Genomic DNA, 72,089 nt, shown 5'->3' with positions numbered 1-72,089 from the left:
AAGGAAATACCTCAAACGGCTAATCAAAGAAGGACTTGCCACCGTAATTAAAGCTGTGGAAGATACGATCGACATCATTTGTGAAGGATATATAAAGGACAAAATAGCCCAATGGAAATTCTCGGAGAGGACCAGCAGGTAGATGGAGCCACTGAATCCAATCCATGCTGACGTATGTGGGCCAATGCGAACTTCACCTCCAAATGGCGACAGGTACCTACTTATTTTATTTTATTATTACTCTCGTTTCACAGTTGTGAGATTAATGAAAATCACGCAGGAATTGGCGGGGATTGTGATTAAAGATATTGCAGCAATGACAACACGGTTTGGCAGAAAACCGGAAGCTCTACGCACTAATGGCTGTAGAGAATTTGTATCACATTAACTGGAAAAATATTTACTAAAATAAGGAATTCAATATCAATTTCCGGTGTCGTACACGCCGCAACAAAACGGAGTGGCGGAGCGGACAAGCCGCACTTTGACGGAGGCAGCAATATGCATGTTGCTGGATGCTGCGTTAGACAATCGATTCTGGTGGAAGCAGTTTTAACTGCGGCATATTTGAAGAATCGTGTATCCAGTCGTATGATAGAGAAAACACCTTTAGAATTGTTTACTGGGCAGAGACCGGGTTTGAACCAGACCAGTGTGTTTGGATCGAAGGTATTCTGTTGGATACCAAAACAGAAATATCAGAAGTGGGATGACAAAGCAGAAGAAGGCGTTCTGGTCGGCTACCGTGGAAATAACAGAGGCTATAAGATCCTGAACCCGAAGATAGATCAGATTTGGATCAGCAGAACAGACCGAATGATAGAACAGGACATCAAGCTGGGAGAAACTCTGAAATTGTCGGAACGAGAACGGGTAGCGGGCAGAAATGAAAATGAATTGAAACAGAATGACATTTTGTGTATGAGAAATAGTAGATTACGAGATGACCGACACAGAATGTGATCAAGAAACTAGTGAAAATGAAGATCAACATCACGTAAACACAGCCGAGTATGAAGACAAATTGCCAGAGAGGAGGACTTCACAACGCAAAAACAAAGGTGTACCAGCCAAAAGATTGACATACAGGGTCGAAACAAGTTGAATTAGGGAACCAGCATCTTGGAAAGGGATGTTAAAATCGCCACTTCGTGAGTGAAAAATATGGATTGATTTGACAGAAGAAGAAATGTGATTTCTCGAAAAACACCAGGTATGGAAAAAATGTGACCTTCCGCAAGGAAAAATGACGATAACGTGCGAGAACCCCTTCAACTGAAATTGGACAATAAAGATCAGATTCATACGCAAAAGGCTAGGTTTGTCGCTCAAGGTTTTGGGGAAGACTACGACAGCAGATATACTCTTGTAGTAAAACATGAAACCTTCAGGGCATTACCTACTTGTTGTCGCAGTCAAGAATAAATTGCACGCACGACAGCCCATGTAAAAAGAGCTGATTTAAACTGCAAGCTGGACGAAGAAATATACATGGGGGAGCCTGAAGCTTTCGTGAAAAACCGAAATCAACAAAAGTCGTAAATCTACATAAGAGCCTCTGTGGTCTAAGACAATCAGCAAGTCTGGAACAAAAAGGCAACCGAGTTATTAGGTAGTTTGAACTTTAAAGGCGGGGACGCTAATCAGTGTCTGTATACCCGCAAAGAAGTGGACGGAAATATCACGTAAATACTGTTATATGTCGACAACATAGTAGTGGCAGGCGTAACCCCAGAGTTAACTGCCGAAATGAGCAGAAAAATTTTAAGTCATTTTGACATAAAAGACATGGGAGATGTGAAGCACTATCTCGGAATAGAAGTTTTACGTGAAGCGAATTTACAATTCACCGTCAACCAGAAATCTAAAATAGATAGAATTCTAAAAGAAAACGGAATGCTTGAACCAAAACCAGTAGTAACTCCTGTGGAGTCTGGATTTCTGTCCGAAGAAAGTTAGCCTGAAGCTTAAAAACAATTTCAATATAGGCGAGTTATGGGATCGCTAATGTACCTAGTGACAGTGTCTAGGCCAGACATTGCAACAGGAGTCGGAATTTTATGCAGGAATGTGGAATGCCCGACTGAAAGAGACTGGAAAGCAATTAAGCGTGTAGACATACTGCGTTACTTAGCAGGGACGATTGATGAAGAAAATACGTTTGCCGTCAAAGGGAGAAATATCACTTATCTGTTTTTCGGATGCAGATTGGGTTGGAGAACGGAAGGACAGAAAATCTACTAGTGGTTATGCATTTCTGGGAAATGGAATCATAGCATGGTTAATCCGCAAACAGACTTCCGTGGCGATGTCATCGGCAAAAGCTGAATATGTTGCAGCGTCGCATGCAAGCAAGAAACTGTTGTGGTTGGGACAGTTATTGATGGATATGAGTGTTGTTTCCGAGATTCCAACTACTATATTCGAGGACAATCAAGGTTGCAGTCGTCTTATAGAGTCAGATCGAATTGGCGCACGTACTTAACACATCGACGTCCGTTATAATTATCTACGTGATTTAAAGGAGAAAGCAATAATTGAAGTTTGTTACTGCCCAACAAACGAGATGCTTGTTGGTCTTTTGAGGAAGTCTTTAGCGAAGGATAGTTTCCTGAAACTCAGTATGCGGTTAGGGTTGCAGTGATATAAACCGGCTGAAGAGGGAAGGGGTGATGGAATATTAAATAGCGCACTCAGCTTGTTTGTACTTGGTGCAAAGCTTAATTAGCAACGGGGGTATCTGTTGCGCCATATGTAAGACCGATGCTAATCGTAGAATTTCTAGCTCATCTCAAGTTATGTTTTTGACTTTGTTTTAACTGTAACTGTTATGCACGAAGTACATTTATATGATGATGTAACGTAGGTTAATAAATTTAAGTTATGTGCTACATAACGTATTTTATATTATTTCTGTCATCGAACAACAACAGCAACAATAATAATAATAATAATAATAATAATAATAATAATAATAATAATAACGTGTGGTTTTGCCAACCTGGTTCAGCTTTTCGAAGCCTGAGGGTTGAGCGAGGGTTGGCGACCATGGGGCCCTTAGCTGAATCCTGGCATTGCTTCCACTTGCTTGTGCCAGTCTCCTAACTTCCATCTATTGTATCCGACCTTCCGTGTTCATCTCTTGTTCTTTTCCAACCCCGACGGTTTAGGTTTGCGAGCGCTAGAGGTTCTTTCATTGTCACGGCCTTCGTGGCCCTTTTCTTCCTTTGTCCGATATCTTCATATTCGAGGTGTCGCATCCCTTTCATTTTTCCCTCTGATTAATGTTATATAGAGGATGGTTACCTAGTTGTACTTAAAATAATAATCACCATCACCACCACCTCAGCCTTTCTACCCCCACCTAGGATCTAGACCGAGTCCAATCCTCAGACCGCAATATTAAAAAAAACATGCTGGCCAAAGTAGCCGGATTGCTGTGATTGGCCAACGCGAAAATATCACGTACAAGGGTGGTAATTTATCATGATAAATATAACATCATAGGGAAAATCACTTTTTCATGTATGAAAACACTTCGCCAACAAGTACGCATCACATATAATCAACTAGAATCACAAATATTCTACTAGAAAACAGAATAACAAGCTGATTATTTAGAAATTTCATCTAGTCAAACAACGTTTTCTCTTAGATTTCACTTGGCTGGATAGATGAAAATACATGATAAAACTCTGATAAAATTATATTGATAACATGATTTTGAATATTTCGAAATAAATTAAAGTGGGAAATTCCGTCATGAGAACTATGAAACATATTTCGTTGCCTTAATTTTGAAGTGGTGGACAATTTCTTATACTCAGCATCCAGTGAAATTTAAGTGCGTCCGAAATAATAATGTTATTGACTTAACGTCCCACTAACTACTTTCTTTACGGTTTTGGAAAAACCCGAAATGCCGGAATTCAGTCCTGTAGTAGTAATTTTACGTGCCTGTAAATCTTCTGGCACGAGGCTGACGTATCTGATCACCTTCAAATACCACAGGACTAAGCCAATTTCGAACCTGCCAATCTGGGGTCAGAAGGCCACTGCCTTAACTGTTTGAGCCACTCAGCCTAAGTACACCCGAATTGATTATGTTAACCCAACGAAATGCCCTGGTAATGCTATAATAATGTTGACATACGGCATAGGGGCATTTCACTTAATGGATAACCTTAGTAATGAAACGTTCAGAAACAAAATATATAATAGGTTTCAACCCATTAACGAAGATATGTGGAAAAGCTCTATTGACTATAAACATTGATATTTAACCACATGGACGAGCTTCAGTTCGGTGTAGTCTGCTCGTTATGTAGACCAAAGATATCGGCGAAATATCACTGTAATATTTGTCCCAAATAGAATATAATCATTCATGTTACTCAAATAAAGTGTAGAATCTGCGGTAAATTAAGAAATAGTACTGATTATTTTACTTGCAGGGAATAATACGGATACATACTTTACTATCTTACAACTATTTTTTTCTGCTACGTCCCAGCGCTTTTGTATGTGTTTTGTTTGTCTAACACTTTCGTTTGTGATGTCTTTGCTCACTGAATTTGGTTGAATTAGGTGTCGTTTTCTTCATGTTGCTCATTCCGCTACTCGTGCCGTCTTTGGTTTCCTTCTTGATGTCCAGAGCTTGCACCGACGAATGGGAGTGCTATGTCTGTGAATTGTCATTATCATTGTCCATATGACTAGCGCGGGCAGTACAAACACCAAAATATCATGATCCATGGACCAATAAATATATTACTTGTTTGTTGAAAGGAAAATAGCATGATCGCTGGACCAATGAACACACCATTTAATGAATGAGTTAGGGCATCATGCTATTCTCCTTTTAACAAACAAGGAATATACTTATTGGTCGAGGGATCATGCTATTTTGCTGTTTGAACTGCCCGCGCTAGTCATGTGGACAAAGATAATGATAATTCACAGACAAGCACTCCCATTCGTCGGTGCAAGCTCTGAACTTCAAGAAAGAAACAAAAGACGGCGCGAGAAGCGGAATTCAACATAAAGAAGTCCTGTCTCCAGCCCGTAAGTACGTATACATATTTCTCTAGATATTTCTCTAGTAACGATGGTATTTCTTAACTTGCCGCGGATTTTTCACTTTATTGGTGTAAAAGCAATTATTATGTTCCATTTGGGACGAATATTACAGTGACATTTCGCCGATACCTTTGGTCTACATAACTTATTCTGCTTGATAACAGACAACCACAGCATGGATTGGAAGGTGTTAGTAGTGTAAAACCCTGCGTTACAAACCCAGCAAATCTCTCCAAGTTACTATTTCTTCTAAGTAACAGCTACAGTAGTCCTAATCCATTTCTCTCCTAACTTAAGAATGGTTGTATGATAGGGATTGCCATAGTTAGACTTAAACCTAGTTCACAACACTATCAAAACAAACAATTCTCACATTACTGTGTATAATTACAGATCCAAAACGTCCACTGACTCATATAAATACACTCGCACACATATATTCTACAAATAAACTAAAATCTATCGTCAACTTTCATGAAATTACACCAACTACATACGATAACAACAAACCAAAGCAAACCCACATTTCCAATATGTACGGCTACTCGATTCGCCATCTTTGAACGATCGAGAGTAGCATTAAGGTCTGAAGCAGGGGTGCTATTCCGTACATGCCAACCGACATTGTTCGATATCGGTTACTCGACCTTCCGACTATGTTCGGCGAGCGCTATTCTGTACTCTTTCTTTACCGATAATAGTAGGTGAAAGCTGTTGCTTGGACCGAATATCCTCGATTGGTGACCGTCGGCTTGTTGACCCATCGTTTGTGTGTTAACGACGGCTGTGTGTACATAATTACGCCTAAAGTCACATCACACAAAGTCCCTGTGCTCTGCATTTCAGCAAGATCTTGTAAAAGATGTATTGAAAGAATGTGATCACTGTATTTTATATTTTTACACGTAATGGATTTTAAACAAATGACCTTAGCCTACTATGTGGTTTGTCTTGTCACTCAATTTGCCATATTAGCGTTAGTGAGTGGTAGATGAACGAAATTATTGTTTACAAAAATATTTCGTCGTTTAATAACGAGTTGTGTTTTATGCTAAGATTAAGGACTGTGTAGTGGTATTTTATATTTTGTTGTTGGGTTAAACGAATTAGGTTAGGTAATTGTACGAACGTTAGGACTTCTTGTAGGTTAGGAAATTATACTTTGGGTTAGAACTTGTAGATGTAGGTATATTCTGACGTTAGGTTAATTAATGAGGGCCTTGTAAATGAATATTGTGCTCTAACTCAAGCATATGGCCAATGCTTACGTTGCTTTGGATCTCATGCATCTCGAGCATCGAGTACAAAGATTTCAACGGCAAGTAGAAAGAAGAGAGTGGCGAAATAGCCGTGACCCATTTTCATTGCACGACGATGAATTCATTGATCTTTTTAGATTAAGTCCAGATGCTGCCAGAGATCTTGTAGATTCACTTACATTATCTCTGGAACGCCAACGACCATATGGATTGTCTGCTGAAACCCAGGTAGGTCTACTATATCTTTTCCTGTATTCTTATTTATTTAATTTTTTGTTACTTCTATGAATGAATGAAAATAATATTCTTTAGCTTACCAGTACTGTCCTTTCATTCAGAGACTTTTGGAGCTCAGTGATGAATGATTAATTATCTTTATAGGTCCTTACTGCCTTGAGATTTTATGCCACAGGCTCATATCAGGGTGCTGTTGGTGAAGAATGGGAGCTTGGAGTTAGTCAGCCCTCTGTGAGCCGATGTGTCCATGCTGTTACAAGAAGCATAAATGAATTGCTTCTGAGACAGTGGGTATATTTTCCAATGACTGCAGAAGAACGCTATTCTGCGGTTCAGAAGTTCCGAGATGCTCGGCAGCCATTTCCAGGCACTTTTGGTGCTATAGACTGCACATATTTGAAAATCATATCTCCTAAAGAGCATGAGGAAGCCTATGTAAATCATTGGGGTGACCATACACTGAATGTGCAAGCCGTAAGTACGATTGTAATTCCATTTCATACTATTATCATTATCAATCTGTTATTCATATATAGTAATGTAATTGTTGGTTTGCTTCTAGATATGCGATCCAGATTTGAAAATTTTGAATATTAATGCCAGATATCCTGGGGCTCGGCATGATGCTTACGTTTGGTCTAATTCGGCTGCAAGAAGAGCGATGGAAAGAAACTTCACCTATGGTGAACGCAACACGTGGCTTATAGGTAACTGTGCACTTCTATGTTCAATAGGTTCAGGAGAGCTTAAAGGACAACATGTAATGCAAATAATAATGTATGGGGCTGATAATCTTTCCATTTTGGCTCTTACAAATCACAAGTAATAAAATTTATTATTATATTGCAGGTGATGATGGTTATGCCCTGGAGCCATGGCTTATGACCCCTTTAAAAAATGAAATACTTGGAACGCCACGATTTCAGTACAACGAAGAATTGTGTGCTGCAAGATCTGTTGTTGAACGGCTCTTTGGGTTATTGAAGGGAGAGTCTCGGTGCCTTTCTCAGCAACGTCAGCTAATGTATGACCCTGTCATGTCTGGGATGATAGCTAATGCACGTGCTGTACTCCATAACATGAGAATTGCTCATCGTTTGGACAATGCTGAAATTGATGCTGTGGAAGAACAGGGTCGTCTTCATAGAGTAAACGAAGAGCCTCTGCTTGGTGCAGAAGAAAATGCAAATCAAAGGCGTGCTGTAGCTCAGAGGATCCAGCAAAGCCTTATTACTAGACACTATGGAAGACATTAAGTAAAGTACACAATTGCTTGCCTAACTATCAGTGAGAAGTTAAACTGCATTTTATTGTTGTTTTTAGTGTATTGAGACATCATCAGCAGCCCATATTTTTTGTAAGTTTGTACCCATGTTCATGTGTTTTTGTGTAACTGGAGCTAGGATTGGGAAGAGGCCAGGAGTAGTATGACAGATACCACCCTGGCATACTCTTGTAGTTGAGAGGTATAAATTATTGCAAGGTGTGATGAAATGAATTAAGTATTTAACAATTAAATCTATCTTTCTCCTAATCGTGACTTTTCATTTCAAAAATTCCATTTGCATTGGCCGCAAGTCGAACTGTGGCTGCTACTTTGGTATGAAACGAATGAATTTGCCACTCAGCTGTCTGACACATTTTAGTTTCTGAAGTACTAGTATATGTAAAGAGCCCTGCTGAATATGTAATATTTAATTGCTATGTATCCTTGAAATGATGTATGAAAATGATAAAATGACGAGGCTGTTGACAAACGGCATGTAGGCCTATGTTTTAACGTTCTGTCCATTTCCTAGTCCTAGTTGAATGAGTTGCTTTTGATCACAAGCTTTCTTCAGTGAAGTAAAATTTTACTTAAGTTGTCTTTTCATGCCCTGAAACGCTTGACACAATAGCCTGCCTATACTGGCTGTCAGAAATCAAAGTAATGACCTAGCCCATACTTTCTTCTTAGATTCATATTATGTGTTCCATATCCTGATAAACAAAAAGAGCGATATTCAAATTGTGGAAGAATGTATAAGAGTGAATGAATTTCTTCACCAAACTAGTTTTATATGACAAATTCAATACCCTATCAACTGTATAGCAGTGTCTCAAATCAGCCACTTTTAGTATTGTAGACTTCACCCAGAATGATGATGATTTGATTAGCATTTTCCTGTCACAATTAGGAAATAATCTTCAACTTCTCATCGAAGCCTTAATCAATGCAAAGTGAACAATTTATAACAATATATAATTCTTGCTCATACAACTAGTCATGAAAATTACAATTTGTTGTAATGATAAACTTGTGATATAAATATAGACATTTCTGTTTTTAAAGAATGTTGGAATATCAGTGACAATGTAATTGACCAATATTCCAATAGTGTACATAGTAGCTGCTATTTAATTTGTTTGTGAAATGCTTTTGTTATTGAAATGTATTTGATCGAGACATCTTTTTGCAATGATTAACATTTCATCTATTAAATAGGAAACAGGTATCTCTAGGAATAAAGTAGACTGAACAAAAATATAAACAGTATGTGAGATGTTGTAAAGTGTGGAGTGTTTTCTGAAGATGTCAACTGTGTTCATTATACAATGTTGGCTCATAAGGCATGGCAACTTTTTCCCCCTGCATTAAAGCATGATCTTCCACACAAATGGAATGTGTGATTAATGCCAAGTATGCAGTGGTTCTTTCACTTTGGTTATGAGGTCAGAATCACACAGAGACAGGCCCGGTGTGTGTTCCAGTATTTCCCACCCGCAGCGCTGAAGCTGTCTGCGTTCAGCATCTGCTGCATGTAGTCCGTCGTTGTCATGGAGAAAGATGACATTGTTGAGAAGATCCAGGCGTTTGTTCTTAATGGCACGACTTAACCATCTCTGAAGGAGGGTTCAGTAGTACGTTGCTGTCACCGATGTGGCAGGTGGAACAAGTGACACACAATCACGCCTCTGACATTGTGAGCCACAGTTAACCATCTGCTTCACAGGGGAAAGATTTTGCCAGAACATCTGTTTTCGTGGTGATCCTACATGTCGCCATTCTCCAGACTGGCATTTAAGCTCAGATTCGTCCACGATCACCATTCCCTCCAACATTTGCTCTCCTTCCTGCTGGTATCTTACCAAGTATTCACAGTATATGGCATACCATGTTCACTTTTGCATGTCGGTGAGTGCACGTGGCACCCACTCTGTTGCAGTTTTTTGCAGATGAATATCTCTCTTTAAATTCTTATGGATGGTTCATTTTTCAATGCCTGGTTAGGCTTGTAAGTGAAGTAGTATCCATTTTCTGTCCACATCCATGCACTGTGTAATTACTGCATGTAACACATCAATCCAGACACTAACAGGTCTTGTGGACAATTGTACGTTGCTACTTGTTTCATGTCCATGCTGAAATGTCGCTGCCCATCTTGCAATGGTTTGTTATGGAAGGACAAAATTCCCCACAGCTTACACAAGAGCTCTTGCATTCTTTGGCATCGTGGCCCTGATGAATAGCTAGTTTGGTGTTTGCACATTGTTCTTGCCTCGTTACATCCATTCTGCACAGAGCCTGACTCTATTGCAGCCCCATCACTCTGCGTGGTAATGTCCAATGCACTGCAATCTTGTGCTTTGTCCATGTACAGGGTCTCTCATATAAATCCACGCCAAATTCATGGCGTTTGTACTCTGTGCTACTGCAGCTGCAGTATTGGAGGAGCGTGCATAGTCCTTGACCTAGCAACCAGCCTGCACGTGTTCGACTTGGCAAGCGTAAGTTACCAGTTTGAATCTCAGCTGTTAACACGGTGAGGCAGTTATCATTGCAACACCGCATTTTCGTATGTAAAAGTTCTGGCTTCATCTTAATGATTGTGTAAACTCTCTAGCTATTGGTGTGCAGAAAATCCTAATGGTGTTTATGAAGTCCCTCATTGTGATAGGAAGATTGGTGTTTGGTGTGCTGTTAGTGCAAGATGAATAATTTTCCTTAGGTTCTTTTTTGAGACAATGGTAAATGCACAGAGGTACCAAGATGACTTTTAGAAGCCATTCTTCCATCAGTTAATGGAAGAAGAAAATTTGCATGGATGGTTTACACAAGATTCAGCCCCTGCTCGTACAATCTTGGAAGTGTTTGCAGACAGTGAAATCACTGCTGGTCTATTATCCCTTCGTTCTCCAGATCTAACGGTGTGTGCTGTTTATTTGCGGGGTAAACTGAAAGAAAAAGTGTATTAAACAAATCCTCATACATTGGAGGAAATGAAAGAAAACATTACAGTGCCAGAACTCACTTGTGTAAGCCAGAATTTGGTTATCAGTTACAGTGCCTGTATAACCCAGGAAGGACAACACTTCCAGCATCTTTTGTAAGGTAAGATTTCATATAAGATGGTATACACACTTAAAGCAGGGCGGCCACGCGTGAACAAGTTTGGCTGAAGCAGCTGCTGTAGCGCAGAGCACGACCACAATGTGTTTGGTCTGAGTTTATATGAGAGAGTGTCTTACTTTCCCAGACTTGATCTTTGTATTGTAGCCCTGTGGAAATGTGAGGAAACACATTTGCCATGATTTATGACCCAACCCTCATATTACCTGGTTTTCAAATGAAATAAAAAATACTATAACACAAATGATAATGAGGTATTTTATTTTAACTTCCTTGGCATTATCCTTCTCTTGACAACTATGCTATAACCTAATATATTTTCAATGAATGTGTTGTATTGTCCTATTCAACATATATGGGGATGGGTTCGATTAAATCAAAGCAGGAAGGATGAGTCATCTACGAAAACATAAGATATATGTATATTTTTTATAATTTGATTTACTTCGCACTGACACAGATAGGTCTTGTGGCAACAGTGGGATAGGAACGGGCCTAGGAGTGGGAAGGAAGTGGCCATGGCCTTAATTAAAGTGCAGCCCCAGCATTTGCCTGGTGTGAAAATGGGAAACCACGGAAAACCATCCTCAAGGCTGCCGACACTTTGATTCGAACCCACTATCTCCCGCATACAATCTCACAGTTGCGCGCCCCTAACCACACGGCCAACTCGCCCGGTACATTGAATCGTGCAAAGAAACCAAAGGGTTTTGATCTCCAAAGAAAGAATTGGTGCCGAGCGCGTGGCTGTGCAATTTGGGCCACATAGCTGTCAGTTTGCATTCCGGAGATAGCGAGTTTAAACCCTGTTGTAGACAGCCCTGAAGATTGTTTTCCATGGTTTCCCATTTTCACACCAGGCAAATACTGGGGCTTAAGGCCACGGTTGCTTCATTCCCACTCCTATCCCATCGTTGCCATAAGACATGTGTGTTTGCACGCGCAACATAAAACAAATTGTAATTTTAAAAACAAATCTTTGGTGCTCCCTCAACATGATTTGGGCTAGACACGGCTGCTGCAACTATTTCCAGCACAAGATCAGCTCAGCAGTGTGAGACTGGTGTAGAGAAGCAGAGTATCGGACAACTCGTTCAGTGCTGTCATCAGCGTTCTTACTTTGGAAGCACTAACAACCTGTTCAGTCTCACTTCTGATGCTATCAGATGTTGACCTAGTGTAGTTTTGTATTTTTATCCATTCTTTGTGATTACTATACAATCAAATAAAGCATAATTCAATAAATGAATCTTTATAACTTGTACTCAGTTTCTTAAACAGTAGGGTATTCATGAAAGGACACAGGCTAGGTTAGGATAAATACAAAGGATGAAACTGTCCTTGGAACTACTTTCAGTAGAGATATTGCAAAGGGATAGGTAATTACTCACTACCTTCAGTTTATATATTTCTTCTGCAATTAGGGTTAGAGATAAACTATAATAAACTTCTTTTGTCCAACTATAATATTAATAAGGTATATTATACACAATTTTATAATAATGCATTTTTGTTGTAGGCCTATGTCCCACCAACTACTTTCAGAGTTGCTGGAATTTTGTCCGATAGATGTTCTTTTATTTGCCAATACGTAACAATGTGACACTTGCATATTCGACAACCTTCAAATACCACTGGACTGATTCAGGATCAATCCTGCCAACTTGAGTTCGAAAGGCCAGTGCTCTACCACCTGACCTACTCAGACAGATGTAAATCATTTTAAAAAATTAATTGATACCCATCACCACAATTTTACATGCTTCGTCATTTGGTAACTTTTGATGACAGGAAGTTATGTAAGATCTCTTTCTGCTCGATTTCAAGCTGCGAAGATGAAACCTCAATCCTAATTATAAACAGAGGTGTCTACTTCATTTGCATGCTTTTACAAACTCAGTACTCAAAGGCAGAATAGTCTGAAATGCTATGCTTTTTACATTACATCGACACAGATGACAATGATGATGGGATAGACAGGACTAGGTCTGGGAAGGAAGCAACCGTGGCCTTAATTAAGATACAGCTACGGCTGCCTGGTGTGGCTTATGAGAAAACAATCTTTAGGGTTGCCGACAGTAGGTTTTGAACCTGTTATCTCCCGAATGCAAGTTCACAGAGAGTCTGAAATTAAGCAGTGCAAAAACTTAGGTAGTCTGACAGACATACCACATATCGCAATCCTTAGAAAGTTCTGATTAGAGACTAGGAGTTGCCACATCCTACTGAATGAAGGTACAAAAATAATGGAGAAAGAGTAATAATAACTTTAGTCAAGATATTTATTAATTTTTTCAACTACAGTCAGGAATCGCTCCATAACTATAGACTGATTTTCAATCACTCCAATCAGCCTCTCTGTTGTTTCGTTTTGCAGACGTCCATTTTCAGCCTGCTGTAGCGCAGCCTTGGCCATAAGCATTGCTGCCTCAGCCTGCTGCTTTGCTGCTTCACCAATCATCTGCAAAGAAAGAGAACAGTGCAAGATTAATACTTTAATGTTAAAAATCTTTCTTGCTATTGGTTTTATGTCGCACAGACTCAGTCAGTCAATACTGATCTGCATTTAGGGCAGTCGCCCAGGTGGCAGATTCTCTATCTGTTGTTTTCCTAGCCTTTTCTTAAATGATTGCAAAGAAATTGGAAATTTATTGAAAATCCCCCTTGGTAAGTTATTCCAATCCCTAACTTGCCCCGTTTTGTCCTCTTGAATTCCAACTTAATCTTCATATTGTAATCTTTCCTACTTTTAAAGACGCCACTCAAACTTATTTGTCTACTAATGTAATTCCACACCATCTCTCCGCTGACAGCTCGGAACATACCACTTACATGTAACTAAGCTCATGATTATACCTGTATTGAATTTGCTATAATATGCTTAAAATATTGTGATTTTTTATTCCACCTTTTCAATACAATTGGTGGAATAAAGATCACAATATTGTAAGCATAACATACCACTTAGTCGAGCAGCTTGTCTTCTTTCTGCCAGTTCTTCCCAGCTTAAACTTTGCAACATTTTTGTAATGCTACTCTTTTGTCGGAAATCACCCAGAACAAATCAAGTTGCTTTTCTTTGGATTTTTCCCAGTTCTTGAATCAAGTAATCCTGGTGAGGGTCCCATACACTGGAACTATACTCTAGTTGGGGTCTTACCAGAGACTTATATGCCCTCTCCTTTACATCCTTACTACAACCCCTAAACACCCTCATAACCATGTGCAGAGCTCTGCACCCAATCCCATTGTTACCGTGAGACCTGCCTGTGTCAGTATAAAGTGAAACAAATAACAAAAAATACCCACATGCCATTGCTTACTTGTCAGTAAACTTAAAAGGTGAAATATATTAAGCATTTGCCAAGGAAATCCAATTGGTAAAGAAAAGGATGAAGTGTGTCATACAATTCATGCATACTGCAGGTTTGTGGACAGCTGGAGTAATAGCCATTGGTCACAATATTTAAATAGGAGAAATCTGCTGTAGACATTAATGGTTATTTATAAATTCATCTCGTTTTGCAGATATAGCCAGTTATTTTTTTTTGAAGGGTAGCCTATATTAGACTTCGTATAGCCAATCGCATCAGATGTGCAGACAATAAGTATTTCAGTATGTATGCTTGGCAGGTATATTTGTAAACAAAGCAAAAAGAAACATTACTTGAATTCTTTAGTCAAACTTCTCGTTTATAAAAAAAATTATATTCATAATGAATTGTCGTGGTATCCTTGTGTTCACTTGCCAAGAGTGAATGGCATATGTAATAGAGCACGAGCCAACTCTTTATCATATTACATCCTTAATATGTACGTAGCATAAGCAATTACTTGAAATCAAAGTGTAAACGAGCAGCAAATTTGGTAAGGACATAGTGAAAGCATATTTTTCCCTCTTATTGATGGTCATTTTAGATGGACCACAACCCAACATGTCACCTATTCCCAAACAGGAAAGTTCTCTTTATTTTGACACTCTTGTAAATATAACTTAAAGGATGTTCCAGGCTATTGAACACTAAATGTAACACCTACAACACTATAACATACCTAAAAAAGTACACCCAATGGTTTTACATGTATATTAGGTGTTGTAATTTGTGTATAACAAAGTGAAAACTTTTAAGTTACATTAACTGAGTCAACATTGAAAAGCATGGTTTCATTCTTTAAAAAACTCTTGTAGATGGAACTTACCATCCGAGTTTTATTACTATCTTGCTGTAAGACTGTAAATTTCTCACGTGCCTCCAACAATTGAACTCCAATTCTCTCCCTACTAGAGTCTGGCGTTTCTTCACAGCTGAAACATAAGACTAATTAAATCCAAGTAAACAAAAGTTAATGTTTCTAACAAGTATTCTGAACAGTAGCATACCGCAGTCCAACCGATGACTGTGCTTGTAGGCCTACCTGTGTAATAACTTGTGCAATCGCTATCACCTCCGAAAGTGTAAAAGCAGACAGAAGTCACTGAATATAGCAGAGTGAATTTTCAATAAAACTTCATTGTCATTTGAGTACTCATTATTATCAAACTAAAGAATACTGGTTCTCACAATATTGCCGTGACCCTGAGCTTTGAGTAGGAGTTCGTGGTGAAGGTATTTCCTTCAATTGAATTTTCCAATTCAGGAGGCACCTCTAACTTCTTTTCATGATTGCCTATAAATAAATCACTTTATTATTATTATTATTATTATTATTATTATTATTATTATTATTATTATTATTATTATTATTATTATTGCAAGTTTCAAATAATGCCCAGAATAAGAACAATATTGCAGTTTGTGAAATACTTGCCAATCTCAGTATCTACCACTTCCAGTGATAGCACTGTAGCAGTCGTCACATATTTCAATATATGTGTTTGAGGAAAAGCCTGTAGGACTGACACATCGCCTGCCTCGAGTTGAATCTGTAGGCTCTGAAATCCAATCTATATTTAAAATCTTTTAAGAAGACTATACAAAAATGGTTATTACGTCTACTGAAAATAGTTACCTCTGCTTCTGGCAAGCTATCAGGGCATGCAGATCCCTCCACATACATAAAGCCAATCACTTCCAACACCCTTAGCTCAATAGCTGTAAGAGGTGTGGCAGTGATAGGCTTATTTCCTATTGCATTTCTCTGGCGCCTGATATTGGCTGCTTTCTTAGAAGCAGAGAACTTAAGATCCCTCCAAACCTGTACATGAAAACAGTATTAGATAATGATTACACAAAAATACACAAATATTATGTATAAATATAATTAAACGTACAACTTGCCACTGTTTACTGTCCTTGACAGTTCCTCTGGGAACACTGTTCAGTATGTCTGTTAGAGCCTTCCACCTTTCACTTAGGCCACGTATCCCATCTTTCCCTAGAAATTTTCCACGAGCGAAAAGATTGTGGTTCTCCATGTAAGTCACCAGTTCTTCTATCTGGCTTTCCGTGGCTCTTCCAGCTCTTGGAGTTTTAAAGCTGAAAGTAATATCCTACATTGTTTATTCATCATAGTTTATACTGCAATATTTATTAATATCTCATTCATGTCAACAAGGAGATATTGTAGAGAAATTCTACACTTATTTCCAGTAAGCATACCATTGTGGTCTGAAAATTACATATATTTTCATTATACTGTCGACTGTCATGACAGTGTTCAATTTGCAAACCTCTATGAATTAACTAAGCACCTCCATACTCCTTAGTTTGCAACTAGCTCTGTAGCGTCGTTTCGTTCCTATAAAAAACTTAACCTAACCATCATCGCTTCAGTCTCCCTCTACTCTTAAACAACTGAGTCTACTATTTTTCTAGGCAAGCTATCCTTGTTCGTTTACCTGATAATAAAATAATAATTACATGATCTCAGAAGCATAAATATATTTCTGGTACCAGAAATTTCAATAAATTTAACAGCAATAAAAGACAAATCTACATCAAAACAGACTTTCAAAATCCTATCTCATCAGCTATAGATACCGGTACCCAAAACCTATTACAATTACAATTTATAATATCTACATACCGGTACGGTACTGTTACCATCCCACAGTGGAGTAAGAAATAGTGTATCGGTATAATCACATAAAAATGAATGGAAGAATATTTAAGGTACCACTCACAAATAACACTAATTCATTCGCCAGGATGTAGTAGTTATATAGAAAGGAAATGAAACTGGTAGGGTGGCATGGAGGGCAGCATCGAACCAGTCTATGGACTTATGAAACAACAATAAATTCGGTACCGGTCGAGAGCATCGTACATGCATTAATTTAATACATGATTTTGGGTGCTTAACCTTACGCGTCTGTATAAACTAAGAGCGACGTTGTGTTGTGTGATAGTAAAGATAGAATTATTTACTGTTTCATTTCAATGTGCATATCGGTTTCGCTGTTTTAAACCAATAAAATACGGATATTCTTCTATTCTGCCTCATATAACACAAATAAATACCAAAATCAAGCACTAGATTACCACATCTAACATTCTTACAATTAAAACAAAGATATTGTAAGCCACGTGGTGTTTGAGCGAGTGTGTTTCATTTGAATGTGCAAATCGGTAAGTTAAAATTTCGGTGTTTTAAACCAATAAAATACGGGTATTCTTCTATTCTGTCTCATTTAACACATATAAATACCAAAATCAAGCACTAGAATACAACATCCAAAACTACAATTTAAAAAAAGAATATTGTACGGCACGTGGTCCTATAGGCCTAAAATGGGAATTCGATACTCTTGTTAATCCTAACATTCTAGTAATTCCTATAATATTATGCTGTTCATAAAACTGTATTAACACTTACCTCGAATAGTTTCTTGAAGACGTATCCATTTCAATAGCAAAAACCTTTAAAGAACAATGTATAAGCCCACGGCTCTAGTACGGTACGTTCAAGTGGGCGCTGAATTGGTTTTGAACAAAGAGGTTTTGAAGACTACCGCGCTTAATGCGTTTCATTAACAGCTCTACTCACTCTACTGTAAGAGATCATCACTTCTTATTGGTCAAAAATTCTAGCCTTCGACCGGGGTGTTCCAAAGAAACTATTTTTACCGACCGAGTTGAGTGACTTCACACAGCTCTCGCTTGCACCGATTCGACAGTGTACAGAATAGCTCGGCATCAGAACTATCGGCCCCGCAACCTATAATACTCGGTGACTAACCGATCCGAACGTCGTCGGTTGGCATGTACGGAATAGCACCCCAGGACGAATAGAAATGCCACTGCAGCCATGGGATGCAGATCGAGCAGGCAACGAGAAATGCATAGGGCTGATTGCAGAAACGGCATTTAGACGATGTTTACGGTTAAACAATGCCTAAGTATGGCTGCCGCATTGCAGAGACATTATTTATCACTTAGACACTGTCTAAAACCGATGTTCAACCGGTCATGTTTAAACACTGCCGAGAGCACTGTTTAACCTCAAATGACAGGAGTGAATCACAATCAGAGGTTATGTACCGTGATATATGTAATTTGTATTATCATGTTGAGACGATTCCGGGAAGAAAGGTTAGTCCGACGGCCTCTCTGTGGGTCGCCTGCTGCTAAATCGCAGCAGTTCGTTTGACATGCACGGGGAGATAATCATAAAATAAGGTTTCGTTTTACGAGAGACTTGTTCCTTGAGACTGACAAAGTGACAGTCCGGTAACTGTCAACTTGAACACAATTCTTGGCAATCGATATATTTTATTATATACATGGGGGTAATTTCCATGGAATTATAGGTCATTTCGACTACATACATATCACAATTACGTGTCCCGATCGTCTGAGGGCTATCACATACATCAACCGGGAGAGATTGACTTATATTTACTGCCAAGTAAACAGACATAATAGTGAAAACTAAAAAGTAGGTTGTATGGGATTTTTATATATATATAATCGCATAGGTTTTCGGCAACTGTCAGATAGGAAAAGGCAAATGGTGGTGATTATCGTTTAAAGAGGACTGGGGAAGAAGAGCCGTGGCCATAATAACAGCCCTAGTATTTGCCTGGTGTAAAAATAGGGAAACTACGGAAAACAATCTTCACGGCTGCCGATGATGCGTTTCGAATCTACGATCTCCAGAATGCAAGCTACATCTATATGGCCCGTACAACACACTCGGTTACACATTACTATTGCTTCATCTTCTCTTCGTCGAAGCTGTATTTATGAGTAAATTACACTCACTGTAACAGCGCTATAATGAAAGCTACACTTCCACGTTCGTTGGCGTGTAGCTTTAGTGTCGATAATATTATGAGATTTAATTTGCACCGAAAGCGATACTCTTATCTGCGGGCAAGTCATGCTCAGCCATATTTGAGTAATGTGTCGGAAGACAAACAGGTGACTGGCTTCCGGCGCGCGCACCTACGAATTTCATTGGTTGCGACAAGAAAAGAGTTTCATGAAAGATACTTCTGTCTCCATTTTCAAACCAAAATTGAAACTTTAAGGGATGTCTAGTTAAACGTCGACTGAACATTGTTTATGCAATGGAAGATCGTGAATGATTTAGACGATATTTAGGTAGACGATGTCTAAGTCTTAAAACTAGTCATCGTTTCTGCAATCGGCCCGTAATGTGACGACTTCTGCTGGTTCGTTGCCTACGAGATACACAAGGCTGGGAAATACAGCACGCTAGACTCGTCCTCGAGATAATTCCGGCAAGTGCCGCTAGAATTCTCTTTACTGATCTGTCTCGCCCTCTTATTGCAACACGTTCGAATATGAATAACTATAAAAATTCATGAAAACTAGTAATTTCAGAAGGCAGCAAACAGATATGAGATCAAAAATAGACCAAGAGCAATTGTTTGACTTTTTTCTACAACGTATTTCTTACAATATGCTTAAACAAAATAAGTAATTCACGAAAGAAGCAGAGAAATCTGATATCGAGTTTGTCACCTCTTACCGATTCCTTTAATTGTGCCTCAGAGTATCCGATAAGCGGATCGAGATTGCAGTCATAAATAACTTTGGGTTTAATCGCCCTTTCACCAATTATCAGCGATCCAATCTTTTCCTCCGCACGTCTGATATTTTGACATTCGTATTAAAGCCGCTGTTTGGTGAGCGATGTGATGCCCGTTACGCAAATATTTAGCGTCGTTTCACTGTACTTCTCTTTTATCTTCCCGTAAAATTAAACTTGCCCTCACCTCTGCGGTGCAGTGATTAGTGTGATTAGCTGTCATCTCCGGAGGTCAGGGTTCGATTCCCGGCCCTGCCACGAAATTTGAAAAGTGATACGAGGGCTGGAACGGGGGTTCACTCAGCCTGGGGAGGTCAACTGAGTAGAGGTGGGTTCGATTCCCACCTCAGCCATCCTCGAAGTGGTTTTCCGTGGTTTTCCACGTCTCCTGCACGTAAATGCCAGGATAGTACCTAACTTAAGGCCACGGCCGCTTCCTTCCCTCTTCCCTGCCAGTCCTTTCCAATCTTCCCATCCCTCCACAAGGCCCCTGTTCAGCATAGCAAGTGAGGCTGCCTGGGCGAGGCACTGTTCATCCTCCCCAGCTGTATCCCCGACCCAAAGTCTGGTGCTCCAGGACACTACCCCTGAGCAGCAGAGGTGGGATCACTCGTTGAGTTCGAGGGAACAATCGACTCTGGAGGGTAAACGGATGAAGAAACAAGAAGAAAATTAAATTTATTCTAACAGGAATAAAGCTCCTAAATGACCAATTTTAGCATGCTTTTCAAAATTTGGTTTGCTTTTTGGTCAAGTTCAGATACCGTAAAACATTTTTCTGATTTCATCACCCGTATCCTACTTCTCAATTTACAGATTATGTTCTGTAATCTGGTATTTAATTTTCTCATCCGTATATTTTTTTTAGATTTAACAGAGATACTCGTAGACTTTCCTTATTATAGAAATGAGACTTGTACTCCTTTTTCGTTTGTGGCTGACGTATGAATATTTGGTTTGTTCATTGTTATCTGAATCGGAACGTTTACTAAATTTTGTGAACAGGATACACAATGAAAACAGAGGGAAATTTGATTGATGTGCTTGCACTGAAATCTGTTTTATGAGAAGAATTGCTAGGTACCTAAAGAGACCCTACTATGTCACCTTGGTTAGAAATAGTTTGCTTCCATTTCTCCCTTAAACCGCACTCGGAATAGAAACTATGGAACGTCAATTTTCATGCTTTTTTTAGTGTAATCCGAAATACAGAGAGGTACACAACAGTGCACCTTCTTCTCAACCTCACAGACACTCACCGAAGGAAACAATATTCTCAATAAATTGCACAAAATCAACACAGCATCACAATTACTCCACACATCACAATGTTAAAGTCCGCCAAGAACAGAATGGAAACCTGACATCTAGCGGCCAAACCGTGAACACGGTCGGGCCGCTTTTTCAGCGACAAATTAGTTCCTATGTTCCGGCCTTGTATATCTCGTAGACAACGACTGGTTGGTATGTTCCTACATTACGCGGTGCTGGTGTAGATAGAAGGTTGTATTGTATTGTATTGTATTGTATTGTATTTCGTCCAACTGATCATACAGTGATATGGGACACGTCAATAATCATATTTACAGTAACAAAGGATAAAACAGTAATATACATGCCATGATAAATAAAGAGAAATATACAATGTGGTAAAGAGGCACAGATTTTAAAAAAAATAAAACAAAAGTGATACATAAGTTAATTTTCAAGAGCTAAGTATTCTTCAATAGAATAAAAACAATGGTTAGAAACAAATTTGAATAATTCTTTCTTAAATTTTGAACATGGTTTTATCTGCTTAATGCAGTCTGGTAATTTATTAAATAAATGTACTCCTGCATAACTCAAACTTGATTCATATAGCTTAGTTTTGTGTGGTTCTATGTGCAGACTGTGTTTATTTCTAGTATTATACCTATGCACATCAGAATTTATGGTGTAGCTGTTTACATTCTCCTTCATATATACAAGTGTATGGAAGATATAAAGGCTAGGCAATGGTAAAATAAAATAAAGTTTAAAGTATTTCTTGCAGCTTGTCCTCCTGCCGACACCGGCCATTCCTCTAATTATTTTCTTTTGTAACTTAAAGATGACTTTGCTATATCGTGAATTCCCCCAGTAAATGATTCCATAGGTTAGTATGGGATGGACATATGCAAAATACATAATTTGGCAAGCCTTTAAATTAAAACTATTTTTCAAAGACATTATCATGAAATAAATTCTACTAAGCTTTTTCCCTATAAACTCTGTATATTTATCCCAGGTTAATGATTCATCCATCCACAAGCCAAGAAACTTTGTTGATGATGAGTACTCAATTATGGTCTCTCCAAATGATATTGGACTAACTTCCATATTTAAATTAATCTTATGGTGAAATCTAATCACAGAAGTTTTCTGTTTACTTAAAATTAATTTATTATCCTCAAGCCAGCTCAGGATATTACTCACTATATTGCCTGCCTTCAATTCTAACCCTTCAGAACTTTCATCAGCTACAAAGACAGTAATATCATCTGCAAACAAAGTTAATTGCACTCCTTGAATATCATCAACAATTTGGACGATATCATTAATAAATACTAAAAATAATAATGGTCCTAAAACTGACCCCTGTGGAACACCATGATCTATGTTTCTGGCACAGGAATACACATTCTTAATTACATTTTTGCTCAAATCAGTACCGGTATATGATATTTCAACAATCTGCCTTCTATCCCCTAAAAATGATTTGAACCAGTCATAGGCCATTCCCCGAACTCCATACATGTATAACTTTTCTAAAAGCAAGCTGTGGTCAATTATATCAAAAGCTTTTGTTAAGTCCAAGAAAATACCTAAACATGCACCCTTCCCATCTAGTGTGTCATATATCCGTTCAATAAAGTTAATGAATGCTGTGGTAGTTGATCTATTTTTACGAAAGCCATTCTGGCAACCAGCTAATATATTATGCTTCTCTAAGAATGATAACAGTCTATCGTACATAATTCTTTCCAGTATTTTGGAGAATACAGAGGGGAGGCAGACAGGCCTATAGTTACCAGCATCTTCTTCACTACCCTTTTTATGTATCGGAACAACTTTGGTTACCTTGAATTTGTGATCAGCTGTTTCCGAAAATGTAATTCTAAATGAGATATGATATGAGTTAATTCGGTATTTATCGTTTAAATAAATGATTTAAAACCGTGTGTTAATTATTGTGATGTTTGAGGACTGTGTACGCTGTTTGCTGACCGATGACTGTGTTTATATGCGATCTGTGTTTCGTTCAAATTAAGATATAGTGTACCTTGTTTTGAAAGTAATAAGTAAAAAATAGGTAGGAAATATTTTACATTTAGTAATGATTTAATGACATTGCATCTGAAATTGGTTCGCCAATATCTTAATTAATATCTCAAACGTGTATGTGTCTATATATCTAAGTGATCTTCCATTAATTAACCCCGAAATCAAACTCAGTTGTAATTGTCAATTATAACCTTAAAAACCCACGTTCAACTGTTAGTGTACATGGTACACATATTATAACTCTGCAGGTACCCACATGATTGTTACGTACCGGTATGACATACACATTTAGTTCCTATATAACTACTAAAATATATTAACATGCTTAGCTTAATGAATCTTGCCAGCACTTCACCACACCAGCCTGTTAACTGGGCAACTTTGACATTTTCCGTGTATGTTATGCGGTCGTACGAGCTTGTATTTCTTTCCTTATTTCTCTTATTCCGAAATAAAATCGGCATCGTATTGTAATGGAAAATTAATTTTGATACCAAGTCCTGAGCAATGTTCAGTACAGCACCTAAGTCCATGAGAGACAGTAATTGGAGGTAAACTATCCAGGCGTTTTTAAAATATTTCTCGCCATAATGCTTCTTGTACACTAAAATTTCTCACAACTTCCTCTACGTGAGAAAACGTTAAATACTTAATTCGATGGGTAAATGTGATAGTGGGTGAGTTACTATATTCTGGCAGACTTGTTAGGACTGGAAACGGACTGCCTTTTGCCACCTCTGTATTAAATAAAATGGCGTATGACTTTCAGTGCCGGGAGTGTCCGAGGACAAGTTGGCTCGCCAGATGCAGGTATTTCGATGTGACTCCCGCTGGCGACTTGCGCGTCGTAATGAGGATGTAATGATGATGATGACGACGCATACACCCAGCCCCCGTGCCAGCGAAATTAACCAATTATAGTTAATTCCCTGCCGGGAATCAAACGCGGGACCCCTGTGACCAAAGGCCAGCACGCTAACCATTTAGTCATAGAGCCGAACTCCTCTGTATTGTTTTGCAGATATCCAATACATTCTGTAAAATCTGTCACTTTGCTTGCATGTTTAACAATACCCCCACTGAAGTGATGAATAATATTCATTTTTGAATTGGTGAAAGGAACTATTTGTTCACCTTCCCAACTTGATAATAGTTGCTGATCAAAGGTAAGTTTGCTGTAATTTTTTCCTGAGCTGTACTGACGTTTTTGGCATTCTCTTTGACTACAGCTTTTGCCATGACTCTAATCAATACCTAATACACTAAAACAATACGCGACACTTCCGTATTTAGCCTTGTTAAAATGGTAGACAAGTCGCAAGTGGCGCTCCTAGTGGCTTGACCTGAAAATTCGCGTTAAATTCAATTATCAATGGAAATATGTATTCGGAAATGGATAAATGACTTACGTCTAGAAAGAAAGTGTTAGTAAGATATTAACTTCAAAGTTATTAAAGCAAGTCTGGATAAACGACTGAAGAATTATTTAACAGGTTATTATTTAAAGACTGAAATTAGACATATAATCAAGATGTGAAAATGACAGCTGTGAAAGGGCTTGATCTTTCATTTATGCATAACTTTTTTCAGCTTTAGAATTCCTGCCTGAAGGTTCGCGGCTAGATTTTTCTTTTTTCTCATATAAAAGCATTGTACCATCATATTAAAACACTTGTCAACAAAAGTATCGGCACATTCCTTACACACATGATTCAGTGAATTTACATTTACGAGCTAGACAATTTTCCTTTTAACTTGAAACCTACTAACAGAAAGATAATCTATAAATTTAGCCTCAAAAACATTCAAACTTTCCCTATAAGCAATACTTGCCATAATGCCATTACATTAGGGTGAAGCAAATTTGCATAATCGTATTGTTTCAACAAAATATGTACATTTCTTAAATCATCCATATTTTCTTCAGTGCTTGACAACGCATTACGGCATTCCAAATGGGGTATCATGGAACACAACCAGCCACACTCATATGCATATATATTTTCCTGAATTAAATCAAATCCCAGATCACACCTACAACAACACATCGGTATTGAAGGTTAACTGCTGCACTATACAATAAAATATGCGTATTATATTTTAAGCCATTTAAAATATGGGTCGAACAGGTCAGAAGATTATGAAGTTCTATAAAAGTCTCTTTGTCACTGGAAGAATGTATATGCAAACACAATATTATTTACATTTTCTTGTCACGAGGGAAACGGAAGAAAGACCGCGCATTCTTCTCTACTTCATAGTTATTGCAGCCAGACACAGCACATACCTTTCCCCTCATGTTGGGAGGAAATGTCAAGGAATGACACACATTACTATTTAATTATGTGAACTCACTGAAAATGCATAACTAACACCAAAAATTTCACACAACAAATACGGTACACGTGCTCTTAAGACAGAATCAGTAGTTCTCAGGTCAATCTGCTAGAGAGAGCTCTAATCGCTGTCCCTCGATATCTCGCTGAGTGTCGTGTGTTGTCTCTACAGTATTTGCTCTAATCTGACTGAAAAATTATGTTACGTGTACTATAACGTAAAGGCAGATCTTGACGTCGGATAGCTTTCGACCACTTTGAGAATAGAGTGGGATCTTTTGGGTGTAAAAAAAATTGCTGTTTTTCATTCGAATGTTTATCGTAACCAGATTTGCAACTCAGGGCATAGCAAGTTGTAGGCATATTCACATGCGTTAGTAAATTTATGCAAATGCCAAAGTATACGTGCTATTTCTCAAATGCCTAATCTTTTTCACTTTTCAGTTCACGAAAAGTTAACACCAGATATTTTGCACTCATAAAACTGGAGAACGTATAAATCTACCGAAAAAAGACCACAAGCTGTTTACACACTTCCACATTAAACCGACAAAAGCGCGTGTACTTGCACTTGTATCGACAGCAGCGCTACAGGTTTCGGTCAAATTGTACAACTTGCCTGTTCACATGTGGTTCAGAGGGAGTCGTCACACTATTCATTTCTATTCGTCCTACTGTGAGGATTGGAGTCGGGCTTGCTTGGATGGTGGGCTGCATCTGCCGTGTATAGGAAACTCGTGTTTTTTGAGTGCAGGGTAGTATTGTGTGTTATGTCATGGCCATGAACACCACATGCGATCAATCTCCGGGCCGGGCTAATTAACCATTCGAAGGTGAAATCTCCAACCCGGCCAGGAATCGAAACTGGTTTCTTCTGAACCGAACGCGACTATACTAAGTATTTAGCGAAGGACCCGGACATGGAGAAAATATAAATTGCATATTCGTGAATTATCATTTGGAGACCACTGATCTTCTCTCTCCGTTTGCTGGGAAACTGCTGTGCTCCATTTATGTGGTAATGAAGATTCCTTTGGGGAAAGTTGAAAATATACGTCTTTATCCTTCTTTAAATTACCAGATGTACGATTAGACACAGAAAAATGTACCATGTTTATCATAAGTTTAGATATAAGCCATGCAGCACATTTGTAATGTGGAACACGCCATCAAGCTTTGAATATAAATAGGCATCTGAGGACTTACCGGAGGAATTCGTTCCAGGAAATTATATAACTTATCAATAAGTATAAAGCATTGATATTATTGACAGTTTTTATTAAGATATGCTGTAATTCGGCGATGACTTGGCAAACAACTTAATTTATCTGGAATGAAATGTCTTGAATGACAGAATATAACATCGACCCTAGCGACAAAAGTTAGTTGCGCCTCTGGTTCGATTTATTTTAGCAGAAGCGTGACTTCTGTCCAGGTCTTGCCATGGATATGCTCTTTGAAATCTGCTAGCTCTGCTTTGGCTCTGCTGCACGAGGGGCATGTTTCAGGTTGTGATTGCTGCCTAGTGTAAGTTTGTGGACAACCATACGGGAAGAAATTGATGCTAAATTTTGGCACGGTTTTCAATAATCACCTGACCTACAGTCTAACACGGTGGTATGTAGTTATATTTGTGTAACTGTGTCTCGTTTAGTAATTATAATTATTGAAGTTGTGTCATATATTGCAGTGTTGTTTCTGTTATTGAGTGGTTATGGTACGAAGTATTTGAGGAGGATGTTATGTGTCTTGCATATAGGCCTGGTTACCAATACATAAGTATGTAACATCTGATTCGTTTCTCAGTTTGTTTTTCATAACACGGAGAGTAATAGGTTACATGCTGTTTTCAGTCATAGAGGCTTGCAGCTGATATGTGTTGTTGATTCAGTTTACAGAGTAATAACATCGAGATCCTCTGCTGCATACAGGTCTAGCCATAAGCTAGATAAATAAATAATAAATAATTAAAATGTATGTATTGCACATTATGAAAATCTTTCCATGCAACATATCTTGTTAGTCACAAAGTTAGTTATATGTTGCAAGAAAATTGTTTTTGTCATTAGAATGAATATGGTTTTCAAATTTAGATTAGCCATTGAAATATATTTTTGTGTGACTGTCCAGTATTCACATCCATAGTACAAGGGCATCTTGAAAGCAGCAAGGACATCATACCAAGAAAATGAAGAAAGAAGTAGAAGCAGAGCAGAACCCAAGACAACCCAGATTCCCAAGGAGTATCACAGTGGAGATCTGGGAGGAGTATGTTTTCAAGATGGGAAACATGCCCATCATGGAACCTCAGTGTGAAAGAACATACAGAATTGTTCATAGAAGTAGTGCAGATGGTGATAAATGGTCTGAAGAATTACAAGGCATGTGATCCCAATATAATCTATAAAGAACACCTTAAAAGAATTGTTTCTGTATCTAAAAAGGGACTAGTCGCTCTTTTAAATGAGTGCATTTGGCTTGGGGATATACCGGACAGTTGGAGATCTACAATTACAACGCTTTACAAGGGAAAAGGAGACGCCAGTGACCCAAACGCCTACAGATGAATAGCCCTTGAATGTGCGCTCTTCAAAATTCTGCACAAGTATGAGGGATGAGAGTTTTCCACCTAATCAATACTTTATTATACAAAGTGTCTAATAGTTTATATTACATTAAAACACAGTACCGGTTTCGACCTGTTAAATAGGTCATCGTCAGCTGTTGATGAACGTGCTTATTAAATGGCGACTGTACAGAATGAAACATTACTAAGAATAAACAAGAATGCCACTATTCTAATAAAATGTAATGGTACCTACTCTGTCTCTTTAAACTTTAAGAATTGTTTCTTATTTTTTAACATTATAGCATAGCCTAATATAAATTTATTTTGGAATATGTGGCATTCCTGGGACTCCAGGAAGATAAACTTCAAAAACTGTACCATATGTATATATTTTGACATTAAGCATTACATTTTTTTAGAATAGTAGCATTTTTGTTTAATCTTAGAATGTATTATTCTGTATTGTTTAGTCATCAGCCCGAAGGCTGGTTGGATCCTCAACAGCTTCGCCATCAGCTGCAATAGATAGCCTAGGCATCACTGAAGAGGTGTACCAGGGAAGTGAGGAGTGATGTAGTTTCCTGTTGCTTTCCTCACCAAGCCAGAAGTTGCTATTACATGTCAGTCTGCCAATCACACTGAAATGCATGCACCAACCGACCCTATGGGCAACAGATTCACACCATTCATAGCAGGGACTGGCTGCATAAGGAATGGCATTACTAGCATCGCTCATACCTCAGTCACTTTCATATTATCAAAGCCAAGTATAAGACAGAGACAGATCAATGAAAGTAACAAAATTGCTCTAGCCTATACCAGAAGACTGTAAACACTAGGTCCCACTAGCAAAAGCACATTTTATTCTGTACAGTCGCTATTGAATAAGCAGGTTCATCAACAGCTGGAACATACGTTGCCCGCATATTTGCATCCCAACAATGCACTTTCGTATCTACCCTACACAACCGTTGGACATAATGCTGGCATTGCAGCATAAGATATTTGAACTTGACACATTGATATCAGTGATCCTTTAAACTTTAAGAATTGTTTCCTGTTTTTAACATTATAGCATAATATAACATTTTTAGGAATATGTGGCATTCATGGGACTCCAGGAAGGTAAAGCCTTGTAACTTCAAAAACTGTACCATATATTTAGACATTAAGCATTACATTTTAGTAGAATAGTGGCATTCTTGTTTATTCTTAGTAATGTTTTATTCTGTACAGTCGCTATTTAATAAGCAGATTCATCAACAGCTGACGATGACCTATTTAACAGGTTGAAAATGGTACTCTGATTTAATGTAATATAAACTATTAGACACTTTGTATAATAAAGTATTGATTAGGTTGAAAACTCATCCTCCATACTTGTGTAGTCAAACTACCAATACGGACAATGAAGCTGATAGATTATAGACTTCAAAATTATAACAAATCTGAAATGTAGACTTCTAATAGAGAATGTAGAAATACAGTTACCTGATGAACAATTTGGATTACAGTGAGGCAGATCCACCACACAAGCTATCCAGTTTCTTCAGAATGAAATAGAGGAGGCTCTAGCATTACCAAGTGAAGAACTTAACGCAGCATTCATAGATTACTGCAAGGCTTTCAACACACTAAACAGAACAATCCTGCTAAGAAAACCGGAGAAATTAATAGGCAAAGAACACTGGCCAGAATAATATGGAATATTCTCAGCTAGAACTATGTGGAGATTAGAGACATCTCAGATTCCAAGCCAATACAGGAAACTAATGGTGCACTTCAGGGAGACCGTCAAGTCCCCTGCTGTTTAAAATCGGCACAGCGGACATAGTAGAAGTGATATCGGCGGACAAAATCAGGTTACACACACATATGGTATGGTACTGGCTTAACAAGTACGGAACCTCTACTTCAACAAGTTGGTAGACTGGGGTGAAGATGTTGAATTATGCTTGAACGAGGGCAAGACAGTCATACTGACATTCAGGAAAGATGGGAAACTGGGAAAGGTATACTGCAAAGACAGACTTCTCACATTGGTAACTCATTTCAAGTAGGCCTATCTCAGGATACTTTGCAGATGCTGAGAAACAATTTTACAACACGTGAGATACAGACTGAACGCTGCATTGAAAATGATGAGTGACAGATTCATAAATTGTCCCTAAAGACAGAAATCCAACTTTTCAATGTAAAAATAGCATTAGTCACATCTTGCAGATTAAAAAAATATATGGATACAGTTCAAGAGAAAACAACTGGCAGATCTGGCAAGGATAAAATCTATGGATCTCAAGAGAGCCCTGTGCCTTTCCAAGTACACACCATCCCCTCTTTGTATATGCCCTAGCTAGCGAACCATATTTTGTTGAAGACCTGAGACTAAACCTACTGCTGCCTATCACGCCTGGATACGAGACTCGGCTGAAAGAAATGAAAAGGAGAAGAGATACAGGAAGACTTTTACACCACTGATGTGATGCTTTCATCTAACTGGTTTAAAGCATTGTGGAAATTTAAACATTTTTATATTGTGAATGTGTGAACAAGATTTTCGGTGCATGGTTTTTACCATAAAGTGTGTAGCAAAAATAAATATGTCGGACCTTCAGTATACGTCTGCTTGCTATGTGAAGAGCAGTTTGGTAAATATCGTGATGTGGTGCAGACGAAGACAGGAGAGACACGCTCAGTTCTGCTGTGAAAAGTGAATATATACATACAAATAAATGTTTAATATCTACATATGTATTCATTTTAGCCATTGGCTGCAATAAAGTTATTTTAACCACATACCAGCCCTCCTACCATTCTGAAATTTCTGGCAGCACCGGGGAGCAAAACACCAGGCCTGTGAGGTTGGCAGTTAATAAGGCTAACTGAGAAAAGAAAAACAAAAAAAAATTAAAGCTTCTCCCATTTCCGAGGCCAAAGTTCAAATTACCGAGCTCGATAGCTGCAGTCGTTTAAGTGCGACCATTATTCAGTATTCGGGAGATAGTGGGTTCGAACACCACTGTCGGCAGCCCTGAAGATGGTTTTCCGTGGTTTATCGTTTTCACACCGGGCAGATGCTGGGGCTGTACCTTAATTAAGGCCACAGCTGCTTCCTTCCCAGTCCTAGCCCTTTCCTGTCCCTTCATCGCCATAAGACCTATCTGTGTTGGTGCGACATAAAGCCAATAGAAAAAAAAAAGTTCAAATTCTACCTTAGTACACTGAAGCTACCATATGTTAAATCTCAAGAAATGCTATTTAGAATCAAATTTCAACATGTGAAGAATTTTTGTAAGGGTATGTTTATGCTGCAGCTTCGCTGCTGGCACATCGCCAAGCCTCGCTACTCGATGTTAGGCGATGATGAAATAAACCAATGGATCTCAATCGGTGCTTTTACCCTGGAGCCCGGCTTATAGCTGCGCTGCTGGCTGCTATCCTCACCACATCCATGGTCTCAAACACGTTTGATTTTCGAGCCTGCCACATCGCCGGCCATCCTGTAACTTGGACTGTGATTGGTTCTTTCAAGATCACCCACTCTTCCTCTCTTCGCACTCGATAGACATGTTCATTGATCACTTGCTGTCTGAAGGCAATGCGATTTGGAACCAGTGGCATGCGGATCATCATAAGAGGTTCGTATGTGATGACAAGCGGCCAGTAGACCTCGTTCTCCGTTTTATGAGGGAGAGTGGCCTGCTTTATCGTGTTTAAAAGTGAAGTTTCTATTTGTTTTCAATTTTTCTTTTATTGTTAACTACTAATTTATTTTATTGACTATGTGTTTATCTGTCTTTGAATATTTTTAACTTGAATTAAATATATTATTTTACTTCTATGTCACTGCCTTATTACATTTTGCTCTTTTTAATTTTAGAGGAAAATACGGCATTGCGAATTAGATTCACTGTTTATTTTAAATTCATAATAATTTTCCTCATCATCATTTTGCTAATCCTAGTCAGTGGGTTAATTATAAATTTTAATCCATTTCGTCTCATCTTGTTCAATAGGAACCTATGACCTAGATGTTAGCCTGCTTTAAACAAGCATCATCAAATTATGGAATGAAGTGGCAAAACAATGCGGAACGATTATGTCAGCTGTGTTCATTTATTCTTGCTATGTAGGGGACCTCTATCAATTCACGCAAGTGATTTATATGAAGTACCTCGTTTTTCATGCTAAGTTCGACAGTTATTTCTTCAAACTGTAAATACATTTTGATTAGGAGACCTAACTAAAGTCAAAATGAGATGTTCAATAACCTGTTGTTTTACATTATTCAAAAGTACACTATTAAATTACTAGGGCAAGGCGTTTGATGATTTTGCATCTTTTTTTTTATGAAGGCCAAAATATAGCTTGAGTATATGTACATGTGTTTCATGAATTGACAGATTAAATAAGGGCAATTTGTTAGGGCATTTTTTCATTTTTTGCCGTTTACAAGAGAGGTCATTTTTGGAGCAATTTATGGTCATTTTTGGCATTTTTAATTGTTTTCTGGGAAGTGTTATATTTCGTTATATTTGTATATTTAATTAATATTATTTATGTTTACATTACTTGTCTATTATGTTTAACTTAGACAAATAACTTGCTCAAGAAGGAATGTAGACTTGCAGCATACCCTGCTGCCACTAGTTTTCAAGGAAAGAATATTTTCAACTCGATTGCACTTCCAAGAAAACATACTATAAGCAGTACCTGCTTCCCCTATAAGACGAATAATGGACTCGCCCAAGCTGGGCATTGCTCCTTATCTTCAGCTAGATAAGAAGGAAGTCAGTCGCCCGCGTGCTGCGAGTCGAGTGAATTCTTGTTGACAAGTACTGTAAGATGCCCAAAGTTAAAGGAAGTACAATTGTTAAATTAAAACAATTTGTTACACAATATGGAGAACATATATTTTCCACTGATGGGAAAATATTATTTTGCAAAGTGTGTGATGTGCGAGTTTCAGCAGAAAAGAAGTTTACAGTTGAACAACATGTATCGCGAGAAAAACATAAACGTGGTGTGCAGCGGCTTGAAGATAAAAGAAACCGTGGCTTACACCAGACACTACTGGGTGAATCTTCAACATTTTCTCCATTTTGTGAGAAACTGTGTACAGCATTTTTATGCGCCGATATTCCACTGAACAAATTGAACCATCCAAAGCTGCGCACATTCTTAGAAGAGAAAACTGGAAAATCTGTACCAGATCCCAGAACATTAAGACAAACCTACGTTGGAAGATGCTATGACAAAACGTTACAAGAAATAAGGGTAAGGCTAGGAGACGGAAACATATGGGTATGCATAGATGAAACAACAGACAGTATGGGACGATATATAGCCAACGTTATTGTAGGCATCCTGGAAGCAGGGAATGCTGGAGGACCATTTCTACTACATTGTGAGCAATTGGACAAAGCTAACTGGTCAACAATCAGCAAACTGGTTGACCAGTGTTTGAGGCTGTTGTGGCCCGATGGCATTCGGAATGACAATGTGCTGCTTTTAATAACAGATGCAGCACCCTACATGGTAAAGGCTGCAAATTCATTACAAGCGCTCTTCTCGAAAATGGTGCATGTCACATGCCTAGCCCATGCGTTACATCGGACCGTGGAAGAGGTACGACATAATTTTCATGAAGTTGACAAGTTAATTGGGTGCATAAAGAAAGTATTTTTAAAAGCCCCATCTAGAGTTCTAGCATTCAAAACAGAAGCTCTTGAAATTCCTTTGCCCATTTCACCTGTTTTGACTAGATGGGGAACGTGGATTCAGGCTTGTTGTTATTACTGCGAGAACTTTGAAGTTGTAAACAAAGTGGTAGATTCCTTCGACAAAACTGAGGCTGGTGATATAGATGTTGATTCCCATGGGGAATCTGAAATATTTGTCCTGAATGAGCAAATTTATAATACCAATATAAATGGTCCGTTATTGGACATTATAAATTTTCCAGCTAGCTCATTCTTGGTTGCCAGTGTTTCGCCCTCGTGTGCTAGGGTGGGCTCATCAGTTGGTACCTAGCACACCTACCAATACGCTGGCTAGTGCATACCGTGGAGGCCACCATACCGTGGAGGCCACTGCGTAGGCTAACTGGAGCCACCGGCAGTGCCAATGCACTAAGAGACTTTGTCTCATCACTAAAAATTGATGCCTGCTTGGCCATCAGATGATATAGATGTTGATTCCCATGGGGAATCTGAAATATTTGTCCTGAATGAGCAAATTTATAATACCAGTATAAATGGTCCGTTATTGGACATTATAAATTTTCCAGCTAGCTCATTCTTGGTTGCCAGCGTTTCGCCCTCGTGTGCTAGGGTGGGCTCATCAGTTGGATCAATAAAAACAGCCCAGGAACTCTTGGCTGACAAAGAAATTGCAGGTAAACTTTCCTACATAAAAACAAATTTCGGATCCCTTCCTAATGCAATAAGTGCTCTAGAAAAATCCGAAGTGCCACTAGTGGAGCAGCTGCAAATTGTGTATAAAGTTGTGAATTATCTGAATCGTGTGTGTGGTAAAGTGGGTGAAGTTGTATCCATGAAATTGAATAAGGTGTTGCAAAAGAACAGTGGGTATAAAACTTTGTGTTCTATTGGCAAAGCATTGTCGGGTGAAAATTTTTCTCTTACCGACTGGGAATTGAATGCAGGAGATATTGCTTGTTTTCAGTATGCACCAATTGTTTCAGTTGAGGTAGAGAGAAGCTTTTCCATGTACAAATCGTTACTTGCAGACAATAGGCAATCGTTTTCATTTGAGAACCTATGCAAAATTTTTATTGTGCATTTCAATTCGAATTTATTGTAAACAGCCACTGAAGTTTGTTTTCTTAAATATTCTTTGTTAGTTAAATGACACCTATTTGCTAGGAAAGTATTTGAAGAATATGCCAATTCTAAAATATTTCATTTTTTTTCACCAGGGGTGCAAAGTGGTATTTACTTTGTTAGTAACAAAAATAATTTAAACTTAATGCATTGTCATCCATTGAAATTCTCTCTCAAATCAGCTAATTTTTTCTTAAAGGATTAATAAATGACTTACAATTAATTTATTGGTCATTTTTTTCAAATTTTGTGTCATTTTAAAACCATTTTTAGGTCATAAATGCATTTTTTATTTTGCATTTTCTTGCTATTTTTTGGTCATTAAATGCCTTGCCCTATAAATTACAAAATAGAAGCATTTATAACTTCATTCTACAATCAACTCCTGTAGTAGAAATGCACTTAAAAATCCAGGCGAGGCGTTTTACTCTTTTTCTTACACATTCAGTACACCAAATTATTGTAAGATACACTCGCCAACAGAACTGCGACTCACTCGTTTAAAAATCTCTGAATTTATTTTGCACTTCAAAAGCTTCAGCTGGAGCTGCGTTGTTTTTCCTTGACGGGGTAGCTCTTGGAAGTACGTCTTTGTATCGTAGTCTTAAGTGTTCAGCCCCTCTATATCTATAATCAAATTATGCAAAATACAAACAGCCTTAACTATCACTTCTGCTGTTTTGAATTTTCGACTACATCGGAGAGTTGCCAACAGTGTGTGCGCGGGACTGCCGCAGGGTGAAAGCTCCATGGCGAGCAGTCTGGCTATAGCCAGCAGGGAGATGCTAAGGCGAGCATCCATGTGCCAGCAGCGAAGCTACAGCATAAACGTACCCTAAGAAAGTGATGGACAGTTTTATGGAATAACAGTGTGTGTTGTTTTTAGTGTGTTTTCAAACATTTCAGAAAGGACATGGGTTCATCCATTTTAAATTATTAGAAAGTGGTAATTATGTATTTTAGTTAGATACAAGATGCTATGGCTGAAGAAGTCTTAAATTAGATGAAACATATGTACCAAAGAATGTATAATATATTTTAACAATGAATGTGTTCTCACTTGAAGTGAAGTGTATTGATAGGGTGGACCATTAAACCTGAATGTGTTCTCACTTGAAGTGAAGTGTATTGATTGGGTGGACCATTAAACCTAATAACAGTTCTTAATTAAGCTGTATGAATACGGACCTACAGTGGGTCACCTTAATATTTAGACAACACAGATAATGGAATGTTTCCTGACATAATGTGTTCGCAAACAAATGTATATACAACAAACACACGTCCAACAATTCATGAGTATATACCCCACGTATCACAACAATATTAAATGTCAGGCGAATTGGTGAAGTGTTCTGATAGTGATAGAAAAGGAAATCATGAGATACTACACATCACTTTATTATTTGCACGTGACTACCCTACCCAATTGCGGCAAGGGAGAAACGTAACGAGTAGGATACATTTCCCTGAACTTCACTGCAGAAACACATTTGAACAGTGCCAACTGGTTATTTTCCACGATGCAAAGGGGCGTAGTTGCAGAGATATTGCGCAAGTGTTGTGTATGAGTAAAAGTACTGCCAATGACATTGTATGGTGATTTAAAGAAGAGGACAGGATTGCGTCTATACCACAAAACGGGTCAACTGAAAAAGCTAACTGTTCGTGAAGAGAGACTTCTCTTAAGAAAAATAGGGAGCGATCCTAAACTGAATGAGCCACAACTTGCACGGGAATTAGAAGAGGAAGCTGGTAAATCAGTGCACCCTGAAACTGTGCACAGGACTCTTCGAAAGGCCAGATTTAACGGGAGGGTCTCAAGGAAAAAGCCATTTATCAGTGAAGTGAACCGAAAGAAAAAACTGAAGTTTGCCTTGCAATATGTACACAAGGACACAGAATGGTGGAAACATGTATTATTTTGTGATAAGAGCAAATTTAATATTTATGGATCAGATGGGAGGAGAATGCAAACCAAATGACAAATTAAAACTGAAATATTTGCAACCAACTGTCAAACATGGAGGCGGGAATGCAGTGGTATGGGCGTGCTTTTCGTCTGCTGGAGTAGGTGAAATGTCGTTTATTGAACGTACAATGGACCATAAACAGTATCTAGCCATCTTGAAGCAGAATTTACACCAAAGTGAAACAGAGCTTGGGATAAGGGACATTTTTCATTTCTATCAAGATAGTGATCCTAGCATAAAGTGTGGAATGTCCGAATGTGGCTGTTGTTGAACTGCCTAAAGGTGCTTGAAACTCCACCCCAGATCCCGGATCTCAATCCCATTGAGAATTTATGGAGTGAACTTGACAAGAGAGTGAAGAATTCCAGAATAACGTCAAAGAAGGAGCTGCAACGAAAACTGATACAAGAATGGGCTAATGTGTGCCCAAAGGACATGGGAAAGTTAGTTTGTTCTATGCCACAACAACTGAAAGCTGTGGCAATGCCACCAAGTACTAGATTGATGTAAGTTCCATGTTACACTACAGTTACGGTCATTATGATCCTTGTGTCCGAATATTGAAGTGGTTTTGTTATGTGATAAAGTGACGACTTATTTTTTATGTACGTCATTTTTGTTCTGAGACACTTGTATTATGTAATGATATTGGAAACATTGGGGTTTTGTGTTGTCAAACTTTCTTTTGAATGCAAGTATGTGTATTAAAAAAAATACAAATATAATGTTCAGAGCATCACGTCATATGGCATCCGAATATTAAGGTGACTCACTGTATATGATGAAGTTTGTAAATTGCAAGAGTATGAGACAGCACAATATTCAAGGGAACCTGGTGAACAAGTATCCTTAACCCCTGATATAAAATAACAACAACAAAAGCTTCTTATGAATATATATGGTCCATTGTACGTTCAATAAACGACATTTCACCTACTCCATATATATATATATATATATGATTTGAAGTGATTTGATGGAATACGAGGATGTTCATGTAGAATGAAACATGTCATTCTTTGTTTAATTGTATTTTTTACAGATATGTTATAGTGTTATATATTACATTTGAACTTGTGTGTTTGACAGACTGGAAAGCTTTTAAGTTATATTTAACTAAGTCGACACTGGAAAGTATGGCTTCCTTCTGAACAAAAACAAAACTTCTTATTGTTACTACGATGAGTGAACAGGAGGTGCAATGTGGCTGTTCCAGGACATTAAATTGCTCACTTTTTAGAATGTGAAAATATTAAAGGTGCTGAAATTTTACGTACTGTGCATAGTTTGGTACTGATTTACCTTTAGAGCCTTTGGTATACGAGTAGTACCAATTCTTTCATGAAGGACGGGTAGCTTCAGAACATTTTTGAGAGTTCAAGTGTACAGATAGTAATTCCCTGTGATGAAACATGGGTACACCTCTATACACATGAAATTGAGGTGAAGTAGGGAGAGGTATGCAAAAGAGGAAACGCTCAAAGTGAAGGCAGAAACGCCTATGTTTACTGTCAGTCTTTTCAGATGCTAAAAGTGCTTTCTACTGGAACAATGACCTGTCAATGCTCTGTACTCTATGAACTTTTATGCATGATAGGAGAGGCCTTCCATTCCAAGCAATGCTAAATTATGATCGTTGATGTATTGCTTCTTCACTAGGCTCCATGCTGCTGATGTTACAAAAGTCATATTGGAAGAAATACACTGGGCAGCTCTGGATCACTCCCTCAGCCTTAGTCACCAGTTACTATGTGACCATATATTTGAACCCCTGGAAAAAGACTTGTGCACAAGGGTTCTTGTGCAGTTGACTATACATGTGTACATTTCATATCAAATCAACTTAATTTGCAAATGATGTGTTTACCTCGGTGGCAAATGATGCACAAAAATACATTATCATCAAGCACTAAATTTTATTTAATAAAAGAAGACAATTTCCTAAAATACATTACTCTACAATTTACACTAACAATTTTTTCTATTAAACACACAACTTGTCTGTAGTAAATTTATATTATTTACAAAATTCTACTTATATCTTCTGTACTTACATAATCAACTCATATACAGTATGTATAATCACTTGAAATAATACTATACAACTGCTATAAGATTTAAATTTACATTACTTTTTTTTTTTGTTTGTTTTTGTTTACCCTTTTAGGTACTGTACCTAACATGCAAAACGACCTGCTGCGTCTTAACCAGAGCCCCTCTTGCCACCACTTTTCCGAGTTCCTGAAAGGCCTTTACAGCTACCGTAGCGGTCCCAGTTCCCAATGTACTTCACCCCTACAGGCAGTCTCCTACTTCGGCTGTTTAATCTCCATAGACAAGGGGGTGTAATGTATTCCAAGAAACTCCTTATATACAATAATCTGCGCAGGTCAAATTCTCTCTAACATTTCTTTTCTCCTTTGCTGTTTATTCTCTTCTTGAATATCTGTACAGATTTTGGAAAAGGATCAAACACTTCCTCTGGTAAACTGTTCCACTCCTTCATGCCCTTCCTATTGAATGAAAATTTACCTCAATCGCTTCTGCTAAAATCCCATCTAATTTTATACTTGTGGTCAGCCCTGCCAATTAGAATTATGGTTAGAATGAAAATTTACCCCAATTGCTTCTGTTAAAATCCCATCTAATTTTATACTTGTGGTCAGCCCTGCCGATTAGAATTATTTTCCAACTGATGCCTCTCGTGGATTTCCCTCCCCATGCTTCCTTTTCTGCATAGGCTCTATCAGTCAATACTGATCTGCATTTAGGGCAGTCGCCCAGGTGGCAGATTCCCTATCTGTTGTTTTCCTAGCCTTTTCTTAAATGATTTCAGAGAAATTGGAAATTTACTGAACATCTCCCTTTGTAAGTTATTCCAATCCCTAACTCGCCTTCCTATAAATGCATATTTACCCCAATTTGTCCTCTTGAATTCCAACTTTATCTTCATATTGTGATCTTTCCTATTTTTAAAGGCACCACTCAAACTTATTCATCCACTAATGTCATTCCACGCCATCTCTCCGCTGACAGCTCGGAACGTACCACTTAATACCAATATAGTTGGTCTGTTATTGGACTTCTTTTTTACCCCAGCTAACTCATTCTTGTTTGCCAGTGTTTCACCCCAGTGTGCTAAGCTGGGCTCATCAGTTGGTAAATAGCACACCTACCATGGCTAGTGCATACTGTGGAGGCCACTGCGTAGGCTACTTGAAGCCACCGACAGTGCCAATGGACTTCGGAACAAATATTTCAGGTTCCCTATGGGAATCAACATCTTTAACAACATCGCCGATCGCGATGAAACTTGGAAAACACATTGAGGTACACGTAAAAAAGATGTTGGCATCAATTTTGGGCGTTAACCACAGGGCCTAAAAGTTGCGACATTTCAAATTCCGCGCGATCAGCGATGAATACCCGCTGGCCAATACTAAGCCGGCATACTGCGTACCTAGAGACACGCCTCTGCACCTCCTTCCCTCCCCACTCAAATTGGTTCCCACGAACCTGCTACGCAGGCGTAGCAGGGGGAGAGGTGATACTCCCACATGGCGCGTCCCAGGTGGCGGATAGGGGGGTCCTAACCGGCTTGCCGGCGGACTTGAGGGAAATAAAATACCTCTCGCGGACCAAACACACTACCCCCTGCGGGTGGGGGACGCACATGTAGAATACACCCGCGGTATCCCCTGCCTGTCGTAAGAGGCGACTAAAAGAGGCAACCAAGAGCTGACTGAATTAGAACCATGAAACTAATTTTGAATCGTACCATCACGCGGGAAACACCATAGGTTGCCTGTACTTGCGAGTAGTACCACTAAATTCGGTACGAATTAGGTTTGTGATTAGTAGCAGTAAAAGCCTGGCCTGGTGGATTCCAGTACCCGTGCGTCGTACCCATGTGTGCAACACCGCGGGTCTGGGCGTAGCCTGTGAGTTGTACCACTATATGAGCAACACCGTGGGTCTGCGTTGCCTGTGATTAGTACCCACTATGTGAGGAACACCACGGGAATACCGGCGCCCGTGTTTAGTACACCTAGGTGGGGAACCTTCTCGGTTTGCGTTGACTCTGGGTTGGGCCATTGTGTGAGACACACCATAGGTCTGCGTTACTTGTACGTATTGCAATACTTGTGAGTAGTACCATCTTTTGTGGAACACCGTGAGTCTTCGCTACTTCTGATTAATACCCCAACATGACACATACCATGGTTCTATTTTACTCGCGACATGTACCATTCTGTGGGGCCTTAGACGTGGATTTTGCACCCCCTTTAGACACCAAGCATCATTGTGCTTTATAAGTGGTTCCTTGGTCGGTAATAATGTTATTTTCGATCTGTATTGAGTCCGATCCACTGGTTTTTGTTTGTTTTTTGTTTTGTTGAGTTCCTGTCCATCCATTCATTCTTCATGCCATATTTTATTTTTATTTTGGTCAGTGGATGCCTTTGCAATTTTTGTTCTTTCATTTCGTACCATTAGGGGCCGATGACCTTTGATGTTAGGCCCCTTAAAACGACAAGCATCATCATCATCAAATTGGTTCGCTGCCGCACATTTCTCTTCTCCCGCACTTGCCGGCTGCTTAGCTGTCGAAGAGAACTGGTTCTACACTTTGCATACTCTTATCAGTCTTTCTCATATTTTCCTTTTTCCACATTGTATTAGTCAGTTTACGTTTTCTGAAATGTTTATGAAAACGTTTGCACCGGGCGAGTTGGCCGTGCGGTTAGAGGCACGCGGCTGTGAGCTTGCATCCGGGAGATAGTGGGTTCGAATCCCACTGTCGGCAGCCCTAAAGATGGTTTTCCGTTGTTTTTCATTTTCACACCAGGCAAATGCTGGGGTTGTACCTTAAGGCCACGGCCGCTTCCTTCCAACTCCTAGGTCGTTCCTATCCCATCATCGCCATAAGACCTATCTGTGTCGGTGCGACGTAAAGCAATTAGCAAAAAAAAAGTGTGGTGCCTGTTAATTGTGTTTTGTTTCGGTTTCCTTTTCACTATTTTTTAATGTTTTGAATAGACCAAAGATTGTTTTTGTTTACTATCAGTTATTGACGGGGAGTTTGCCCGATGTAATGTATGCGGAGTCATTTATTGTGTTGCCTTGTAATTGTTTGTTGTTGTACTAGTTCATACAATAGCCATTTAACTTTTAGCATATGTAACTGCCATTATACCCAGAAGACTGTAGTGTGATACTTTAATATCGGTACTTGTTTAATATATAGACCTTCGTCAGCTATAACGCAAAAGTACCGGTAAAGTAAGACTACAGGTCTGCTTGTGATTACTGTATATCTACTGCATATATATAAATGCACATCTTTTTTATTTTTCAAGGCTTTTCTTATTACGTCAAACTTTACTACATTTCATGTCATACTCATATCAAAGTTGCCTATGCATAAAATTTATTTATATTCGACAACCATTGCTGCAATTGAAATGTGTTGTGCCTGTCACTGCAAAACATAAATAAATCGTTCAGTACAAGCACAAATAACATTCTACCTATAGGCCTATTCCTTATACCAGAGTATGCAAAACGGAAAATACCAGTAGTTTCAAACTCAGTTTATAATTGTTGTTGTTGCTGTCGTCTGCAATGTCGTTTCATTATGACACAACTGATAGCATACACGAAATGGGTGGGGGGGAAGGGGACATAAAAAGATGATCTGAACCTATGGCCAGGTTTTGATATCCCGAGGTACTGAATCTCATTACATTCTTTGAGATCCTCTACCCGGACACGTAATTTCTTTACATAAAAAGGTATTTAACGTTGTTTAAAGGTGGGAGATTTATTTAGTGGTGGGTGATTTATAATTAATTCCATATGTATGTCCACTTTAAAGGATACTACCAACAGCTTTAAGGCGTTTTAGAAGTAAATAATAATTTAAGCGTAGGTAGGATGCGGTACCCCATCCCACGTGTGACCACGCCCGGTGGTACTTAACTCAGAGTTGTACCCACGAATGTGACAACTCACCGGAATTAGCAGGAATGAAAATATAACATTTGAATAAAATATGGGCATATTAGTTTAGGTTATTATCATTATGTGTGAAACGGAACGTTATTTAAAGGGTTTTGATAATTATAGTACGAAAAAGTATAGAGCCGGTCCCGTTCAACAGCTAAGCAGCTGGCAAGCGCGGGGAGAAGGGAAACGTGTGGTGGCGAACCAATTGGAGTGGGGAGGGGAGGAGGTGCAGAGGCGTGTCTCCAGGTACGCAGTATGCCGGCTTAGCATTGGCCAGCAGGTATTCATCGCTGATCGTGCGGAATTTGAAATGTTGCAACTTTTAGGCCCTGTAGTTAACGCCCTAATGAATGTTGGCACCCAAAATTGATGCCAACGTCTTTTTTACATGTACCTCAATGTGTTTTCCAAGTTTTGATCACGATCGGCGACTTAACCATTGTCGATGTTCCCTTGTTAGTCGAGCAGCTCGTCTTCTTTCTCCCAAGTCTTCCCAGCCCAAACTTTGCAACATTTTTGTAATGCTACTCTTTTGTTGGAAATCAGTCAGCATTGAGCTGCTTTTCTTTGGATTTTTTCCAGTCCTTAATGAGGGTCCCATACTCTAGTTGGGCTCTTTATCAGAGACTTATAATCACGCTCCTTTACATCCTTACTACAATCCCTAAACACCCTCATAACCATGAGCAGAGATCTGTACCCTTTATTTACAATCCCATTTATGTGATTACCCCAATGAATATCTTTCCTTATATTAACACTTAGGTACTTACAGTGATCCCCATAAGGAACTTTTGCCCCATCAATGCAGTAATTAAACTGAGAGGACCTTTCTTATTTGTGAAACTCACAACCTGACTTTTAACCGTGTTTATCATCATACCATTGCCTGCTGTCCATCTCACAACATTATTGAGGTCATTTTGCAGTTGCTCACAATCTTATAACTTATTTATTACTCTATACAGAATAACATCATCTGCAAAAAGCCTTATCTCTGATTCCACTTCTTTACTCATATCATTTATTATTATTATTATTATTATTATTATTATTATTATTATTATTATTATTATTATTATTATTATTATTATTACGGGGATACCCGTGGAGCAGAAAGAGGTTAAAGAAGGTGCCGGGTTGAATGGGTCTATCTACAATATCAAAATTAATTTAAAACTTGAACTGAAGGTTTTTTTTTTTTTGCAAAAAACAACAACTCAACAAATAACAACATGTCAGGTACAAAACCAGTCTTGAAACCAGACTAGGAAAGTCCAAGATTAGTGATTTTTACAGATTCTGGGCTTCAAGCCCCTAGTTTTACAATTTTACAAATGGAAGTGGTATTATTTAGTTAAGGGCAGAAATACCCTAATTCAAGAGCACTTGCTCCCTAAATACAACATCTAGCCTTCCAGAGGCACTCGTTGAACTTACAAAAACTTTGAAAAAGAGCAGACAGGCTCTCTCAGTTTCTTACTGCCCACACAAGGCAACATTACATCAAAATTTACAATCTCTGGCCTCTCAAGTCACCATTTACAAATTGAACTTACTTTTACAGGGGTATTTAATACCCAACCTATTGGGCCTTCATGGAAAAAGAACAGGTCAGATAACTGGCCCAAACACAAAATGAATGGAGGCATACACTGTGCTCCAAGATAATGAAAACTTAAAAACCTACAGGGCTCTAGGCCGATGAAACAGGGGCTATTCCCAAACTACTTAGGTGGCTCGCATAGAATTTATTGTAATCCATTACAAAAAGGTTGAAAAATTGCAGACACCTCAAACCAAGATGAAAGGGAGCTCGAGAGGGTAACTCACTCTCTATCCCCAACTTACAATTACAGATTTTATGAAGTTTTTACATTAGCCAAAAGAAAAGTTACATTTTAGAAAAGTAGGTTACATAATAAAGATTCGGACCTTCCCCTCAGAATAATTTGTGGATACAGCAAGAAAGATGGAAGTATGTGGCTATTACCTTGTAGATGTTCTAGCTGCCGACGAAAGAGGCTGTCCGCCTCCTGCTTAAACACACACACTCAGAAAGATGACGATCAGTTGGCAAGGAAACGTGAAAAGCCGCAGTTTATAAACCCTCAGGGAAGGTTCGAGATCATTCAAGACTAATCAGGACACACCCTCTTAATTTTTATTGGTTAACACAAAGTGAACAAGAAATGCGGGATTGGTTGAGAATTAATTACAAAAATTAGTGATTGGCTAGAATCAAAACTGGCGGAAAGAAAAGGAAGTATTGCCAACCCAAAAATAAATGAACATAGATCAGTTATGGAAAACCTAGGAATATGAAACTTATTTAAGTTATAAGTTCTTTCAATTTGCACCAGGGTGCATGATTATAGTTTTTTGGTAGTGTCATCTGTAGAAAAATGTCCAAACTTCTTGATGTATATCAAAACAAAACCAGGAGAAATTCAGGCAGTTTAGAAAACTTCACTACAAAACAATTACTTACCATTTCAGTGGTGACATCTTCTGATTAAAGTTCCAACATGTTGTGTTATTAGTTTCACTTTTTGAATGATAGTTCACTAAGGCGCTTATTTTGAATGCGCGTCGTCGAGGTATACCTCCCGGTACAATTATTATTATTATTATTATTATTATTATTATTATTATTATTATTATTATTATTATTAACTTTATTGGCCACATTGGATCACTCGAGTCTTCCATGTACACTTTTTCTTTGAAGGTTGTACTATTTGATTCTCTTATCTGCCCAGTACTTCTTCATTCATTCTGATCACAGTGTTCTTAATTCGTCTGAAATCTCTACAGGCCTTCTGTGCATCATTTCAGTTGAAAATTTGTGATTCTTAAGAAGGGTGGTAATTTTATTCTTGTTCTCTGCATCTGTAATTTTGAGTCCAATTGTTTTGTGATCCTCTTGAAGTTCTTTGATCCAATGCCGTCCTGTCTTCTATCCCAGATTTCTCATCACTAGTTGTTGTAAAATCCTGTTTTCTGGTAGTCATAATATGTGAAAGAAATAAGACATTATTTTCTTTTTCTTCGGGCTGGTAACTGGGTCAATCTCTCGATAGACAGTTTCATTGGGGAGGATTCTCTAGACTCCAACCTGGTACTTTTTATTTATGTTCTAATAATTCTTCTTTCAATTTTGATGAGCTGATCAGTTCCTCTTTCATTTTAAATTTGGAACAAGGTTTTGCAAGCGCAAGTGGCTTCGGGCAAAGTTAGTTTTGTAGTGTTGGATCTTAGTGTTTATTGACAAGCATTTTTTTATATAAGTTGTCCAGGTTAGAAATTGTGCTTTTTTTTTCTCTTTCATTTTGCTGGTTCTATTTATCCATGTTGCTTTCTCGCTTAAGTTGTGCATAAAGATTTCTTCAAGGTATTTTAATTGTAGGACTAAGTTAATTTTTTGATCATTTATGATGAATTTGTTTATGTCAAGGGGTTTGATTGGCTTGAGCTCAGTTTTCTCAAAGGATATTTGTAATCCTATTTTTAATGCAATTTACTGGAGACTGGTGACCTTCTTCCATGTCTAGGGCTAAAAGAGCTAAATCATCTGTAAATTCTAGACAGTTGTTCTCGTTGAACGTTTTGCTGCAATTTTGATTTTAGGTGTGTTTTGTTTTTTGCCAAATTTTCATGATGTAATCTAGAGCCACATTGAAAAGCAGTCGTGAAAATTAGTCACCTTGTCTGAGGCTTTTTTTTTTGTAAAAGCATTTGACATTTCTCCCCTGAACTTACCTTTGAAATTGTGTTGGTTATAGTTGGTTCAATAATTTTTGTTAGTTTAAGATGGTCATATGATCTGAGGATTTGTATAAGAGTAGGTCTGTGTATACTATCATAAGCCTTTTTGAAATCTATGAATGAAACACACAGCTGTTTATTTCTGTATTTGTAATATTCCATTATTAGTTTCAGGCTGAGAATTTGGTCTGGGCAATTTCTGTATGGGCAAAATCCTCCTTGGTATTCTTCAAGTTGTGGTTCCAGAGTGTTTTTTATCCTGTTGTAAATTATGTGGGAGAAAATTTTGTAAGTGCAGTCCAAAAGGATTATTCCTCTGTAATTGTCTGGATTAGTCAAATCTGATCTATAACCACTACACAGTGGTTGGATCTAGGGACATGAAATAACAAAATGAACTCTGAATATGTCTTGCGAGGATATACTGACATGTGTCAGCACAACACAAAACTGTAAACCATCTTCTTGGTTGAATATGATAACTGTATGTATGTTCAGACCATCAGCGATGCCGCTGGTGGTATCCTCAACAGCTCTGCCATCAGCTGTCATAGATGGCCTAGGCATCACTGAAGAGGCATACTAGGGAAATGAGGTAGTTCCCCGTTGCTTTCCTCACCTGATCACTGACTGTTACCTTAATGTCTCTGAACAACCCAGTGATTGTAGTGTAGTCTCCCGTGATCCACCCTATCAAATGCTTTAGGCAGGTCAATCGCGATACAGTCCATTTGACCTTCTGAATCTAAGATATCTGCTATATCTTGCTGAAATCCTACAAGTTGCGCTTCAGTGGAATAACTTTCCTAAACCCGAACTGCCTTCTATCGAACCAGTTATTAATTTCGCAAACATGTCTAATATGATCAGAGAGAATGCCTTCCCAAAGTTTCCATGCAACGCATGTCAAACTTACTGGCCTGTAATTTTCAGCTTTATGTCTATCACCCGTGCCTTTATACACAGGGGCTACAATAGCAACTCTCCATTCATTTGGTATAGCTCCTTCATGCAAACAATCAAATACCGTAAGTACTTCAGATATGGTAGTATATCTCAACCCATTGTCTTTAGTATATCCTCAGAAGTGTTATCAATCCAGCCACTTTCCTAGTTTTCACCTTTTGTATCTTATTGTAAATGTCATTGTTATCATGTAAATTTGAATACTTCTTTAGCAATAGTCGCCTCCTCTATCTGGGCATTATCCTTGTAACCAACAATCTTTACATACTGATAACTGAATACTTCTGCCTTTTGAAGATCCTCACATACACACTCCCCTTGTTCATTAATGATTCCTGGAATGTCCTTCTGCCTTAAGGGTCGTATTCATGGACGAGACTTTGACTTCGACTTACGTAAGTTCACTTAGTTGAGTTTCGTGGAAGTCTGTTTCATAGACGCAACTTTTACAAAGTAGACTCTGGTGTAAGTAGACTTTGGTAAGTTACGATGTGAAGAATTAGATATGAAGTTGGCAATGAAAACAATGGAAGAGCACTGTAGCATCTCCCATCACTCAATGTTTTTTCTTAATAAAGAGGCAGAAGAAGAAGAAGAAATTCAGCTGTTTCCTGCGTTATAGATCGCGTTATAGACTCTAAACTCAATCCAATCCAGTTAATACAGTTAATTTTTATTTCTCGACGATGGATGGAAAGAAAAAATTGCCAACCTTCAACAACTATGAAAGGGAGGTGTTACTAGAACTGGTGAAAGAGAAGAAAGATAGCCTATAGTTGAAATCGAAATCAATAAACTTCATCTCGTGGTTGATTATGCCCTGACAATTGAAACTAAAAATCCCTTTCCTATTACGGAAAACCTCAGCATGGTTCTCACCTGGACTTACTATTGGTTCATGGGTGCAATCAATAGCTCCAACCATTCCAGGGAAACGGGATCTTTCATACACATGTCGCGCATTATTTCGACATTCAGCTTCATTTGGGAACGAAACAAACTGTGGTCTCTTTCGGGCAGTCAGGATCGATATTCTTCTGATTATTCTACAGACTGAGCGCTGGCTTACTCCTCGTAAATCAGTGGGATCAATTTGGAATTTACCTGAAAACCATGGAAGTGTGAAAGGCGATTCTATTTACCATAAGAATGCATTAATCTGTACTGATCATCCCTTAACCTAACTAGATAACACGATGAGTAGAAAGTGCAAAAACTGTGCGCTATAGTAACAATAATTTTACTCTTACCTGTAGCATAATATCTTAACGACCGGGCGATTTGTCCGTGCGGTTAGGGGCGCACGGCTGTGAGCTTGCATCCGGGACAGTAGGTTCGAACCCCACTGTCGGCAGCCCTGAAGATTGTTTCCCGTAGTTTCGCCATTTTCAAACCAGGCAAATGCTGGAGGGCTGTACCTTTATTAAGGCCACGGCCGCTTCCTACCCATTCCTTGGTCTTTCCTATCCCATCGTCGCCATAAGACTTACCTGTATCGATGTGACGTAAAGCAAAGAGCAAAAAAAATCTTAACGAAATTAGCAACTGTATTATTGGAGGTATGGGTGATCCTCGATTATTATTTTTCTGTAATTCGTCTTCAAACATCGTTAGTACATCTAATACTGTACGTTTGTCGAATCTATATCGTTTTCTGAACTCATTTTCTGTATAAAATTGAACTGGGTTCCGTGCATCTTTTATAATACGCCGAGGATTAGGCACAACGTACTGAATAATTTCATGGATCTCTTCAATTTCATCTACAAAATTAACTACATCGGTAATATCTGCCATTTTATTATTTTTCTGATCTCAGAGTCTACTTAAGTACGGAACATCGGCGACTTGGAAGTAAAGTCGCCATCTAAGTTTACTTACTTCCAAGTAGCGATTATGAAATGGAAATGGCGACTTACCGCCTTGTAAGTCTAAGTCAAAGTCTCGTTCATGAATACGACCCTAAAGTACCTATATGTACCCTTCCATTTTTTACTAAAATTTGTATGACTGCCAGTTATGCTTGCCATCGTGTTATCCTTAGCTGACTTCTTGCTAGATTCAATTTCCTATCAAGTTCCCTCAATTTCTCCTTACTTCCACAGCCATTTCTAAATCTATTTCTTTCCAATCTGCACCTCCTCCTTAGTCTCTTTATTTCTCTGTTATAATAAGGTGGTCTTTACCTTTAAAGGTACAAACCTGTTTTCACATTTCTCAAAAATTGCTTTAAACCCATCCCAGAGTCTGTTTACATTTTTATTTATCATTTTCCACTGATCATAGTTACTTTTTTTTTAAACTCCCTCATGTCTGCTTTATCAGCCATATGGTAGTGCCTAATAGTCCTACTTTTAAGACCTTCCTTTCTATGACGATTATTTTTAAGTACGAAAAAAAAAAAAACAGCTTCATGGTCACTTAATACCATCTATTCGGTTTCTCTGTAGAGATCATCTGGTTTTACCAGCACCACATCCAGGATATTCTTCCGTCTAGTTGGTTCCATCACTTTCTGAATCAGCTGTCCTTCCCATATTAACTTATTTACCATCTGTTGGTCATGCTTCCTGTCATTAGCATTACCTTCCCAATTGACGTTTCGTAAATTGAGATCTCCCGCTACAATCACATTCCTTTCCATGTCATTTCCCACATAGCAGATTATCCTATCTTATCAAATAATTCTGACCCCCTGTGGGTGGAGGATGTAGACGAAGAATACACCCATGGTATCCCCTGCCTGTTGTGAGAGGTGACTAAAACGGGCGACCAAGGGATGATCGAATTAGAACCGTGAAACTACTTGTAATTAGTACCACCACGTGGGGAACACCATGGGTCACTTTTACTTGCGTGTTGTACAACTATGTTAGGTACAAAATAGGTTTGTGATTATTAGCAACAGTGTGTGCTGTCAGCTTTAACAGTACCTGTGATTAGTACCACTATATGAGCGACACCATGGTTCTGGCTTGCCTATGATTAGTACCCACTATATGAGGAACACCATGGGATAATAAGAGTCCCTGTGGTTCGTACACTTATGTGATGAACACTATAGGTTTCCGTTGCCTGTAAATGGCACCGCAATGTGCGAAACACCATAGGTCTGTGTTATATGTGCAAATTTCATTACCTGTGAATAGTACCATAATGTGTGGAATACCGTGAGTCTATGCTACTTTTGATTAGCACCGCAACATAACAATTACCATGGTTCTACTTTCTTAGCGATAAGTACCATTATGAGGGGCCAATGACTTGGAGTTTGGACCCCCTATGGACTACAAGCATTATCGATTCAATATGGTAATATAGAAGCAGTCGCTTGGTCAGTAATACTGTTGTTTTATGTCAGTTTCTGTAAATATAAGGCGCTGTGGGTCAGATCCACTGTTTGTTTTAAATTCATATCCATCCATTCATTCTTCGTCCTCATGTTTTGAATTCTGGTCAGTGGAGGAATTTGGACTTTTGATTTGTCATTACATTTCCTCTCATTTCGTACTATTAGAGGCTGATGACCTAGGTGTTAGGCCACTTTAATCAACAAGCATCATCATCATCAAATAATTCTGAATCAGCATCACCGCCACCCTTTCCTGGTCTGTACACTCCAAAGACATCAATTTGCCTATTATCTTTAGAAATGAGCCTTACACCTAGAATTTCATGTTTGTCATCTTTAACATTTTAGAATTCTCAAATTGCTCCTTCACCAGAATGAATACTCCCCTCCTCACCAGAATGAATACTCCCCTCCCACCATTCCTATCATATCTCTATGATACACTCTCCAGTTCTGTGAAAAAATTTCTGCGTCCAATATATCATTTCTCATCCATGATTCAACTCCTGTTACAATATCTGCTTATTAAATTACTTAATTCTATTCCTTTCTTTTCAGTACTTCTACAGTTCAACACTAACATTTTTATGTCATCCATACTGGACTTCCAGGTCCCTGTATCCTTTTCACCGCTCCCTAGACCACCTCGTTTCTCTGAATGTATCCCCCTATAACCCTTCCAAACAAATTACGTAACTTATATGTACCACTGCAGTTTACGTGAAGGCCATCTGAGCGCAGATCGCTATCTCCTACCCACCCATTAGGATCTAAAAATCTCACTCCCGGTTTCCCACATACCCACTCCACAGTCTTATTTAAATTCCCAATCACCCACCGGTCAGTATTCCTCCTACACAGTATTCCACTGATAACAATCTCCGCTTCCTTAAACTTCACCCATGCTGCATTTACCAGATCCCACACATCCCTAACTACGAGGGCAGATCAGAAAATAAGTTGCACTTCCCAGTTATGGCCATTTATTACACCACTTATACAACAGTAACACGACTATAACGACATACACTGTAACGTCACTTTTCTACATAGTTTCCAAGAGACTCCAAACATTTCTGCGAACGCACAACCAACTTGTCGATGCCGGATGCATAGAAATTTCCTCCAGAGTTCTGCAACCACTCGGAGACAGCGGCCTTCACCTCCTCATCGGTCTGGAAACGTCAACCACCGAGCTCCGCTTTGAGCTTACCGAACAGACGAAAGTCACATGGTGCTAGGTCGGGACTGTAGGATGGATGTTGCCAGACATCCCACTTAAAACGCTGCAGCAGTTCTCTCGTTTGGCGGGCATTGTGAGGTGTTGCGTTATCGTGCAACAAAATCATATCGGCACTCAATTTCCCCCCCCCCCCCCCGACGCTTCTCTTTAATCGCTTTAAGCAACCGTTGCAACATTTGACAATACAATGCCGCATTGATCGTTTCCTTTCGGCATGAATTCCACGTGCAGCAAACCCTCCATGTCAAAGAACTCTGTTGCCGTAACCTTACCGGCTGAAGGTTGAACCTTGGCCTTCTTTCGTTGTAGTGATGAGGGGTGCACCCATTCCATTGATGTTCGCTTCGTTTCGGGGGTGAAGTGGTGGACCCACGTTTCGTCGCCTGTGATGATTCGCCGCAGAAACCCGTTGCCGTCTGCGGGATAGTGTTGCAAGAATGCCAGGGAGGATTGGAAACGTTGTCCCTTGTGCTCATCGGTGAGAAGACGTGGGACCCATCTTTGACATAGCTTACGATATCCAAGGTCCTCGTGAACAATGGCGCACACACTGCCATACGACATGCCCAGCTGCATCGCGATTTCTCTCATTTTAATGCGCCGGTTCTGTCTAATGATCGCATTCACACTGTTGACCTTTGCATGGGTCCTGGGCGTTACGGGCCTGCCTTCGCAATGGTTCTCCGTGATATCCGTGTGTCCGGCTTCGAATTGCTGAAACCACTTTACGATACCTTGCCGGGAAATTGCCCGCTCCCCATACACAGCACTAATTTCACGATGAATGTCCGTGCAATTCTTCCTTTTGGCCCATAGGAATCGGATTGTCGCACGCACCTCATATTTGGAGTGAACGTCCAGTTGACGCGCCATTGCATTTGGCCGCTATTCACACAGTAATAGATGAGACACCCAGCGACCTGCCTAACAATCGTGTGGGCAGTGTCTGTCCCTTTCTGTGCTGTGCCCACGTTTGTGACACACAGTGCGCTACTGTGGCGCATTAGTGCAACTAACCTTTTGATCCACCTACGTATGTTGGTACTTACACCTGCTTGCCTATATAATAAGTCTGGTTTTCTCCCTCATCTTACTTTAAATCTTCCCACCCAAGTTACTGTAACTTTTCTGATACACTACTTTTTCTCCTGAAATCCCGTTACAAATCTTGCTGCTTTACTCAGCACACCATCTACTTTTTTTAAATTAGGTATTCCAATAATGGATGAACCATACTTTTCTCTTTTAATTCTTTGTTGCATCCTTTAACCCATTAGTGCCTGAATGAGGTTTTTTTTCTGTGATTTACTTATTTATTGTGTTTTGCTGCATATTTGAGACCAAAATAATGTAATAAAACAAGTTTCAGGATTTTGGGACTGCTAGATCATAAGATATTTGATGTTATGATGCTAGGCGCTTGCACTACCTAATTTTTAACTATGAGTTTCGGAAGTCAAATTTAGGTTGCAAATTGTTTTTTTTTTGTGTTTGTACAATAACAGTGTTGAAATACCTTAGCATTATTTATTGTAAGAATATGGAATATCAGTTTTTATTCACATCACAGCAAGAAAAATAAATGATTGAACAAAGGAGAAAATTTTTGTTTGCAGTACAGACACACATATGTACAGTTTGTTGCCTGTCAAAACAAAACACTCACTGGAACAATAGAATAAAATCTAAAATAAGAAAATGAAGAATCGAAGAACTTCAGATGCAGTTACATACTATAGAGTAACTACAGTAGTCAGTATTTTCAGAGGCAGATAAAAGCCACGCTCAGTACTTGTGAGTTAGCCACAGAGATGGAGAATGACTGTCTTTCACTGTCTTCATATCATCCTACGTGTCGTAATAAGAACGCTTGGAGGGCAACTTATTGTATCCAGAAATGAAACATATGGCAATAAAGCAACAAATTTCTTCAGAAGTTATTCGTGGGTCCGTACAATTTAAAAACACTGCATACTTTTTAGTCTCTCTGACTAAATGTTCAATCAGCTGGTTATCTGTAAACAATTAAAAAATGTCAACAAGTCATGGATTTTCACTTGCTATAACTAGGCTCCGGAAATGTCAACAGTCGTCCAATATTGAAATCAACCCCTTCGGTCTATCTTGGTTTATTAGATTTATTATTTTCTCTACCAGTTATCCGCTCTTTCACAGCATCAGGTATTGAAATAGATCTTGCATCAGTAGACAAAAGGCACTTCGTCCTCTGATAACACACCTTCACCATCATAACTAATCCCGATTCTTTATTTACAAGCTTCATTTCAGCACTGACACGTAACTGTCGAGAGCTGAGATTATCAATAAGCCCACATCTGTAAGTACACTTACATCAGGCAGTTCCACAAAAATATCACCATCGAGATCTTCAGTCAGTAGCATATCCAGTGCTTCTAAAAGGGAAAATCCTTTCCTGCAATGAAGATGTATGAATTGGTATAAAGTATCATGATCTGACAGCTGCAGCAATTTTAATGAGTATAAACACCTAGCATTGCCATATGGCAACGCTAATGATTCAACAAGCGCTACTACGGCATTGTGCGCCCGTACTATTTCAAATGCTTACAGCATATATAATGAAGTGTGCACAACACTACTGTAAACATAATCCATTGAAACAACTTCACTTATAGATTTTATGTCCTTATGTGAAGCCGGCAGCCATTTCACAGGAATCTTTAAATAACCAACAATCCACCACTCCTTGTGTCACAACAATAGAGTTTAAAATTAAATAAACGTGATTACTCGATTCTGCAAACTTTCTCTGTCAGATGACACTTATTTCTTGTTGCCAACAGTATTAAAAGAAAAAGGTGCGAAAATCATTGCCATAATATGACAACGCATGGCACTAATGGGTTAAGTGGCCTCAGTGACATGTAACAATCTGTAGGCTTTGTCAGCAGTGTCACCAACATGAGCCTTCATTGCAAATTACTTTCAAATCTCACACCTAAGTATTAACAGTTGCCATCTTTGGGACAATTACCTCATCCGTTACATTCAGTTTTTATGCTCCTGTTTGTAAATGTTGTGTCCATTATTTTATATGGAGTAGGAATTGAAAATCTGGCATTTAAAAAATGTATACATTATGTCTTTTGATATATCTAATGATTTTAAAAAGAAAACTAATTCATATTTGATCAACCCATGTATGTATTTATTAAGATGACACCAAGGTTCACCTTTCTCTTATGCATAGCTTGCAGCTCACAGTGAAAGAAGTGGAGAATATGATCTGTGATGTTAGTCTTTTGTACTACTAACATTACTGGAAAAGTTGAAGGATTTTAAGCACACAATACCAAGTTCAGTGAGATACATGTTCCTGAGCTAGGTGACTAGAAGATTCATAGGGGCTTTCTTGATGCCTGGCTGCTAATCTTAGAGCATCTTTTCTGAAAGGACCAAAATGAAACCAGTCTCGTGCTACTTTTTAAAGATTGTCTTTTGTTTGCTAGTGGTTTAATTAGGGGATATAAACTTCATGTTTTCATTTAACTATTAATGTAGTGGTTTAATGTCGCACGTCTTGGACTTTATAAATTTTTTTATTAATGAGATAGGAAAGTGCTACGATTTGGGAAGGAAGTGACTGGGGCCTTATTTAAGGTACAGTACAGCCCCAGCATTTGCCTGGTGTGCAAAAACAAGACTTCAGTGCTGCCAATAGTGCGGTTCGAACCCACCATCTCCCGAATGCAAGCTAACAACTACACAGCCCAAACTGCACAGCCAACTTGAAGACTTAATGAACACATATGTCTTTGATGATAGGGTATCCCAGAGAAATGTTGACGAAACTTATGTACATTTTGGTGGTGGTGATTGTTGTTTTAAGAAATGAGCAACCGTCCCCTTTTAACACCAATCAGAAGGGAAAAGGGCAAAGATTTGAACTCTTCGAATTTACGTATTTTAGTCGCCTCCTGTGATGGATGGGGGGGTTCTGTGGATGTATTCCGCTACCTCCACCCTCTGGTGCAAATGCACACTCATGTTGCAACACTTCTTTGTTAAGAGATATATCTCCTTCTACCACTTTTCCCACACATTGTGGGGTCTCGAGTGCGAACTGTCGCACATGTGGAGTTGGTCCTGTTTTACGATCGGATGCCCTTCCTGATGCCAACTCTATGTGGAGGGGATGTAATCACTATTGCGTGTTCTCTTGGTGGTTTGTAGTGTAATGTGTTGTGTGAATATGAAGAGAGGAGTGTTGGGACAAAAACAACCAGTCCCCGGGCCAGAGGAATTAATCGCATGCGATTAAAATCCCTGACCCGGCCGGGAATCGAACCCAAGACCCTCTAAACCGAAGGCCTTAACGCTGACCATTCAGCCAAGAAGTCAGACTTTTAAGAGATATATCTCCACAATAAATACTCCTTATGTGTAAACACAATGGTAACTCGTTATAACTGTGCATGTTGAGTCTACACCTGTTATTTGCACATTAGCTTTTCTTGTCCTAAGAGAGAAGGGCTGATTTGTATGTGGAGGAGACAAGCTTTGGGCTGATGACCTAGATGTTAGGCCCTTCTAAACAACAAGCAAGCAAGAGTCAGTCTATGCTCTCTGCTAACATGCCATAAAACTTTGGATAGTGTGTATTAAGTAGTTTGAGTAATTTGATGAGGTTTCAACAAAATTTGATTTCATTTTTATAAATGATAATTTTTTAAAACCCGGAGTGATTTTAGGTTCGTGCTATTTGTTGCTAAGAGAATACATTGTTATAATTCTTGCATTAGGTTTACATTATTTTTGTTTGTTTCAGAGACTGCTTGCTAGCAAAAGATGCCGGCTATTGAAGAAGTGAAGTCCAGCTGGGCAGATGAAATAGAAGAAGAGGGAACTAGTGGGGTATTGCCATTGCCTACAGAAGTTGTTGAAAATGACTACAAGATTGTCACAGAATATAAATATGAAGATGACAAAAAAGTTAAAATTGTCCGAACTTATAAGATAGAGCGTGTGGTAGTTTCCAAGACAGTTGCTTTACGGAAGACCTGGCCAAAATATGGCCAGTCTGCCAATGATAAACCAGGCCCTGATCCAGCTACTACTATTGTTTCTGAAGATATTTACATGCAGTTCATTTCTAACAAAGAAGAGGAGAACAAGCCCGAGGAAGATGTTTTAGAAAAGTTGAAGGCAGCTGGAGAAAAGGGCGTTGTGAAATGTCGTAATTGTAATGGAGACCATTGGACTACAAAATGTCCTTTCAAGGATACTGTTCTACCTGGAGGGAAGATGCCTGACAATAAACGGCCAGATTCTGCTGGAGCAAGTGGTTTAGGTGATGATAAAAAATCTCAGAGCAATAAGTATGTTCCACCTAGCCTGCGCGATGGAAACAAAAATCGCACTGATACTACGACAAATCCTCGTGGCAGAGATGATACGAATGCTATCAGGGTGTCTAATCTCTCTGAAAGCACAACTGAAGCTGATTTGGAAGATCTGGTCAAGCCGTTTGGGCCCATTCAAAAGCTGTTTCTTGCAAAGGATAAAAATACCAACCAGTGCAAAGGGTTTGCCTACATCCATTTCAGATTTAGAGCTGATGCTGCCAAGGCTATTGCATCTCTTAATGGCCATGGCTATGATCATCTGATTTTGAATGTAGATTGGTCCAAGCCTGTGTGATAAGAGTACATAAATGTATTCTTTGTATTCAGACTGCCCTTATCTTAATAAAACATTTCAACATAATCTTACAGATACTGTTTTATGTAAATTTTGGTTTTGGATGGAAATACAGTACATGTATGCAGGTCATATTCCTTGGTAGCCCAAATTATTTTCAATATTGTGCATCACAGGATATTTAACAGAAAGTGAACTGTCAGTGTATTCGGAATTAATGCACGTTGAAGGAAAATATTTACTGTAATTATTTCATTGCCTGTCTAATTATGATAAACTCATTCATTTCACATAAAACGTTTCTTTGGATGTTTTTAAAGTTTATAACTTGGTGGAATCGGAGTACTATTGAGGGAGAAGTTAATGATACATAACATTTTTATAAATCAGCTTAATTTTTATATCATTTCTTACTTTCAATGAATGGTTGGAGTGAATTGAGAACAATTGTGATTTTATCAAGTTATATTTAGACAACAAATAAACTAATAATAATAATAATAATAATAATCGTATGGCCTCGGGTACTGCGTGCAGATTCGATTTGATGCCATCTGGCTGTGTGCTCTTCAATTTCAACGTTCTGTTTTACTCTAGGCCTACTAGATGGCAGACTGAGTAAATTGAAACTCTCTTGGGCGTCTATGGCTGAGATTTAATTAATTTTGTCGGATAAACACCAAATGTGTCACCAGAGATCTTTTACATGCCAACATCATACGGCATGGAGTGTCGAATGGACTTTTTTTCCGGCCTTCAAAAATCTGACTACTTATGCCAGGTTTGTATCCACTATCTTGGGATCTGGAGGCTGACACTCTACCACTGATCCACAGAGGGAGCTAATAAATAAACTGATTTGTCTCCTTAGTGCCGGTACTATAATAGAACCACAGTTTAAATTTGGGTTTGCCAGGGTGAGTGGCTCAGACGGTTGAGGCGCTGGCCTTCTGACCCCAACTTGGCAGGTTACATCCTGGCTCAGTCCAGTGGTATTTGAAGGTGTTGACATACGTCAGCCTTGTGCCGGTAAATTTACTGGCATGAAAAAGAACTCCTGCTGGAGAAAATTCCGGCACCTCAATGTCTCCATAAACTGAAAAAGTAGTTAGTGGGACATAAAGCGAATAACATTACTATTAAACTTTGGTTTCCCCACTTCCATATATGGAATAAAAGTGAATTTTTAAACAGTTTTAGGCAAACGAAATAGTCAAGAGTGTAAATATATTAAACAAAGTCACTTCCTTTTATTTCAGAAAGCAATCTGTTACTAATAACATTGCGGTTGTATGCTTATTACAGTGGGAGATTTTGGAGAAATTCATAAGGCCACTGTTTCATGGGCTATATTGTAACAGAAGCGATAGTAGCTCTTGCTCCATAGCACATAAAATGACAGAGAAAAGAAAATGACATGTCGGTAAGGAACAATGGTTTTCCAAAATTGCCAAGTTTCTCAGAGTTACTGGTGTGATTGACTGTACCCCCATCAGAATGCAGTCTCTTGGAGAGATTCTGATGAGCAGTACAGAAATAGGGAGGGGTTCTTTTCAACCCTCACATGCATTATGTCCACTGCAATGGATGGCTATTATATGTTATTAAACCCCCTCCACACATAAACAAAGTCCCTTAATGCATACTGTCCATTTGAGTGAACTAGGGCTGTACAGTGGTGCCATCTGCTGTACATAGAAGCTGCTGTGGGAGGAGTTTAGGTAATTCAAGTAGGAGAGTGTGTGTTCAAAATGGCGGCCAGGAGCAAAGCATGTGCACATGGAGCTAGAATATCAACAAAATCATTCTATGGAAGCTAAAAAGGAGTAAGTAAAAATTATATGCATGTTTATTATATTTACTGCTTTGTTCTAAATCATAGGATGACCCATAAAACTTGTTAATTATGTGTGTATATGCATGTTTATTATATATACTGCTTTGTTCTAAATCATAGGATGACCCATAAAACTTGTTAATTATGTGTGTAGTGCATGATATGTATCTGTCCACCTGAGTGGACACCATGCATGCCTGGCAAGTGTGCATTTCACTTCATTTCAAAAGCTCTAATTAATTTGTATTCCGATTTAACAAGCAATAATTTAGTATTCTGAATTCTATCATACGTCTGGAACAAACAACTTTCTGTGGATTACACCATGGCTATTATTTGGCCTACAACTTATTGGAATTCCAAGTTTAAAATGTTATATATAACCCCAAGATTCCAAAAACTTCATACCGTACAAGTAACATTTTTGCCTCAACCAATACTCAAACATGGGGTTGATGCACATTGGCATGATGTGCTTGGGGTTCTAACTTCGATTTGCAGTCATGGCAAATATTCCATGTGTGTGGGGTTTGTTTTTTGTTATACAAGTAGGCCTAATTTCAAATTTTTGTCACTGTGGTGTTTCATATGCTACTGGGTCACCATTATATTGCATGGCTAACAATATTTCAGGATATAATAGAGGAAATATCATCTGGCTCGGACGTCTCACTTTGTGGTGACAATGACTTCAATGAAGAGTGGGAGCCTCAGCTTGAGAGATGTGGTAATTCCAGAGACCAGCCCAAGTTCAGATGAGGACAAGAAAGGGGATGAAATCCCTGCTTCGGATCCTCAGCCATTCACTTCTTCACAAAGAGCCTATGTACAAGAAATGGATGAAGACAGACAACAGTAATGGAGGTGCTTTCCCGCTGTTTTTTTGCTATTTGTTTTACGTCGCACCGACACAGATAGGTCTTATTGCGACAATGGGATAGGAAAGACGTAGGAATGGGAAGGAAGCAGCCATGGCCTTAATTAAGGTACAGTCCCAGCATTTTCCTGGTGTGAAAATGGTAAACCACGAAAAACCATCTTCAGGGCTGCCAACAGTGGGGTTCGAACTCGCTATCTTCCGGATGCAAGCTCACAGCTACGTGCTCCTAACCGCACAGCAAACTCGCCCGGTTCCCACTATTTTTGGGTGAACACTAAGTGAATTTGCAAGTGGACACTTCCATAGATTTCCTTCTCTCCCTGTTTACTGCTGAACTCCTAGAACACATCGTATACCAAACAAATTTGTATGCTACATAAAATGAAAAAGTTCTTAGGCATAAACTTAGTGATGTCATACATCAAGTATCCGAGAATGAAGTCGCATTGGTCTTCAGAGGCTGGACTGAGAATGGACTTGATGGCTAATGCAGTGCCGGTCAATAGGTTTGAACTGATGAGATTTTTGCATTTCACGGATGATACTGCTAGACCCCCCCGATCAATGATACTGACTGGTTATTCAAGATCTGGCCTGTTTTGGGTAGACTACAAGAGACCTATTTGAAAGCAGCTGATCCGGAAGAGTCAGGCTTTTGATGTACAGATTTTTCCTCTGAAAGTGAATGTCAGCCTGAAGCAATTCATACCTAAGAATCCTAAACCATGGGGTGTGAAAGTATGGGTTCAGACAGGAAGTGGAGGGTATATGTACAGATTTGAAGTATATTAAGGTTCAAGTGGCAGTAGGGATTAGTGATTTTGGGGCATGTGCTGATGTACTTCGTTTTTGTGATAACATTCAGAACAAAACATAACTTGTTTACAACTGTTGCTTTACTTGAAGTGCTAAAGAAGAGTGGAATTCATGGAACTGGAACTTGCTGTATCAGTAGACTACAAGGGGCTCAATTGTTGTTGCCCTTTCTGAATGAACTGGAAAGAGAAGGTTGAGGCTCGTCTGCCTCAGTAACAAATGAAAATAATGTTACAAACGCCTGATGGTATGACGATTCCTCTGTTCATATTGCATCAACATTTGCAGGAAATGAGCCCATAGATCTGGCAAAATGGAGTTAGAAGGAAAAGGTGACCATCACTATTGCTGATCATTTTGGTGTTTGATATTACAGTACCCACATGGGTGGTGTACACTTTGTGAACCACTATGTAGTGTTTATCCACATCGCTGCCGTAACAAGCGATGGTACATGAAAGTATAATAATCGTAAATATAAAGATAGGAACTTTCCACCTACAATACATTTATTCCTTATGAGGTACTTAAAACATTCTAATATGACAGTTGAGTATTCTTCCACTTCGTCAACGTAACTGTTGTGAATTGTTGGTTCTTGTACAGAGAGGCTGGAAATACATTACCTCTCCTTGATTTCAAAACTTCGGTAGCTAGAGCTCTAATTGGCCTCGGTTCACATAAGCAGAACAGAACAAAGAGAAGTCGGCTAGGCCTAACGCCTCCTAACCTGAAGAGACGTCCAGTCAGCAGATCTACTCCTGAAGTTCGGTGCCATGAAGGAAACCACTGGCCAAAGCTCACAGGTGTGAAGAATGAAAACAGTTAGCGTGATGCACTTTACAAGAGGAAAACAAAGTACATTTGTGTGAAGTGTAACAAGCCTTTGTGTTCCGACTGCTTTGCTAATTTTCACACAAAGTAGCAAAAGGGTCGGACTGAAATGTAATTTCATGAATTCAACCGGAGTTGCGTGCAGTCCACTCCAGTGGACGGTATTGTATTTCATAGCTGTAATATAGATATATGCGAAATAAAGTAGGCCTATATATTGCTTCCTTGAACCTCTATGAGTAGAAGTAAAAGTTGCCTTTTACTCTCTTCATCATTTCCCCTTAAATTCATGCATGTGCAGGTTGTGACTGATGCAAATATAAAAATCAAGAATATAGTAGCAAAATGGCCATGATCTACCAGTTTCAACAATTCATGACAGAAGGCTCAGTTTAAATCAGGTGTGCATGGGAATTCTAATGCTTGACAACATCAAACCATATCTAATGACTCCACTTCCACAAGCTACTATTCCTGTGGAATCGTATAACGAATCACAAGAACAAGAAGTGGTGTTGAAAGGCTCTTTGGAGTTGGAAACATCAATTCCTCGTTTTATCTCTAGGCATAAGACAAAAATTGAAAACAGTTTAGATGGTTACTGTTGCAACTGCAGTTTTGCATGACATTGCAGGAGATATACATGAACCTGAGCCAGACATGGATCATGTGGATGAAGGCAGGCTATAGGCGGCAGTGAAGGTTGGTTTAAGGGGAAGTACAGCTGGGCAACTATCCTCCAAAAAACAAGATGAGACAAAATAATCACTTTTCAGATTTATTGTAGGGCTTGTATTTTATTGAACTACATAGTTTTCAGTGAAAAAAAGAGGAATGAACTCTTATTACAAATTGACTGTTTCATTGTCCGCTTTCAAGATTTTTAGATTGGTCGTTTCCTATACAAAATAAGTCATGCCCCTGTAGCATTATAAATTAATGTGAACCTTGGCAAGGGACTAGTACACGAAGATACATAAATAGTATTTCTGTACTACTGCACAGTCAGGTCTGTATTTCCTTGGAAGTAAAATTAGGACTGTGTTTTTGACTGCCATCATCTTTTCTCAACAGTCACAGCTACCAAGATCATAATCTTTCCTTCTTCACTTTGGTTTAACTTAGAACATTATAAGACTCAGCATAGATTTAAACCTTTAATATAATACTGGCCCTTGGTCATGTATACTGGGACTTGTACCATGAATGATTCAAGGAGTATGTTTTCCTTACTCACTAGAATGCTGGTATACCTGTTCTGGACCGGGCGAGTTGGCCGTGCAGTTAAGGGCGCGCGACTGTTAGCTTGCATCCGGGAGATAGTGGGTTCGAACCCCACTGTCAGCAGCCCTGAAGATGTTTTACGTGGTTTCCCATTTTCACACCAGGCAATTGTTGTTGTGTTTCGAACTTACCTTATGTACCGGCCCTTCGTATCGTACTACCTTTTGTCGGCCTTGTTCTCCACAGACTGACCGCCATTTTGAACGATCAGCTGACTCTCCTGCTTACCTGACGTCGCTCTAATGTGTCACATTCTAGAATCCACTGTCAGTCGTATAAATATGCCTTACCTCGCCCAGCGGGGCAGGTTGAACGGGAGGCCGTTCTCCGCTGGATGTGCGAGCACACCGAACTGGACCGAGCTGGTTCTCTAGTCCCTTCGACTGCTGCTGTATTGGTGTCTGGTTAGACATAGAGAGTAGGTCATGTAAAATATCGTCGCATTTATCTTGCTAAGTAATGACGGAGTTGGGAGGGTCTCGCAATTACATGGCACTAAAATTAATTTGTGTTTTTGGCTACTGATCCTTGATGCAACCTTAGACTTATACACTTTACCGTATTTTGAACTACTTCACTCTTCAAGCAAATTCAATCTTCATGTGTCTGCCGTTACTCCTGTTAGAACTTTTTCGCGTCAGTCGTGTCTATAATACCAATATAAATGGTCCGTTATTGGACATTATAAATTTTCCGGCTAACTCATTTCTGGTTGCCAGCGTTTCGCCCTCGTGTGCTAGGCTGGGCTCATCAGTTGGTACCTAGCACACCTACCAAGACGCTGGCCAGTGCATACCATGGAGGCCACTGCATAGGCTAATTGTAGCCTCCGGCAATGCCAATGCACTACGAGAGACTTTGTCTCATTATCAAAAATTGATGCCTGCTTGGCCATCAGATGATATAGATGTTGATTCGCATAGGGAATCTGTCCCTATGGGAATCAACATCTATATCATCAGTCGTGTCTCTCGGTTTCCTCATTCCTGTCCTGTCTCCACCCCTTATCTTGTTTGGAATGTTGTACGATTGTATATTAGGTATTTAAAATTTACGATAAATTTGTAAAGAACTTAACTGCCGTTTTGATCAATCTCACTGTTGATTCTTTTGAATTGGGTTACTTATTCAGTTAAATTTGTGAGATTTGTTAATGATTTGGCATAAGTGTTTGCACATCTAAGGATCTGGATTACCTATATAAAGGATTTATACTAAACACACTTTATATCACTTTCAATATTTGTCTCAGTTGTCTACCAAATTATATTTGTTATGCTTTGTACTCGCTGGTTGGTTGTGTACACGTACATACAGTATATCTATTCTAGTAAGGGCCTGTACTACGACAGCCAGATAAAAGTGCGGTATAAATTTATTTGGCAGTTTGGACATTTATCTGGAAGTTCGGTTGAAACCGCGTACTACGACTTCCGTTTATGTGCAATCTGGGAGAATATTCTCGAGTATAGCTATGCCGAAGTTGGAGAGGCTGTTAACGCTCTTATCTGGGACTTAGCTCTTATCGGGGACGCTACTGTAAAGAATCAAGATGGCTACTCATGAAGATGAATCTACATCTGCATGATGCTGTGCGAAATTAAGTTGTTACAATGTAATTTATGTATATATTTATAAAGTATGTCATGCTTCCTGTCCAGCTATCACAGAATTCTTAAAAATTTCCCGACCTAGTAAGTTGTTGTTACTGAGTATATGAGCAGTACACAAGCAATCAACCCCAACCGTCATTGCTAGCCGTGGTCGTTAGGGCATCAAAGTCTGCTGTTAAGCAGCTTTTCGTGCGTTCGAGTCCCACTAGTCTAACATTTTTTTTTACCTTTTAAATGGTAGTCGGTAGGGTACTAGAGGTGATAGTACACATTTCCTAATCATTAAAATGCGTGTCAAAAGCGTGGGTTCTATTCCAAATCTATCCGCCACGCACATATGGATAAAAGTATACGACGTTGTTCATAGCGATTCGTCCGTCGAATGAGGATGTTAAGGAGGTTATATTTCTTTTACTTCATAACAACTTGCTACAAAAGTATTTACGCTAAAGTGAGATAAATGCCTGCCAGTTACTATTCTCACATTGTATTGAAAGGAAAGAAACTAACTACTCATTCAATGAGCAAACAATAAATTGAATTAATAATAAAATTAATGATCCCACGCTGCATCAGTGGCATTAATTACGAATATAAACTTTCCTTTCGTCGTAACGCGCAACCTCGTAAATAGTACTAGACAAAAATGATACATGACCTGAATCTTAACTTTTGCGTCCAGGTTACATTTTCAGTCTTTTTATTTTCTATAACAGTTTCAGTTTCGTTATACAGTTAATTAATTTTAACATTTCTTCGTATGTGTATATTTCAGTCCTAATTCTGTTTTTGACCTGGACTTCCATATTACAGCTTAATAAGTGTCTGATATTGGATTCTAGTAATACAATTTCAAAAGGAATAGAGCTAAACAAACGAGAACACCATGGAACACGTATACCACCGCGCTAAATTTCACTATATTTTCAGTAACCTTATTACCAACCCAATAAAAATGTTACTACATCTTCCGCATTACAATCCCGCCGTTAAAATCCGTTGGTAGTACGCATGAAAATATTTAACTTCTAGTTTGCAAAACTGCAGCCTACGTATCTGGCTGTTTATCTGACAGTCGTAGTACAGGCCCTAAAAGGTTGTTATCATTATCAAAATTATCTCTCTGTTTCATTGTATATCTTGTTACCATCCTCTACATCCTCGATTCCTCTGGGCTATATTCCACTGCGCACAAAAGTGTTTAGTTATTATTATCGGTAATATTGAACTGCATCGGTACTTGATCATTGAACTAACCTCAGCCTAACATACTGTCACCACATGCTGGCAGAGTGCTGTAATACATTGTAACAGTTTGTAACGACATGATAGCAGCAGCACAACAACATAACAGTACCTTGATTAAGGCCATGGCCACTTCCCACTCCTAGGCCTTTCCTATCCTATCGTCGCCATAAGACCTATCTGTGTCGGTGCAACGTTAAGTAAATTGTAAATGCCTATTCTGAGAAACTAGTTAAAATTCAGTACTACAAGCATTAGCTGCCTCTGTGGATCATTGCCAGAGGGTCGGCCTCCGGATCCTGAGATAGCGGGCTCAAACACTGCAGACGTAGTTGCATTTTTGAAGGGCAGAAGGAAGTCGATTCAACACACTGTTGTGCGATGTTGGTATGTAAAAGATCTTTGGTGACACATTCATTGAAACTCTCCCATAGGTGCTTGAGAGATTTGGTTTACTCTGCCACCTGGTAGGCTTAGAGTAAAATGGAACATTGAAATTGAGTAGCAAGACAGCCAGATGGAATCGGATTTTAAGAAAATTTCTTCACACGATAGCTGAGGCCATGTGATGATTATTATTACAAGGAATACAGATAATCAGACAATAAGACCACAATATCTTCAGCCCTTAAATAAGATGCTAGGGATGGGAGTTATTCTGTCAAGTCTTGAGACTGGCAGCAAAAATCTTCAGAATCTCATTACTCCTCTTGAGTGTGTATGAATCGCAATGGGTTGTAAACATTTCTCTCAATATCTAGGAATTGAGCTGTTATATCTGTGTAGAATTTTGTGACTTGAGAATACAATATATTTGTTCTTTTTTGTTTATATTAACAAACTGGTAATTTGCAGCGAGAGATCTGGAACAAAATCCACTTTAGAAACTCTTCGAGAAGAGACAAAATATTATTTGTAATTAAATAAAAATAGGTTAGGCTACAAATGCAGCCTGCAAAGTTAAAAGGGCTTTTAGCTGATGCTTGGCTGACTTGAAATGTGTCATAACTTTTCAGATGGTGAATTGTGCATGATGTACTGTGGCTTTCAAAGCTAATGCACACATTATGTTGCACTTCTTTTTATGGGACAAGTGAAATACTGCCAGGCATGGTTTTCTCTTGATAGCTATAAATATGAATAAAAATTATTAATTCAATGAATTACGAGCACAAGAATCCAAATCTTTCTCACCCATCTTAAACCGAAGACTCAAATGAAGTGACAATTTGTACTCTCCGCCACGTGGGCTGAATGGGGTAAATCATTCTTTCCACTTGTACTTACTTGCATTTTGCTGTGAATGTAAGGCAAACTGCCTCCTGATTTGTCCGGTTGGCTGAGATGTCACAGTGTCGCTTTCAGTGACTCTTCTCGAGAGTCTCACGAGACGTGCATGTCAGCCAAAGTTCTCGGGTCTCTCGTTTTCTGTCTGTAGTACATAGTCTTCCTATCTGTTAAACTAGGAGCTCTTTCCTTTTCTTCTATACTGATGTCCATTGTGTAATGCCAAAAACTTATGAATGAAGACTTTTATTGATCCTTATGATGAAAAAACCTCTTAAGAGTTCTATCAACTGATCATTTTCAGCCATCTTCAACAGCCAATTCTTGGGACAGAAACATTTTGATGACTTCTAAGACATGTACGATGTGGTTCTGTAATGCATCATATTGTTTTGAATTGTCATTTATTGACATTGTTGGTACATGAAGGTGCTTGTGCCATAATATCATTGCATAGATTTTTATTTTGGGATAAGACATGAATCTGTCGTGGTGGGTTTTTATGACTGGATGCCCTTCCTGATATCATCCTCATCAGAGGAGTTAACGAGATGAATGACGTGATATATGATAGTAGGAAGGGAGAGGGTGAAACCCGGTGCCGGCACAAAGTCTATTCCTGTTGAATAGCACCAAGGGGTCTACTGAAGGCTTAACGTCTCCATCAGACAGACAAATCTCTATCAACATTGTCATATGCATACCTGCCAACTTTACTGCTTTAGGCGGTAGACTACCGATTGTCGACAGTTTTTCCTGCCTCCCGATCATTCTATTATTTCTTCCGAATTTAGCTTATATTTTAATGAACTTCAGGCATTTGTTTTCAAATCCCACCATATCAACATTTGTACGCCAGTGGCTGGAAGTCCTTTACTCATTGGCCGGTTTCAAATGAAATATCAGTGTTTATTAATACGAGAAATGCGCGCGAATGTGCGACGTTTATTGAAACCTGTATATCGATTGTAAATCTCTCATTCTCGCTTCCTCTGTTCATGTTCGTTAACATCAGTCTAGTCAATTCTAGAGACTAGTCCCTAGGATTGGAGTCTATTTTAGTAATCTAGTGACAGAATTTCAAAGATAGCGACTAGTGACTTTTCTAGAGAATTTAGAAGGCATTTGGAGTAAATTCTAACTAATTTTAATTTATTACTTGATAAAAATAGCATTGCACTTCGCACAATCGTGTGGGCGCGTGATGCAATATATTAATCTATGCATTTGCTAAGTAATGGCATCTAAATTCATGACTGATTCACACATGTGGAGCATGAGTTCATATTATTTTGGAAAGGCTTATCAGAGACCAATCATCTCACTCACATACTTCCTGTGAGGGAATAGAGATGTGTAATTTTTAGCCTTGTAGCCTCGTATAGCAACAGTCAGGTTTTGAGACAACAAGTGTTATTATATATACCATAATATTCCTGTATTTCATGAGACATGCAGAATAAGCAGTTTTGACCTATAGTATCTCCTGATTTTCATATCAAAATCTCCTAATTTTTGGTTTTGTAAAGTTGGCAGGTATGCATATGCCCTCACTCCAAATGAGCATTGCAGAGAGGTTTGGAATTCAATCCAGGCTTTTGGCGCACAATCTAGTGATTAGAAATTGAATACCTCCCCTACCCTGCCGGCCAACATTCTGCTGGTGATTTTTTTTTTTTTTTTTTTTCAATCAACAGGACTCGAACTGCCTAACCACAGTGTCAGACCATTTTGACTTAAACGCCTTAATGATCATGGCCACCAGGCATGCTGTTAAGGATTTAAGGTCTTGAATTAGTGTGTCATTGCTTATTTACTGGTATCAGATTCTTAGCCAATCTATAGCAGATCTGATATCACAATAGAAAGACCTCTTTTTAATTCAATTTTTTACTTTAAAAAAATTTCAAACCACACAACACAAGCACTCTGTGTTCCAATTTTCATTACATGCTCCATTTTTCATCACATACCCAACATTAAAACACACTCCATGCCATAAAGTACCTTGCAATTGCTAATGGCTATAACACACCAGAATCATGACCGAAGCTCAGAAAATTAGGGTACAAGACAGTATATAAACTAAGAATAAATATCTTCTTTTGTATTTCTTTTCTTCATTGGGCCTCTTGAATATTAGTTCCTAATTAGCGTCGACCTCTGAGATCTTTTGCTACAAGAATAAATATACTGAACATCAGAAACAGTTTTGTATAATCAGTGGTTTAGTTGGACCAGAATAGTTTTCCAGAAAGATATTTCTTTCCTTATATAGTACATACAAAGGGCACTAGGAAAGTTTTGCAATACACAAAAATGGTTGGCTGGACACCCGTTATGGTGAGGGGTGAAAACCAGTCTAGAAGACAGCAAGCCGTGACCTTCACACCAGTTGTTACCAAGCAGTGGGATTGAAAGCAAGTTAAGATGTCAGTGTGGTCTAAAGGTGAATATTGCGCAATTATCCGCTACAATGTTGCTCGTGGATTAACTGTTGACTAGTGCCTGGAGGAAATGACTCCTGTGCTGGGGGAAGACTGTTCACATTGGACAACAATTTTCCATTGGTACAAAGAGTGCCACAGGGGAAATTTTGGGGTTGAAGACAATCCTCGTTCTGGGCGACCGTCTAAATCAGTGACTGAGGAAACCCCCAGGGGCTCTGAACTTTGGAGCGTGGGTTGGCGACCACGGGGCCCTCAGCTGAGTCCTGGCATTGCTTCCACTTACTTGTGCCAGGCTCCTCACTTTCATCTATCGTATCCGACCTCTCTTGGTCAACTCTTGTTCTTTTCCGACCCCGACGCTATTAGGTTTGCGAGGGCTAGGGAGTCTTTCATTTTCATGCCCTTCGTGGCCCTTGTCTTCCTTTGGCCGATATCTTCATTTTTCGAAGTGTCGGACCCCTTCCATATTTTCCCTCTGATTAGTGTTATATAGAGGATGGTTGCCTAGTTGTACTTCCTCTTAAAACAATAATCACCACCACCATCACCACTGACTGAGGAAAACATTGAAGCTGTGAGGAAAATGTTGCAGTAAGAGAGGCGGTTGACATATCGGCAGGTAGAAGAGACCCTCCACATCCCTGCACCAGCTATTCATGTTCTACACGACCATCTCCATGTTTGAAAGGTTTGTTACCTTTGAGTGCCCCATTCACTTTCAGAGTAACAAAGGGCACATAGAGTGAAATGGTGCCGAAAAATGCTAATACAGTTTGAAAATGGGACTTCGCGTAACGTCAATATACAGGTGATGAAACTTGGCTTTATTATTACGATGTCCCAACAAAATCCCAGAACAATGTGTGGCTGTTTGAAGATAAGGGTACTCCTGTGACTGCAAAAGTCAAGGTCAATGAAGAAAAGGGTGATTGCAGTATTCTGCACTAAACGGGGCATCTTGACACGGGTTGTGTTAGAAACACAAAGGACAGTTACTGCGAAGTGGTACATTGAGACTTGTCTGCCTCAGGTCATCCAGGCTCGCAAGCAGCTCCGTCCAAGGTCACGACTCAACACTTGGCTTTTGCATCACGACAATGCTCCAGCACATTGTGCTAATGTAACAGTGGATTTTCTTGCCAGGTCAGGGTTGACTGCTTGATCACCGTCCATAGGGACCTGATCTTGTCCCATGTGACTTCGCAGTCTTCCCAGAAGTGAAGATGAAGCTGAAAGGGTGGCGTTTTGCATCCGACGAGGAGCTTCTGGCAGCATAGGGTCAAGAGTGTGAAAATGTAACCGAAGAAAAGTAGCAGAGTTTGTTCCGTGACTGGTTTTGATGTATGGAGAAGTGTATTGAGTGTGGTGGAAATTATTTTGAAAAAGTCTAAAGCGTTCACTGACATTGCAAAACTTTCCTAGTGCCCTTTGTATTATTATTATGTACTTTGTGAAAAGTTGGAAATTGTGTACACAGCATCCAATGTAAGTACTAATTCAGGTAGGAGAAAGAATACAGGACACAATCAGTTATTCAAAGCTGCTGTGGTGATAAGTGTATTGGGAGCCATTGTTATTTTTTCCACATTTTAGACAGGAGGTATGTAAATGCTTTTTGAAAGTATATAGAGATGAAAGAAATTCCAGTAGTGCTGATGTATTTAATCAAAAATGTTCATAATTTCAACCTTGACAGATAAAAAACTCAATTGGAGATCCATACCAACAAAAGAAATGGGGTGTTGAGCGCAAGCTGATGCAGACTTTCTTCATAAGTAGTGTGGAACCCTCAGTGCATAGATTTTACGCACAGCTGTGTGTGAAGTCAGCTT

At 38.9% G+C, this 72,089-nt stretch overlaps 1 protein-coding gene across 1 annotated transcript; it reads left to right on the top strand.

Annotated features, from left to right (window-relative positions):
• The first annotated feature begins 27,064 nt into the window (after window positions 1-27,064).
• Window positions 27,065-58,308, top strand: LOC136857256 (eukaryotic translation initiation factor 3 subunit G). Its single transcript, XM_067135754.2, has 2 exons — window positions 27,065-27,221; window positions 57,140-58,308. Exon 2 carries the CDS (start codon window positions 57,160-57,162, stop codon window positions 58,009-58,011), a length of 852 nt encoding a protein of 283 aa, XP_066991855.1. The 5' UTR covers window positions 27,065-27,221; window positions 57,140-57,159; the 3' UTR covers window positions 58,012-58,308.
• Window positions 58,309-72,089: the final 13,781 nt, after the last annotated feature.

Source organism: Anabrus simplex, chromosome 1, assembly GCF_040414725.1.
Source record: "Anabrus simplex isolate iqAnaSimp1 chromosome 1, ASM4041472v1, whole genome shotgun sequence".
NCBI lineage: Eukaryota > Metazoa > Arthropoda > Insecta > Orthoptera > Tettigoniidae > Anabrus > Anabrus simplex.
Note: the sequence above shows the minus strand (reverse complement) of the source record. Positions and strands in the feature narration are given on the sequence as shown.

What these genes read in the sequence shown, in the direction of transcription:
- LOC136857256 (XM_067135754.2), top strand. Translation starts at nt 57,160, where the DNA reads ATGCCGGCTATTGAAGAAGTGAAGTCCAGCTGGGCAGATGAAATAGAA.